This window comes from Rattus rattus, chromosome 14 (genome assembly GCF_011064425.1).
Source record: "Rattus rattus isolate New Zealand chromosome 14, Rrattus_CSIRO_v1, whole genome shotgun sequence".
NCBI lineage: Eukaryota > Metazoa > Chordata > Mammalia > Rodentia > Muridae > Rattus > Rattus rattus.
Window position 1 is genome coordinate 73,747,766 of NC_046167.1, and position 59,072 is coordinate 73,806,837.

The 59,072-nt window shown below is 53.8% G+C and overlaps 3 protein-coding genes across 8 annotated transcripts; 2 read left to right on the plus strand and 1 right to left on the minus strand.

Annotated features, from left to right (window-relative positions):
* The first annotated feature begins 12,862 nt into the window (after positions 1-12,862).
* Positions 12,863-29,407, plus strand: Grk6 (G protein-coupled receptor kinase 6). The gene is made up of 16 exons (XM_032884622.1): positions 12,863-13,086; positions 16,680-16,775; positions 17,649-17,761; positions 17,855-17,932; positions 18,282-18,382; positions 18,641-18,733; positions 18,833-18,896; positions 19,016-19,156; positions 19,444-19,634; positions 20,345-20,382; positions 20,469-20,558; positions 21,550-21,758; positions 21,838-21,975; positions 27,300-27,437; positions 27,520-27,654; positions 28,288-29,407. Exons 1-16 carry the CDS (start codon positions 13,035-13,037, stop codon positions 28,339-28,341), a joined length of 1,731 nt encoding a protein of 576 aa, XP_032740513.1. The 5' UTR covers positions 12,863-13,034; the 3' UTR covers positions 28,342-29,407.
* Positions 29,408-32,744: 3,337 nt separating this feature from the next.
* Positions 32,745-41,364, plus strand: Prr7 (proline rich 7, synaptic). The gene is made up of 3 exons (XM_032884354.1): positions 32,745-32,896; positions 39,997-40,645; positions 40,801-41,364. Exons 2-3 carry the CDS (start codon positions 40,234-40,236, stop codon positions 41,196-41,198), a joined length of 810 nt encoding a protein of 269 aa, XP_032740245.1. The 5' UTR covers positions 32,745-32,896; positions 39,997-40,233; the 3' UTR covers positions 41,199-41,364.
* Positions 41,365-41,645: 281 nt separating this feature from the next.
* Positions 41,646-55,860, minus strand: Dbn1 (drebrin 1). 6 transcript variants are annotated; one of them, XM_032884358.1, is made up of 15 exons: positions 55,652-55,860; positions 51,232-51,287; positions 50,535-50,644; positions 50,256-50,330; positions 49,991-50,137; positions 49,753-49,830; positions 49,374-49,525; positions 49,233-49,296; positions 45,793-45,852; positions 45,573-45,696; positions 44,666-44,803; positions 44,178-44,348; positions 43,075-43,757; positions 42,679-42,784; positions 41,646-42,511 (listed from the first exon to the last, which is right to left on the minus strand). In XM_032884358.1, exons 1-15 carry the CDS (start codon positions 55,735-55,737, stop codon positions 42,441-42,443), a joined length of 2,121 nt encoding a protein of 706 aa, XP_032740249.1. In that variant the 5' UTR covers positions 55,738-55,860; the 3' UTR covers positions 41,646-42,440. The 6 variants fall into 6 exon arrangements, with proteins under 6 accessions (XP_032740249.1, XP_032740248.1, XP_032740246.1 ...); XM_032884357.1 differs by having other exon boundaries at positions 42,679-42,781; positions 50,535-50,647; XM_032884355.1 differs by having other exon boundaries at positions 50,535-50,647.
* Between the last annotated feature and the right edge of the window lie 3,212 nt (positions 55,861-59,072).

Sequence of the window (59,072 nt, forward strand, 5' to 3'; positions counted from 1 at the left end):
TTAGGGTTAAGAAGAGACTTTTATGCAGATAGTGCTTCCAGGTCTACATTTGCAATTTGGGACTCCCTGTCGCAGCGCCCAGCCACCTCAGTCAGGGCTTTATAAAGGCAAAGAATACAAAGTTACAATTTGTTCTGGCGCGAGCAGAGGGTCCTCTGGAGCAAAACAAGCTTGTTTATAGAATCCGAAACAGCAGTTAAAAACAATCTAAGCCTTAACAGCCCTTCACATTTGGAAGCCTAATTTTGCTTCATAGTTTTCTTAAGCACAGACATTTTCTTTTTTTTTTTTTTTTTTTTTTTTTTTTGGGGTTGGGGCCCGACCCCAGGGCCTTGCGCTTCCTGGGCAAGCGCTCTACCACTGAGCCAAATCCCCAACCCCAAGCACAGACATTTTAAACTTTCAGACATAAAGTTAGCTGTCATCATAACATTAGCTGTCACAAAAGCAAGACTGAGCCACGCAGTAGAGTTGACCAAAGTGAAAGAACCCTATCAGTTCCAGGTTATACCAGCACAGATCTTGGCCTCAGGATCTGACCCTATGACCACCTCCTCCTGGGGAGGGCCGATACTCTAGGGAAGAGGAACTGGTTTGCTTGCGCAATAGAGGGTGTGGTTTGTTGAGGGAAGGGCTTCAAGGTTATGCGGGAGCCTAAATTCAGCCAGTCAGAGGAGGACTGTGGTGAGCACAGGGCTCCATGTGGGAAGCGGGCGTTGGATCATGAGCTGCATGTGCAGCTTTTACCCTACACATGCAAGATCACGTCAGGGTTGGATAACTTACCACCAATTCCTGAGCTCAAAATCCCACCAATTCCCTTCCTAGACATCTCTGCCCTGGAAAACTCCATCCCCAAGAAACCCTGCATAAAACTTGCTCCATTCCCTGCTGTTTCTCCACTGAGGAGAGGCAGCTGCCCTCTTGTATCTCTCCCAATAAATCTCTTGTGTGAGTATGACATTACGATGTCCCTTGGTTACTAACAGGATACCTTTCCCCTCAAAGCTATAACATACCATGGACCAATGGTGGATACTCCTGGGCATTTGGGGGGCGGGGGCTACCATCTGTCATTGTCCACTCCCCAGCCCCAGGGAAAGTAGAAACCAGTCATTGGTCAATACAAGAGGCTTAGCATGAGCTGAACCTGGTGGCACATTCCTTTAAATACAGTGTTCCGAAGGCAGAGGTAAGGTAGAATTCCTCTAAGTTCAATGTGGGTCTACTACACATGTGTCCTCTACAAGGAAGTATTCCTAAGACTCAAAAAGTACACTTAGGAAGCCCAGGAAGATCCTGAAAATTACAAGATTTATAAAGTTTTGTTTTCAAGGTTACAAAAGCAGCAAACAATTGCTGCAGAGAGAAGCTACTCTCCAAACAGTCAAACTGCTTTCAAGCCATGCCAGGAGCTCTTGTCATGTGGCTTCCCTGAGTCATCCCCATGCTGGAGCAGCCTTTATGGAAATGTAGCTGCCTTTGAGTCACTCATGCTCCCGTAAGTGACCCCTTACACGTATGCCTATAAGCAACTTCAGCAAACTTATTGGTTCAATAAATTAGACTTGGCTCAATCATTTTTTTAGCCTGTCACCGTTACTCTTGTAGTGAGAATTTTGGATTCTTTAAAAACCTACTTTATGGTATGTGAATATGTTTTTATTTGACATAACATAGAGGCTGCTTTGCAGGAGGTGATTGTGAATTGCCTCGTGCACTAGCAGGGGTGTGAGTTTTGCCAGCTACAGATAGTTTGATTCCGTGGACTCTGGAGAGGGTATAAATGGGAGGGCCCCAAGAGGGCCCAGGGAAGGTTGCTGCTCCTCTTGTTTGCCCCAAGAACCCAATGTCCCTCATTAGCAGGAAATAGTCTATCTTGTTGGCTGAAAGATGTCTGGGCCCCTTTCCCCTCTAACCTCCTTTCTCTCCTACCTAGTGTTGGGAGGTTGGGAGGGATCAAGGTGGAATATGGTTGGGAAGGAGGGAGGGAGGGAGGTAGAAGAACCCAATAGAGCAAAAACAAAATGCCAGCATACCCGGTCTGTGGTGATAGATAATTGTTCACATGTCCTCACGTGGTCACATGACAGCTATGTAGAGAGTTTCAGGCCATAGATAGAAAGAGGGGAGCGGGGGAAATTAGACTAAGAGGATCCAGGGACATTCTTTAAATAGTTTGACTATGTTTTCAAGAATCCAGGTTCCTTCTCCCTTTCTTAGTTGTATACTAAGCTTTTAGGTTAACATACAGTGTAAGAGGCTCATCATGCCATCTTCATATGTACATATGTCACACATATGTTAGCACCCCACCCCCCACTTCCCTCCTCTATACTCCCTCTTTCCTCTTGGCTGGCTCCTTCCTTCTTCCAGGCTATTTCCTCCTTCCCTTCCTTCCCTTCTTCCTCCTCCTCCCCCTCCTCCACCCCTCCTCCTCCTCCTCTTCTGAGACAGGGTCTCACTGTTTAACTCTGACTGTCCTGGAACTCACTATGTAGACCAGGCTGTCTTCAGCCTTACAGAATCTCCTGCCTCTGCCTCCTGAGCGCCTAAAACAAAGGCACAAGCCACCATGCTTGGCTGTTTTCAGTCTTATTACCACCTCTGTTTCACCTCCCTTAAGATCTTTTTCTCTCTCAGGATTCTCTTTCTAGCTTTAACACATGCCAACACACACACACACACACACACACACACACACACACACACACACACACACTTTTTTTTTTTTCCTTCGGAGCTGGGGACCGAACCCAGGGCCTTGCGCTTCCTAGGCAAGCGCTCTACCACTGAGCTAAATCCCCAACCCCTACACACACACTTTTTAACATATAGATTCCATCATATAGGACCAAAACCAAGATGTCTACATGTTTGTCCTTCTGAGTCTGGGTTAGCATAACGATTTTTAGTTGTCTCCATGATCCTGCAAATGTCGTGTAAACACAAACCACATTCTCTTCATCCATTCATCTCTTGATTCCCTTTCTTGGAGGTTGTGGCTACTGCAGTTATAAACATGGATACTAAGTATCTTTGGAATGCTGACAAAGAGTCCTCCAGGATCCCCAAGTGTTGTAGCTGGGTTCTCCGGTAAATCCATTTCCAGTTGTTTGAAAAACCCCCGTACCGGTTTCCATAGTGGCTGAACAAATTTACATTTCTACCAGCAGCAAATAGAGCTTCCTGTTTCTCTGCTTGCACGGCAGCATCTGTTGTGGTTTGTTTTCTTGGTGACAGCCTTTCTGACTGGGGCGACACAGAACCTCAAAGCAGCCATAATTGTATTTCAGGGTGATTAAAGGTTGGTGTGTATTTTCCCTTCCGAAAGTTGTCTGTTCAGTTGATTCACTCACTGACATGATGGTGATTATTTCCATTGCTATGCAGAACATTTTCAAATTTATTTTATTCATTTGGGGTTTTTGTTTTGTTTTGTTTGTTTGTTGTTGTTGTTGTTGTTGTTGTTGTTGTTTGAGACAGGGTTTCTCTGTGTAGCCATGGCTGTCCTAGACCTCTCTGTGTAGACTAGGCTGGCTTCAAATTCATAGAGATCTGCTGCCTCTGCCTCCCGAGTGTTGGGATTACAGGTGTGTACCACAGCCACCTGGCTTTCATAAACCCCTTAATTTCTGTGCTAGTTGTTTTCAGAAAGTCCTAGGCAGGGCACGCATCTTAGTTTAACCTACATTTTCCTCTAACAAAATCAAAGTTTTAGGTCTTCAGTTACAGTCTTTGATCCGTGTTGGATTGGTTCCTGGTTTTCACGGCTCTGTGTGTGAAAATCTTCAGGCCGACTTCCTTTATGGTCACGTGATAGCAACGGCCAGGATTCTAAGAATCACACCCAAGCTCATTCACTGCCGCTCAGGTGAGAGAGCTTTGTCCATCCCACCAGCTGCTTCTGAGAAGTGAGGAAGACTCCGCAAATCTGCCGAGCAGAGGTTCAAGGTCTCTCAGAAAGCTGAATCAAGGGCTGATAAGACAGCTCTCAGGAAAGGGCCTAATGAGGGGTGCTCGAGCTTCTACATGGTGGAGAGAGAACAGAATGGACTCTCACAAGTTGTTCCTAGCATGGCATGTGCATGTACACACACACACACACACACACACACACACACACACACACACACACACACACACACTGGGGGGGGCGGCAAGCTCTCCTCACAACTCATTGGCCACACCTGGTCACATGACACCCTTAATCCATCTCTATCAAGGCCCAGGGGAAGTCCCATAGCTGGTTTAGAGCAATTAACCTTGGTGCTAGATTGGAGAGAGAGCTCTGAGGTTTAGTAGCCACTGCAGACAGGGCCAGAGAGGCCTGGGATGGCAGGACAGCCAATCCCCATGCTTCCTGCTTCCTGTCCTCTGTGGATCCTTTTCCACTTCCATTTCTACGTGTATTCCCTGCGGATGACTCCGTGAACCCTGCAGGGTTTCTAGTGAATTCCCTTGTGTTTATGGAGCCATTACTTGTTTGCAGAGTGGGGCTGCCTCTCTGACCAGCACCAAGTTCTGTTTACACCACTGCCTGGACACAGTCATGTGTCACTTGGCAGAGACACATTCCCCAGAGACGTGCATTGGTAGCCGCTGGTCAATACAAGATGCCACATAATGTACTTAGGCGAGCCAAGACAGCTACTACGTCACTAGCTTGTAGACTCTCAAGGGGTCCTCAACCCAAACACTGCTATACGCTGCGTAACTGTGCCCCTCCGCAACGCCTGCCCGTGCTTAGGCAAAGGAAGGGAAAGGTGGGGCTGGAAGTTTTAGAGAGGGGAGAGAAGGAGGAGGAGGGGGATGGAGGAATGGAGGAGAGAGAGGAGGATGGGAGGGAGAACAGGTAGAAGGAAGATGGAGCAGAGCCACATGGCTTGGAGGAGCCTCAAGGAGCCAGGGATCTCACAGCTGGGGAACAGAGTAGTGTGGGTGGTGGTTCTGCCCAGCCCGGGAGTGCAGCTTATGAACACTGTAACTGAGTTGTGTGTTCTTTGCACAGGACTATTGGGGTTGGAGATTACCACAACACGCCACTACCTCCCGAAGCCACCTTTTCTAAGATGCATTTATTCGTGTATTTTACATATATGTGGGAGCTCTGTCTTCATGCACCCCAGACATTGCAGGGAATGGAACTCTGGACCTCTTAACTGCTGAGCCTCTCCCCAGGCCGCCTTGGGTTTTTTTGTTTGTTTTAACGTATATGTGTTTAAATGCATGTGTGTGCGGGTGTCTGCAGAGGCGGAAGAGGCTGGCACATCCTCTGTAGCAGTCACCGGTGGTTGTAAGCTGCCTGGCAGTGGGCGCTGAGAACTGAACTTGGCAAGAACTGTTCATAACTGAGGAGAGGTCCCCCTAGCCCTTTCCCTTTCGGGGACATGGTCTCCCAGTGAATGTGGAGCTCAGTGAGTCAGCTGGAGTGGCGTCAGTGAGTCCCAGGGACCCTCCTCTCTCTGTCTCCTTAGTGCTAGAATTACAGCTGCTGCCACACCTGGCTTTTTGAACGGCCGTTGGAGATCTGAGCTCAGGTCCTCATGCACCAGCGACAAGTGCCTTACCCAAAGCCGGCTCACCGGCCCACGACTGTACTTTCAAACTTCTCCATCTTCATTTCCACAACCTTCTCTCTGACTTCCAGGAAATTAAAGGTGGGCCAGGTGCCAGTGCCATCAAGCTAGAGATCTATCTGTGGAAGGTGGTCCGTCTGTCCGTCTGTGGAGTATTGTACACATTTGTGAGCCTGGAGTGCTGGCACGAATCTTAAACGTCTCAGACAGAGAATAAACACAGCAGATCAAAAACAAAGACAGGGGCTTGTGGGGTGTAGTTCAGTGGCAGAGTCCTAACTTAGTAGCTTTGAGGCCCTGGAATTTTGCCTGGAATGTCCAAAACCAAACAAAATGTTTAAAAGTGATACAGGATAGCGACTTTTGAGTGGCAGCCCTTGAAACCATGCCCTAGAGACCCCTGAGCTCAGGACCACCTGTGTCTTGCAAGGACCTAACTTTGGAAGGGAGATGCCCTTTTATTTATTTATTTTTTTCTTTTTTTCGGAGCTGGGGACCGAACCCAGGGCCTTGCGCTTGCTAGGCAAGTGCTCTACCACTGAGCTAAATCCCCAACCCAGGAGATGCCCTTTTTGACTACGCCAATCTTATTTCAGATCAGAAGCCTTCGCTCACCTCATGCAAGGGTTCAAGATCCACTGTGTAAGGGAGTAGCTTGAAGAAAAGAAATGATGACTGGGAGAGAGGGAAGGCGAGAACCACAGGAGTTGAGAGAGGAGGTCCGGGACCCTGTTAGGGCCAACGCCCACTGCATGATCCTGGGTCAGCCTCTCTGACCCTTGACTTTCAGGGATCCTTAGGAAAGCATGGGTGCTGCCGCTGGCCGGATGTCGGTTGGGATGGAAACACAGGGGAGGCAGAGCATGGTCACTATCCAGGTCACTGTCCAATCCACCGGAGAATGGAAAAGCTTTGCCGCGGGGCTGCGCTCTCAGTGATTGCTACACTTGTCTTCTGTTCCTTCTGAACATTTGGTTTTCTTCCGTCCCCTGCTATGGACCAGGGCAGAGAGACACCCTCTCTCTGTCTTGGCTTCTCTCCCAGTAAAGCTGGGCTGAGGGCTCACAGGATGGGAAACACCAAAGACTTATTCTTAGATGTCTGATATGCATGAGCATGCAGAGACTGAGAAACTTAGGCTGGCTTTGAACCCTCACCCCTCCTGCCAGACCCTCTAAGCAGGGTTATAGGCCTGAGCCATACTGAACTCTGTTTCTTTTTAGCAGAGACTTGGGGCATAGCTTCTGAGAGGTTGTAGACCTACTCGTTCAAAAGGAATCTGGAGGAGCAGACCGTACCAACTCCCTCCACATCATGGTACCCTTACTTCCCCAGTCACCCTGCTTGACACAGTCAAGCCTGCCAAGAACCTCTCCTTCCAGCTAAACAGCTCAACCTGATGGAACTTTCAAGTGCCCATAGTCATGTGACTACGAGCAGAGCACATAAACTGTGGCTTCGGGGGACTGAGGAGCTAACTGGATTCTGATGTGAGAAGGCTAGACTGACTCCACAACAGGCTCCAAATTGGCAGTTAAAGAGACTAGGCCTAAATCGGTTTCTAAGAATTGGGCAAGTCCAGGCCTCAGAAGCTGCCCCTCCACCTGGCCTCAGGCAAGGACAATGGGTCAGCAGCAGTTTCCAGACCTCCCCAGCAACAGTTTCCAGACCTCCCCAGCAAATTTCCAGCCCTCACACCTCAGTAATGGAATGACTGTAGAGATGGACGCAACAAATTAACATGGAGTTCACATACCCTGGAATTCCCTAATGTGCTTTAAATCAGCCCTGCGAGCTCACTTGGGTGTCTCTCTATTCTGGTAATGGGAGACCCCAGCATGCTGGACTTCTGCAGAATAAAACACTCTTTGTGTTTACATCCTATTTGAGTCTGGGGTGTCATTCTTCAGTGAGTCATGGACCCTTCTGGGTTTTTAATTTAATGTTCACAACCACATGTGGCTGGTAGCTACAGTACTGAGAAATGGGGTTCCAGGGTAAGAGGGGTCATGTGTATGGCTGTTAGAGTGCACCGAGGAAGGGGCTGGTAGACAGTGGAGGGGTAAACGGCCCAGATCAAATAGCACATTTGTAGGCCAACTGGAGGAGCCTGCAGTTTTTCTTTTATTCATTGTGTTTTTATTATTTTGGGCACAGGAAATGAAACTGGAAGCCTCGTCACTTAGCGACTTAGACTTTGCAATGACATTGTCATGTTGGCTGCATTCTTTTCGTCTGAGCTCAGTCAGACAATGCTGCCACATCCAAGGGGGTGGGGATGTTGGGGTAGGAATGCCCTTTAGGTATTAAGACTAGGGACACTTGAGAAGTTGTCCACCATGGGTTGTCAGAGAAGGTTTTCAGAGAGAGTGACTGGGTCAAATTGGTTGGTTGGTTTTTTTTTTTGTTTTTTTTGTTTTTTTTTTGTTGTTTTTTTTTTTTTTTTTTTTGTTTTTTTTTTTTTGACAAGGTCTCCCTAGATCACCCTGGCTGTCCTAGATCTCACTTTGTAGACCAGACTGGCCTTGAACCCACATAGATGTGCCTGCCTGGGCCTCAAAAGTGCTGTGATTAAACGTGTACACCACACACCTGGCACAGTTGGTAGTTTTAAAAACAACCCGGTTGGGTGTCGTGACACAGACTTACAGCCCTTACCAAAGCAGGGTGGCTTACGATCCAAGTTCAAGACCAGCTAGGGTGACAGATATGAAGAGCTTGTTGAAAGAGAGAGGAAGGAAAGAGAGGGAGGAGGGAGAAGCACATCGCTCTATAGGAAATGACCAAATTTTTACTTGCTCAATTAGTGCCCAGTTCTGAACAATGCTGCAATCACGAACCCTCGATGTTTGTTTCTTTGGCCCCGGGTGCAATGACTTCTACAGGCCAGATTCCAGGAAATGCACCTCTGACATTATTGTGTGGTTATTTCATCCAAATTGAAATGTTCCCTCCTGGAGATGGAGGGTGTGGGAGGGGGACCAGGGGAACTAGTAAGACTAATCAGGGGGAAGAAACAACTTCTCAGGGAGAAGGAACTGTCGTCATCATCACCATCATCATCATCACCACCACCACCACCACCACCATCATCATCACCACCATCACCATCACCACCACCACCACCATCATCACCACCACCACCACCACCACCATAATCATCATCATCATCAATCCTATATGAGTACACAGTAGTTGTCTTCAGACACACCAGAGGAGGGCATCAGATCCCATTACATATGGTTGTGGGCAACCATATCATTGCTGGGAATTGAACTCAGGACCTCTGGAAGAGCAGCCATCTCTCCAGTCCAAGAAGGAACTCTTTACTTGAGCTATCTGTGTACTGGGCAGGGAGCTCCAGGTGTGCAGCTTTCTGAGGTCCTCGTCTCGGCTGGGTGGGTTTCTAGGTGATTCAGCCGCCTTCAAGTCAACGAAGATGTAAGCTGACTGATTCAGGAAGCTAGAACTGGGTTGGACTGTGCTAAAGTTTCCCTTTAAAAACATCTCTAGGGCTGGAGAGATGACTCAGCGGTTAAGAGCACTGACTGTTCTTCCAGAGGTCCTGAGTTCAAATCCTAGCAACCACATGGTGGCTCACAACCACCTGTAGTGAGATCGGATGCCCTTTTCTGTCTGAGGACAGCTACAGTGAAATTATGTATAATAAAGAAATCTTTAAAAAAGAAAAGGGAGGGGTTGGGGATTTAGCTCAGTGGTAGAGCGCTTGCCTAGCAAGCGCAAGGTCCTGGGTTCGGTCCCCAGCTCTGGAAAAAAAAAAAAAAAAAAAAAGGGATCATATCTCATATCATATCTCAGAAGATATGATCATATACATATAAATGATTCCCGAAATTCTACCTGAGAACTTTTACAGGTGATAGCTTCAGAAAAGTGACTGGTATCAAATTAACTCAAAAAAATCAGTAGCCCTTTATAAAAAAAAAAAATCTCTAAAACCTGGGGCTTGTGACTGGTATCTTCTCTTCACCTCCTATTAACTCTGGCTCAACAGTGGTCTCTACTCAGTTGTTTGCATAACCTGGCTGTCACCCACTATTCTGCTAATGGCTCATCCCAAAAGGTCTACTTCCCGTCTTAGCCAGATATTTGGTTGTAAGTGCAGCCTAATCAGATTCTGGGTAATTTAAGACCAGGATGAGACTTGGAGGGGGAACTTGTTGTATTCCCCTTGCTGGCTTAACACCGCTATCCCCTAGCCTTCACCCCCCCAACTCCGCCATCACCACCACTTCTCCCACAGTGAATTTCAAGTGACCTCCAGATGTCTTGTGTTGGTCCCTTCCTTGGCTTCGAAGACCTGGTTGGAAACACTGGATCATGTTCTGCTACCTGGCACCCAAGAGAGTAAATTCTCTCTGTCCTTTCTGTTTTTCTTTGAGTCAGGGCATGCTGCTCTTAGGACTCCTCCAGGATGGAACAGTATTCAGATACTGGACACCAAAACAGACAGCCTGCCATTCACAGCTCACGCCTGCAGTGCAACCTAGAGCCCTTTAGGAAAGCAAATCTACTCTCCTCCTTAAAATTTGCCTCTGCAACTCCCCATTATCCCCAAAATAAAAATCCAAAGGAGACATCCTTGACCCAGGCTCCATCAAGACACTACCATTTCATGCTCCCCTAGCCTACCCCAATGCCCACTGTAAGTGAGAGAGCCCTGACTTGGGACTTCCCATCGGGCCTGAGGGAGGGTCCCTGATCCCCCTCACTCCCCAGCCAATTAATGTAATGGTCACCAGGACCACCAGTCATTATGCATCTAGTTGCTGTTGCTATAATCTGCCCTCAAAAATTGTATAAAAGCTTATGAGAGAGAAGGGGTCACCTCTCCTGTGGGTGCAGGACAACCCCAGTGCACTGGAACAATAAACCTCTTGCTTTTGCATCGAACTCCATTCTCGAGTCTCATTTGGGGGTCTCTGGGTACCTAAGGCTCACTACATAAGCTCTACAGACACTCTGCCCTTAGGTGCTGTATACACTTAGCACCCTTCCATCCTCTACTGATTCTTGTTCGTGTTGCACTTGCTTAAATAGATTTGTTTACTTCTATTAACTTCTTGGTTTTTTTTGTTTTTGTTTTTGTTTTTGTTTTTTTTTGTTCTTTTTTTCGGAGCTGGGACCGAACCCAGGGCCTTGCGCTTCCTAGGCAAGCGCTCTACCACGGAGCTAAATCCCCAACCCCGTTCTATTAACTTCTTAATGTGACGACAAATACAGTCGACTATCTTCTTCCACCAGATGAATCCCAGGATCGAATTCAGGTCTTCCTATTTGGTCATGCTTGCCCACAGGTGCCTATACCAGCTGAGTCTTCTCCCCAGCTACAGGATCCTCGAGGATGCCGAAAGCGGGGTTTTTTTTGTTTGTTTGTTTTGTTTTTTAATGAATTAACTTTTTTTTTTTCCCGGAGCTGGGGACCGAACCCAGGGCCTCGCGCTTGCTAGGCAAGCGCTCTACCACTGAGCTAAATCCCCACCCCGAATTAACTTTTTTTTTTTTAAGATTTTTATTTATTTTACGTATGTGAGTACACTGTAGAGTACACTGTAGCTGTCTTCAGACACACCAGAAGAAGGTTTCGGATCCCATTACAGATGGTTGTGAGCCACCATGTGGTTGCTGGGAATTGAACTCAGGACCTCTGGAAGAGTAGTCGGAGCTCTTAACCACTGAGCCATCTCTCCAGCCCCGAAAGTGTTCTTTATCCAAAAGATTCTTTCCACCCTCCATGCCATCAAAGCTTCACAGATGCACACTCTCACTAGACCTCGGGTCTCACTTGGACCCAACAGTCTTTGGTGCTTACGAGTTCACTAGTTCCAGCTATCATTTGTAAATACAGATCAACCTTCCAGGAGCTTCACATTTCACAGAACAAGCCCTTCTCAGTAAACCTCAAGGCCTTCCATGGTCTAGCTGACACCCTTGCTTTTGGTTCACCTCAGACCATTGGATTCTGGAGCCCCGTATGCTTTTGTCCCCGCCAAACTTAACTTTAGGCACAGTGCCTCTTCTGTGTCTACTTAATTGTCACAGCCTGAGACCATTCCGGTCTCCTTAATGAAGTGGGGGTGCTGGGCATGCTAAGCACACTCTACCACAAAGCGACATCCCTAGCTCTGTTTTAGTAGCATTCATTCTAAAACCACCCATTAATGTGCTCGTTACCACCTTTCTTCCCGCCTAGTACGTAAGCACTGAGTTTGGGTTTTTTTCTTTTTTGCTGTTACCACTATATCCGGCACCTGGCTGGGTGCCTGGGAAAAAGCAGTAGTGGTATTTTTTGCACTCATGAATGAATATGGATCAAAAACACCTAGTTGAATCCGGTTGTTCCTTAATTCCTGAGTTTGGGCAAGCCTCCATTTCCTGATGTAAGAAAAGGGGTGGGGAGGAGGAAGTGGGGGGCTTGAACTATAGTGTGTTGAGGAGATGCAAAAATTAGGACCTGTTTTTCACCCCCAGTCTCCGCGTGCAGCCAGCCACTCAACATTCAGCACCTCAGCTCCCCACCTGTATAATGGGTGTGAACTCATTCTCAACGACTTGGGGTGGCAGTGCTGCCTTATAAGGCAGCAGAGGCCGAAGGCGCCGGACGGGTGGGAGGGGAGAAATCACAACATCCGGCTGCGGGGGCGGGGTGCGGGGTGCGGGGTGCAGCTAGGCTGGAGGCAGGCGCTGCTGGGAAGGCGATAGCCTCCTTCGGTCCTCTGCTCGCTTTAGATGTGCGCCCTTCAGAAGCAGCTGACCCAAGGGACAACGGCAGGACACACATCCTAACCAAGCTACCTGCTAGCCCGTAGGATACACAGCGTGTCGGCAACAAAACCCTAGAAATCCCAACTGCGAACCAGAAACTCTGCCACGCCCCCACCTTGTCACCCAATCGGATCGCAAAGATGCACGGTTGACGCTTGCTTAATCCAATCGTTTGTTTGGCCTCCTGGGCGTGGCTCCCGAAAGGGCCCACCTCTGACTTCTCGGCAAAGGCTCGGCCCTAATTGGCAGCTCAGCCTCCTACGAAGGCCTAGAAATTCGAACCTGGGGGCCGAATCCCGCCCGCAGTCCAACCAGAAAGAGGCGACGCAACGGGGTCCACCCCCTCCCCGCAGGGAGCGAGTTCCCGGCTCCGTGGGCGGGGTAGGAGAAAGAGGCTGACCAATAGTAGTCCGGCGCGGGGAGCGTCCGCTCGTCTATTGATTGAGCCAAGTAAACAGAGGGCGGGGCGGGGCGGGCGCCGGTGGCTCGGGAGGGGCGCAGAGTGCGCGGCGGGCGGCGGCGGCCGGGGAGGCCGGTGAGGCCCGGGAGGCCGCGGCGCGGTCAGTCGAGCCGAGCCGAGCCGAGCCGCGCCGATCGCCATCGGCCCCGGCTCTCGTGGGCGGTCCCGGCCGGCGGCGCGGCCTGGCGGGCCGGGCGGCGCTGCAGCCCATGGAGCTCGAGAACATCGTAGCGAACACGGTGCTACTCAAGGCCCGGGAAGGTGAGGCCAGGCAGGCGGGCGGCCAGGCCCGGGTGCGGGGATCGCGGGTGCGCGACCTCCGAGCTCCAATGAGGTGGCCGGGCCCCAGCTGCCCTCGTGCCCTGGAGTCTGCACCCGGACCCTTAAGCGCATACATGAGCCCTTCCGGCCCTCCGCATCTGCCCCCGGAACCCGGGGCCCAGGAGGGGCGGGGGTCGCTCCATGAGCCTCACGCCGGGTGTGGGGGTGATGAAGGAGAAAGGGAAGGAAGAGAAAATGTGGGACATGAGCCCCCAGGAGAATGCGTATGAGGCCTCTTCTAGGTGAGAGGCAGGAAGGTGCCCCACGTGCCCCAGGCCCAGATGCTCTGAACAGCACAAAGTTGTTAATCTATAAAGATTGGAGAATGAATGAACCGAGCCTTTGCATAGACAACCCAACCGACGGTGTGGGGGGACTTCTGGGTACACACACATTACCACAGAACCACCATTCACCTGGAGCTTCTGGATACTAAGAACGGGTGAATGGGTAGCGCATTTTGCATTCAGCAAGGCTGTGACCTGTTAGGACAGATGCACAAAGAAATAAATGGGAGACGAACATACTGGGCTATTAGGACTGAAGGTTAAAAGCCTGCTTACTGTGTGCGCGCACATGGATATGCTGCCGAGTTGCTCTTCATTGGTTTCACTCGACTTGTTATTTGGCACCTGCTCTATGGGTCCTAGGTGACTAGAGCCAGGTCTTAAACTCACTGCTGCTGTCACTTGAGCGACATAAACATCAGACACCTGTACTGCCCTACTCTGTCCAGGGTGCTGGGGGAACCAACACCAACAAGATTTTTCTTTTTGGAACTCCAAGGAGGGAGGGACACGGTGACAACTTTCCACTTTTTGATGGGTTTCCATGCCGACAGAGCCTTCCTTCGGCCTCACTGTTCTATATCAGGTGATAGGTGGGAAACTGAGACTCCGACCAGAGACTGGCCCAGGCTCAGGCAGATACCCAGTAGAGCCTACGGGAAGCTCAGAGAAGCCCCCCAGTGTGGTGCAGTCCCCGATGTCCTCTGCCTACTCAGTGCATGTCACACCCAGAGAGGTGTTGCCTGGAAATGGGATGGGTAGGCTGGGTCCTTAGTGCCCAAGGGAGGCTATCTTATCTCCTGTCCCTTATCAAGTTCAGGGGCTGGGCCTTCCTCTCAGCCTCTGGGGGCATCTGCCGATTCCGTTCTGCCTCGTCATCCAGCCAGCCGGGGAGGAGGGGTAAGGAGAGCCAAGGCCAGGCCTCACTTCCTAGGGCTAGCCAATTCGGGCCTCAGCCCCACTGAGGGCATTGCCTTGCTGGGCCAGACCCGGTAGGCACCTTTGCATAGGTGGACATTGCTAGATCCTGGCTGAAGACTAGTGCCTCCCCTGGAGGACCTGTGTCCTGGACTGCCTGTGACAGCCCTGTGCACACCTGCGTGGCCTTTGAGATGCTTTCTTCCACTCAACATCGTTCTTCATTTTACATAGACATTTTAAGCAAAGCATCCTTGCCGTGGGATCTTCTAATACCCATGGACTGGTTGTGTCAGAATCATTTCACAAAACAGCTGGCAGCGTGGGGCCAGCTGTCCAAGTGGCCAGAGACCCTCAGCAGATAGGAAACCTGGTCTATGTGTATGCAGCTGGCTTTATTTTGTGGATTCTGTTTTTGAGATGGTCTCACCATGTATATATATGTAGATCAGGCTGGCCTCGAACTCAGAGATCTATCTGCCTTTGCTAGGACAAAGCTTGGTTGACGTTTAATGAATGCGAATCATGTAAACGAACTTGAACTTGAGAACTGGGCTTGAGTTCTGAATCCGTTGCCCAGAGCCTAACTAGTGTGTAATCTCGTTAGGTGGGATGACCTTTGGGGTGTGTCCCCTCACTTGGGTTTTCTTCCTTTCCAAGGTGCCAGAGGCATACAGGACGAGGGCAGGGTAGGGTGGAGAGGAGCCCCACAGGTTGGCAGCCAGTTCTAGGATACGATATTTGCATGTGACTTTTTGCTCTTGCTTTGATACAGCTGGGAGGGGGGGGAGGAGGAAGTAACTGTTGGGGGGGGGGGAGGCAAGAAAATGTAGGGTTGGGTGGAGGACCTGAGGTGGAGGGAGAAAGGGAGGAGCCCCCTCTGGGGAGGCTTTGCCATAGGTTAGGGACTTGGAGGTTTCTTGCTCACTTGCAGTGAGGCAAGAAGGGTTGTGGGGCACATGGGGTGCAGGCTGTGGCAGGGCCACCAGAGGGTTTCTCAAGGGGACAGTGTAGTACTTCCTCCTTCCTCGGGGAGCCCAATCAGGGACCAAGCCGTGACCTTTTCCCAGAAGGCAGCTCCTCCTCCCCCTGCATCATTTACAGATCGGATAGAGGCAATGCTGGGGAAACTGAGGCCAGGCGAGGGAAGTTGATTGCCTGAGGTTGTCGGTGAATTGGAGCCAGGTCTTAGCTCTTTCTACAGCCCTACCGAGAGCTGGACGCGGTGTTTCCCGCTCACCCTACAGTGTCATGAAAATTGGGTGGAGCCGGGGGATGCAGTGATGGCCGGAAGTGTACACTGGCGATTCGGGTCCAGGAGGCTGCAAGGCTCAGGCTCCTCCCATCGTTCTGAGTGTGTCATCCCAAAGGCACCAGTGGGCCCCACTCTGACGTGCTCCGTTTGCCTGCCTGCCTGCCTGCCTTTGGTTCTTTGAGACCGTGCATCTGTGGACCAGGCTAGCCTCCCTCTCACAGAGGCCCACCTGTCTCCACCTCCCAAGGGCTGGGACTCCTGGCTTTTTTTTTTTTTAATAGTTTTCATTTTCGGTTTCTCGTCTAGTTTGCTTATCTCACTACTTGTGCTGGTAGGGGTGGAGTTCCTGAAGCACACATTTAACCTGCCTGTTAGGCTCTGGAGACATCCCAGCCAGCTCAGCTAAATGAAACAAGGCAGGCATCAGTAAGGAGTGATAGGGCATCCTGAGTGCTGGCCCTCTGCCACCTGCTTGCTGAGGGCAGGGAGATAGTTCTGGTGCAGTGATTGGTGTTAGGAGTATGAGGTTGCTCAGATTGCCTCTGGTGTCTCACACATGTCCTGTATGACACAGGATCTCTAGCTGGCATGCCTTGGCGTCTTACATGACACCCTCGACTGTGGTAGCTTTGTCTACTTCCTTGTTTGTTTGTTTAAAGACCATGGTCTCACTATGTAGCCTGATTTTTCTGGAACTGACTTGTAGACCAGGCTGGCCTCAAACTCAGAGATCCACCTGCCTCTGCCTCCATAGTGCTGGGATTAAAGGTGTGCACCACACTGCCCGGCTTCTAGTCTACTTCCCTAACCTGTAGTCTTTCCTCTTGAGTTAGGGGAGGGAATGAGGCTGAACTTTTTGCCAAGATGTCATTGCTCATCCAAGGAGCCCTTAACACGGGTGTCCAGAAGGACCATGTGTGTTTGTAGAATGTGAGGAAGAAGCCCGAGGTTCCTCCCACAGCAGGCTTGGCCTTAACAGGGCCCTGAAGGCCTCTGTGCTCCATGATGGGGGAAGGGTTTGGAGGCTGGTGGCCCAGGCCTCCCATGAGACCCAGCTCCTGATTGCTCTGCAGGTGGTGGCGGGAATCGGAAAGGCAAGAGCAAGAAATGGCGCCAGATGCTGCAGTTCCCCCACATCAGCCAATGTGAAGAGCTCCGGCTCAGCCTTGGTGAGGCTGCCAGAGCGCACTGGGGGACCACCCATGAGGAGCCATCCCCAGGCGTTGCCTTGGCCACAGGGGTGCCGTGGGGGAGGGGTGTCGAGGAAAATTGAGACTTCGTAGTCCAGTTTCAGTTCCTGGGCCTGAAATGGGTAGAGGGTAGAGAACCGAGACTGACTGGCATCAGCAGAGTGGGCATGGGTAAGGGAGGAGTGCTGGAGGAGAAGAGAGACACTTGGGAAGGGAAGTTAGGTCTGGAGCACCAGTACTGTGCTTAGGAGCCTCACCTGGGCCAGACCCGAGGGTACCCATCAAAGCCAGAGCAGTGTGACAGCTACTTGTAGAAGGGCTCGCCCCAGTTCCTGCATCTTGGATGTGGATCTGAACAGTACCTAAGGTGGCCCAGTCCTCTGCTGATGGCTTGCATGTGCTTGGGATGGAGGCCCAGCTGAGCGCAGCGGAAGCCACAGCTTCCTCTCGCACTTTCACCAGGCCAGGCAGGCAACAGGTGTAAGCTTGGGCTGGCTGGGCTGGCTGGGCTGGGCCGGAACCTCACAGACCACACCCAACTCCAGAAGTGTGACAAGCAAGTCCAGGAGAGCACAGGGAAAGGAAAGGAGACCTGGTGTCTGGAGCCCAGACTCCTGGCTGCGTGGCACTGAGTTGAATTAATCAACTTCTCTGGGTCCCATAGCCCCCAAGTCACACTGGAATTACAGTGGCGCCCATCTGAAGATTGCAGGGAGGGTTCTGAAAGATGAGATAATGATTACCACTCTTTGGGGCTACAAGTTATTGGATTCCAGATGTGGGGGTATAGACCAGAGTACCCTACCAATGAGTCCTAAGTCTGTGACCAGCAGCTCCCTCCTCGGCCTGCAGAGCGTGACTACCACAGCCTGTGTGAGCGTCAGCCCATTGGGCGCCTGTTATTTCGTGAGTTCTGCGCTACGAGGCCTGAGCTGACCCGCTGTACTGCCTTCCTGGATGGGGTGGTGAGTGTCCCAGCCCAGCACTGAGGGCACGCAGAGGTCCTGCCCCACCCCCCAACCCCCACATCCGTCAAAGTTCTTTGCCTCTCCCTGCAGGCTGAGTATGAGGTGACCCCTGATGAGAAACGGAAGGCATGTGGGCGTCGGCTAATGCAGAATTTTCTGAGCCACACGGTGAGTGAGCAGTGACGGAGAGATGACAGCAGCAGGCAGGACCCAGTGACAACAGGCACCGAGTGACCACAGCCTGGGCACTGAGTGCCCTGGAGCTGTTCCAGGCAGCCCCAAGGGCATGTAGCCCAAGGGTTGGTTGGGCTGAGCTTGGGTCAGGCAGCTTGCCAGGGGCTGCCTTACCCTGCCTTAAGGGTCGGCAGAAAGGGAGGGAGTTCAGCAAAGAGGCAACTTGTACACTACCCACCCACAGCCACCCTTGGCATCCCCAGCCATCTGGCAGTGCTACCCCGGGAGTAGGCAGTTGTCCAAGGGAGTCCTCTGCATTGAGCTGTCTGTGGCATGTCCCTAGGGTCCTGACCTCATCCCTGAAGTTCCCCGGCAGCTGGTGAGTAACTGTGCCCAGCGGCTAGAGCAGGGACCCTGCAAAGACCTCTTCCAGGAGCTGACCCGGTAAGGCTCCGTGCACACAGGTCTGGAATTGTGCCAGGGAAGGGGCTTCTGCGGGCTCTGAAGTCTGTGACAAGCCCACGTGGTTTGAGTTTAGCAGTTGTCTCCGCCCCTGCTTCAGTGTGGATGCATGTCTCCTGCCTGCTCGGTGCCCAAGAAGGATGGTGCTTTGTGGCTGGCCATCATGTCAGGGAGGCCTGGGCCTTCAGCCTGAGAGTTGGGCTTGTTAGAGGCTCACCTGGAGACATCCTCTCTCAATAGGCTGACCCATGAGTACCTAAGCATGGCCCCTTTTGCCGACTACCTCGACAGCATCTACTTCAACCGTTTCCTGCAGTGGAAGTGGCTGGAAAGGTGAGCTCCTCCCAAGCTGGCCGGCGATTGGCCAGGTTGTAGGGCCTCGTGGCAAGCCCTGCTTGCGTAAATTCTTGTTTTTTTTACTCTTGCCTATAGGCAGCCAGTGACCAAAAACACCTTTAGGCAGTACCGAGTCCTGGGCAAAGGTGGCTTTGGGGAGGTAAGTGGCCACCTGGTGTCCTTGCAGAGTATGTTAGATTGGGTAGGGTAGGCCTGGCCCCTCCCACCTTCAGTAAGGGCACGGCTGGCCCCCATTTGTTCCTGTCCACCTGGCTGCAGGTGTGTGCCTGCCAGGTGCGGGCAACAGGCAAGATGTATGCGTGCAAAAAACTGGAAAAGAAACGAATAAAGAAGCGGAAGGGAGAGGCCATGGCTCTCAACGAGAAGCAGATCCTGGAGAAAGTGAACAGTAGGTTTGTAGTAAGTACACAGGAGCCCTCTCCCTTCCCTCTAGGTCACACTAGGCTACATTCCCCACCCACCAGGCTAAAGTCCCTCCCTGTTGCCTAAGGGACTGCCCTCTGCCCCGTCCCTTCCTGCCCTGGACAGTACCCAAGAAGGGTGGGGTCGGAGCGCTATTCCAGGCGCAGGAAGCCTGCTGAGCCCTAAGGAGTGGCACGCAGAAGATTGTTTGGGTGGCTGCCATTTGTACACAGGAGAGAGTGCCCTTGCGCACGCTCCTGAGAGTGTGGGTCTCCTGAGCACAGGTGAGCTTAGCCTACGCATATGAGACCAAGGATGCACTGTGCCTGGTGCTGACATTGATGAATGGAGGCGACCTCAAGTTCCACATCTACCACATGGGCCAGGCTGGCTTTCCCGAAGCACGTGCTGTCTTCTATGCTGCCGAGATCTGCTGTGGTCTGGAGGACTTGCACCGGGAACGCATCGTGTACAGGTAGGGTGGCACTTGGACAGCTGGCTGTTCCAGGCCTTGGTCCTTCCTGGATGGGGCAGCAGTTAGGCATGATGGTGGCGGCTCAGGCTGCTGGAGGTTTCTCTAACCACAAGCCAACACTGGCTCCACACAGACTCCCTCATGCTTGATAGAATTGTTAGGTTTCAGGATCCAGCCTGCTGGCCAGTGTGTGAATTCTGATTTTTGTCAGCCTTCTCTATGTGACTTTAAGCTAGTCCCTAGTCCCTGCTTCCAACATGAATTCTGTTTCTGGGAGGCCCTACTTCCTGCCTTGAAGGTGGGCTCAGCAGTAGAGAGAGCTCTGCTTGTGGTTAGGGGCGGAGCTTTCATTTGAGCCTCCAATGGCCCTCTGAGGGGTGGAAGAGTAGCCTCATGTGACAGAGAAGGTAGAATTGGCCACCAGGGGAAGGGAGCTTCAACATCACAGGTGAACAAGTCCAAGGATGACTTCCAGGGATCCCCTCTCCCCAGGCCTGTCCCCCCACTGGGTGGGAGTCCTCACTTCTTTGGGTTGAAGTCACTTTTCACTACCCTAGAAAGTTCCTGAGGTACTGGCTGCTGCCTGGGGAAAGCAGGGCTCTTCAGTCTCTCTCTATGCCTGAACCCAACAGGCACTTAAACTCCAAGATGTTGGCTCTGTCTGCCCTCCTGGAAAATGGGCGTCTGACCCTGTGTTTCTCTCCCCATAGGGACCTAAAGCCAGAGAATATCCTTCTGGATGACCATGGTGGGTGAGAAGGCCCAAGTGGGAGGTGGGGTGAGATGGGAAGGCTTGGCCCATCAGTGGACCCACCTGCTTCAATACCCGACTAGGCCACATTCGAATCTCCGACCTGGGCCTGGCTGTGCATGTTCCTGAGGGCCAGACCATCAAAGGCCGTGTGGGCACAGTGGGCTACATGGGTAAGTCCCTTGGGGGAGGGAGGGTGTCTACCTCAGAGTAGATAGATCGCCCATACCAACATTGTTACTTCTGTGTGTGTGTGTGTGTGTGTGTGTGTGTGTGTGTGTGTGTGTCGGGAGAGTAAGACTTAGACGCCACCATTGTGAGCCCTGCTATTCATTTGCTGGATGCTTATCACGCACCTAGGATTGAGTGAGCCTATGAGAGTAAAGGGGAACAGAATGCATAACCAGGGCCCAGTGTTCCCTGCATGGCCCGTGCTGGACAGCACGTCACTCATGGGGGACACAGGCATGGATACCTAGCCTGTGGACAGTGACCCAGTACAGTCTAGGCTCTCCAGACTCCATTTTGGGCGAGTCACAGCACTTTTCTGCCTTCTCTTTCCTACTGTAAAACCTCATCAGAGCTGCCTCCTGGAGGGCTTTGAGGTGAAAGGAGATGCTGAAGGGAGAGCCGTGCAGGAGCCCGGCTGCCGGGGCAGGTGGGAGGTAGCAGCCAGTGGGCGTTTTCAATCTCTTGTGAAAGCCAGGAGTTACAAATCAGTAGCTACATACACGGTCCTGATTTGGCATACGTTAATTTCGAAATTGAATTGTTTTTAGAATAATTTGAATTGATTGCCAGCATTTAACAAACTAAACAACTTAATGTAAAAAAAAAAAAAAAGCGGGGGGGTTCTTGGTTGGGTGTGTATGATGTAACAGAGTACATGCCTGACATTTGTGTGGCCCTGGGGCCAACAAACTCCAGCACTAGGAGCCCTCCCCCAAACACAGGCAGTGGGACGTGGAGTTCCTTGACGTGACCCTCCCCCTCGGGGTCACATCAGCTGTCTTGAGGAGATTTCTCATGCTGGCTGAGTCCCCCAGGCCAGCGGCACGCCTGCCTATCCAGAGGATGTTTGATTCTCTGGGTTTGGTTCCTGGGGCCCGAGGGCTCTCTGCTCCTCAGTGCCTGCCCAGCCCTCACTCCTGGTCCCCTGCCCAGCTCCAGAGGTGGTGAAGAATGAGCGCTACACATTCAGTCCTGACTGGTGGGCGCTAGGCTGCCTCCTGTACGAGATGATTGCGGGACAGTCGCCCTTCCAGCAGAGGAAGAAGAAGATCAAGCGGGAGGAGGTGGAGCGGCTGGTCAAGGAGGTGGCTGAGGAGTACACCGAGCGCTTCTCCGCACAGGCACGCTCACTCTGTTCGCAGGTACTGCAGGCCCGAGTCTTAGCTGGGGGAGCTGGGGTACCTCACCCATTCAGGTACCCTAACCTCTGCCCCTCTATAGCTTCTCAGCAAGGACCCTGCTGAGCGCCTGGGGTGTCGTGGAGGTGGTGCCCGTGAGGTAAAGGAGCACCCCCTTTTCAAGAAACTGAATTTCAAGCGGCTGGGAGCTGGAATGCTAGAACCACCTTTTAAACCTGACGTAAGTCCTGTCCTCCCTAATGGTCAGGCCGAACGGGGGCAGGATGGGATGGGGCGATGGGAGCAATGGCCAGGTTCCTGTCAGTGCAGATGTTGGAAAAATCCATCTAATGACTTGGGCAATCCCCACCCCCAATTGTACGTGTGTGAGCATTTGTGTGTGTGTGTGTGTGAGCATTTGTGTGCACGTGTGCGTGCGTGTGTGTATGTGTGTGTGCATGTGTGTGCGTGTGTGTGTGTGTGTGTAGATTGTGAAAATGAAAAAGCCCAACGTAATGTGGGTCTTAGTGTACCAGGTTAGGATGAGGGGTGGTCATGAGGCTGCTCCGGGAGCATTGAAGGAACTGGCTTCCTCTTTACTGTGATTGGTTAGCCTCTATGCTTCCACAGCAGGCGTCTTTCCCCAGGGAGTGGCATTGGTGACTTAGTGGCTCAGGCGCATGTCTTCTTAGCTAGCCCCTCAGTGGACACAGGGCAAGTCTTGTCAAGAATTTAAAGTGAAATTCTGAAAACTGCTCACTAAGGGTCTCACTGGACACCCACATCATAGTGCCTTGCTGGCCAGTGGGAATAGTCCACTTCCAGAAGCCAAGATGGTGGTGTCAGCAGGGGTACGGGGCTAACTGCCCCTCTGCAGGCAGAAATTACCCCTTCACGTTTTTATTTTAAAATATTTATCTTATTCTTAATTATGTGTTTATGTGTCTGTTTCTGTGTGGGTCTGAGTATGTCTATGTATGTGTCTATGTATGTGTGTGTCTGTGGGGTATGTGTATGTCTGTATGTCTGTCTGTGTCTGGGTACATGGATGGGAGTGCCGTTGCCACAGAGGCCCGAAGCTTCAGCCTCTCCTGGGAATGGAGTCACAGGTAATCGTGCACCTCCAGAGAGGAGTCACCTCGGATCCTCCACAGTGGCACTGCAAACTTCTAACCGCTGAGCCCAAGATGTCCCTTTTGGGAGTTTTACCCCTGAGCTCTGCATCTGGTGGGGTGGGCGCTCTGGAGGCCTTGTCCTCTAGACATCAGTGCCTAGTAGCAGAGACCCTGCTCAAGTGCACGTAAGTCTCTTGGGTCATTGGCCACACGTCTCTCCGGGCCATCCCTGGGGCTTTGTGCTGGGTTGCTAGGCCTCCACCTTGACTCTTCCACTTGTCTGTACAGAACTGAATTCCGGTTCCTCTGTAATGTCAAAGGAAAAGTTGTGATTGGCCAGGGTGGAGTTATATGCTTCCTCCCATGTGTTTGTGGACACAGGGTGTGATTGACAGATTGTCACTTGGGAAAGTCTTGAGCTGATAAGATCACCAGGTTGATGGCTGTCAGCCACGTGTGTATATGCATTTGACAAATCCCTGAGTGTCTGTCTGTCAGATCTTGGAGATGGTGAGATTCTTAGAGCCAGGCCTCTCCTCACGCTCTGATGGAGAGAGACACCAAAATAAACTAACACGCAAAGAGGGCTTTCAGGTAGTCCCGAGTCTGACAGGAAAAAGAGCAGGCTAAGAAGCCAGTGATTTGGGTGTTGGTCATCTCAGGCGATAATCTCTGAGAAGGTGATGCGTAAGCAGAACTGAAGGAGAGAGCCTTGCAAGACGAGAGGGCACGGGTATTGCAGGTAGAAGGGACAGACAGGCACCAACAGATGAGCCTAGAGCATGGAGACACCACCACGAGGCCAGTGTGTCTGGAGCAAGTCGGTGCAGAACAGTCCCAGTGAATGTCACAGTGTTCTAAGGAGGGCAGGAGACCTTTGGGTTTTAGCCTAATGTGAGGTGTGGAAATGGGTCATAAAGGATGAGTGTGAACTGGGGAGAGGCCAGTGAGGGGGCCTCTGAGTGACGGCTCACACGGTGGGCGGGCCTCTGAGTGACGGCTCACACGGTGCGGTGAGCATTGTCAGTGAGCTGGCACTTGAACTGAACAGGTGTGACTTCATCCCGCTGCCTCAGGCCGAAGCTGCTGCACAGGTTACTCTCACTGTCTGTCCATCGTCTAAATAGTCACTGCCTGTAGGTCATCTGCTCAAAGTTAGAAACTTAATGTTGGAACAGCAGATGAAAAAGCAAACAATGCTTTTATATTTTTAATTAAAAGCCATTACATGTGTATTCGTGTGTGCTTGTGTGCATGTGAACCTCTAGACCAGCACTTAACACTGTTGTGGGAGGATGGGGTGGGAGGGTCTCTCTGTAGCTCTGGCTGCTCTGGAACCCACTCTGTAGACCAGGCTGTCCTTGACTCGCAGACCCACCTGCTCTGCCTCCTGAGTGCTGGGCCCAGAGGTCTGCACCACTGTGCTCAGCTGACAATACTTTCTTTTTTTAAAGATTTATATATTTTATGTATGTGAGTACACTGTCGCTGTCTTCAGACACACCAGAAGAGGGCATCGGATCCCATTACAGATGGTTGTGAGCCATCATGTGGTTGCTGAGAATTGAACTCAGGACCTCTGGAAGAGCACTCAGTGCTCTTAACCGCTGAGCCATCGCTCTAGCCCACAGCAATAATACATTTTTAACAACTCTATTGAGATGAAACTCACAGTTAACCCATATAAAGTATGCAGTTCAATTAAAGTCACTACAGTTCAATTAAAGTCAGTGGCTGTCACTACAAAAGTTCAGAATGTTTTTACCAGCCCTTTCAGAACATAAGCAAACCTTGTGTCCATTAGGGTTCCGAATCCTTCCCTCCCGCCCCAGAAAGTCACAGCTATCTGTCTTCACCTAGTTTAGACGCTTCAGTTATGTGGGTGGATGTGGGCATGTTCAACACGGTCCTCTGTGACTGTCTTGCTAAGCATACTTTTAAGGTTCACCCATGTTGGAACATTCTTTTTTTTTTTTTTTTAGTATTTTATTTATTTAATGTATATGAGTACATTGTAGTTGTCTTGAGATACACCAGGATCTGTTATAGATGGTTGTGAGCCACAATGTGGTTGCTGGGAATTGATCTCAGGACCTCTGGAAGAGCAGTCAGTGCTTTTTTTTTTTTTTTCCAGAGCTGGGGACCGAACCCAGGGCCTTGCGCTTGCTAGGCAAGTGCTCTACCACTGAGCTAAATCCCCAACCCCGCAGTCAGTGCTCTTAACCCCTGAGCCATCTCTCCTGCCCATGTTGGAGCATTCTTAAAAGCCGATTAATGCTTAAAGCTATTATATGGATATACAATAAACCTTATTCCTAGTTGACCTAAGGGTATTTTTCTTTTCAGGGGCTGGGGCTATCAGAAATAATCCTGTCTACTTCTTTTGAGATGAGGCGCCATTGTATTGTCTTGTTCAGTTTTGAACTCACAGATTCAAGCATTCTTTCTGCCGCAGTATAGACATTGGCGTAACATTATGGAGGCATAAATGCTGTAATTGGTAGGGAGCTTTAGGTCTTTGCAGGTTCGATTTCACATGATGGTGGTGGTGATAATGTTACCGGTAGGTAGGTTGGTAGTTATGTATGTGTGCTGGGGATTGAACCCAGGGCCTGAAGCCTATTGAGTGAATGTTCTATCATTGAACTGCTCCTCTGGCCCCATGATGACAGTGTCTTAATTGACTTCCTTTGTGGTAAGGTTTTTGAAAAAAGAAAGTGGTCTTCAAATGCAGAGCCCCCTCCCAGCAGGAACTGGGAGGATGGTTGGTAAGACCGACTAGACATCCTAGAGTTGAGACTCCTCCAGTCCCCTTCCCACCCCAACCCCACACATAGCCAAGCAGGCCTGTGCAAGCAGAAGGCCAGGATAGCCCAGCACCATGTCTGGACACAGCCTGTCCAGTTGCTGCACAGTAAAGGGTCAGATCCTAGTCCACAGAGGTGAAAGGGTCATGGTCCTAGTCCACAGAGGTGAAAGGGTCAGATCCTAGTCCACAGAGGTGAAAGGGTCAGATCCTAGTCCACAGAGGTGAAAGGGTCAGATCCTAGTCCACAGAGGTGAAAGGGTCAGATCCTAGTCCACAGAGGTGAAAGGGTCAGATCCTAGTCCACAGAGGTGAAAGGGTCATGGTCCTAGTCCACAGAGGTGAAAGGGTCAGGTCCTAGTCCACAGAGGTGAAAGGGTCAGATCCTAGTCCACAGAGGTGAAAGGGTCAGATCCTAGTCCACAGAGGTGAAAAGGGTCAGATCCTAGTCCACAGAGGTGAAAGGGTCAGATCCTAGTCCACAGAGGTGAAAGGGTCATGGTCCTAGTCCACAGAGGTGAAAGGGTCAGATCCTAGTCCACAGAGGTGAAAGGGTCAGATCCAAGTCCACAGAGGTGAAAGGGTCAGATCCTAGTCCACAGAGGTGAAAGGGTCATGGTCCTAGTCCACAGAGGTGAAAGGGTCAGATCCTAGTCCACAGAGGTGAAAGGGTCAGATCCTAGTCCACAGAGGTGAAAGGGTCAGATCCTAGTCCACAGAGGTGAAAGGGTCATGGTCCTAGTCCACAGAGGTGAAAGGGTCAGATCCTAGTCCACAGAGGTGAAAGGGTCAGATCCTAGTCCACGGAGGTGAAAGGGTCATGATCCTAGTCCACAGAGGTGAAAGGGTCAGATCCTAGTCCACAGAGGTGAAAGGGTCATGATCCTAGTCCACAGAGGTGAAAAGGGTCAGATCCTAGTCCACGGAGGTGAAAGGGTCAGATCCTAGTCCACGGAGGTGAAAGGGTCAGATCCTAGTCCACAGAGGTGAAAGGGTCAGATCCTAGTCCACAGAGGTGAAAGGGTCAGATCCTAGTCCACAGAGGTGAAAGGGTCATGATCCTAGTCCACGGAGGTGAAAGGGTCAGATCCTAGTCCACGGAGGTGAAAGGGTCAGATCCTAGTCCACGGAGGTGAAAGGGTCAGATCCTAGTCCACGGGGGTGAAAGGGTCAGATCCTAGTCCACGGAGGTGAAAGGGTCAGATCCTAGTCCACGGAGGTGAAAGGGTCAGATCCTAGTCCACAGAGGTGAAAGGGTCATGATCCTAGTCCACAGAGGTGAAAGGGTCAGATCCTAGTCCACAGAGGTGAAAGGGTCAGATCCTAGTCCACAGGGGTGAAAGGGTCAGATCCTAGTCCACAGAGGTGAAAGGGTCAGATCCTAGTCCACGGAGGTGAAAGGGTCAGATCCTAGTCCACAGGGGTGAAAGGGTCAGATCCTAGTCCACAGAGGTGAAAGGGTCAGATCCTAGTCCACAGAGGTGAAAGGGTCAGATCCTAGTCCACAGAGGTGAAAGGCCTCCGAGACAGCAGAGTGCCGGGCTTAGGAATGTGTGGGCTCCACGCTGCTCTCCAGACCAGGGAGCTGCCAAGAGTGGCTGAGACTCCAGCCCTCCTGACTCCTGCCCGCCTCTCCACCCTTAGCCCCAGGCCATTTACTGCAAGGACGTGCTGGACATTGAACAGTTCTCCACAGTTAAAGGTGTGGATCTGGAGCCCACAGACCAAGACTTCTACCAGAAGTTTGCCACGGGTAGTGTGTCCATCCCCTGGCAGAACGAGGTAGGGCTTATCCTGGGAATGGGGTGAGGTCCAGGTAGGGCACCCCTGGGGCGAACTCTCACGGCTTCTTGTTCCTGGCTAGATGGTGGAGACTGAGTGCTTCCAGGAACTAAATGTCTTTGGGCTAGATGGGTCCGTTCCCCCAGACCTGGACTGGAAGGGCCAGCCCACTGCACCCCCCAAGAAGGGATTGCTACAGAGACTCTTCAGTAGACAAGTAAGTCCTAGCAGTGCCTGACGGGTCCCAGCCTGCTCCACTGGGATAGCGGGTGGGAGGCAGAGCCGGTGCACGCCTGCCCCGGGAGTGGGCATCTTCCAGTGGTGCCTAAGGTGCCTCATTCCTGCCTGCCCCTCCGACCCCCCCCATGCCTGGCTGGTCTCATGGCCTCTTTTCTCTTTCCAGAGGTGAGCAGTGTGGGCTCCTCATGGGTTGGCCTTGCTGCCTGACTGTGGGGAGCCCCAGGCAGCCCTTCCATGGCAGAGGCGAGATGTAGGCGAAAGAAGTCTGGTGTCCACCTTACCCGTTCCCTCCCTGCTGCTTGCCTCCCTGCACCCTGACCCCTTCACGCTGCTAACCTTGCTTAGCAACTGTCCCCTTGTGCCCGAGTCTGTCCAGGGGGATGGACAGAGGCCTTACTCTGACAGATCCCGGGAGCTCCCTAGTCTTACTTCAATCTGTCGCCAGAAAGCTGTACCCTGACGCCACCCGTGTTTGGCCGAGCTGCTGCTCTAAGCCTCTTGTGGGAAGCCCACGACCCTGTCTGGGCAGGACACTGGCCTTGGTCAGCCCTGATGGTGACTAATGGCCGTGCTGTGCCTCTCTCCCTTCATGTCTTCCCTGTCCCTCCAGGATTGCTGTGGGAACTGCAGCGACAGTGAGGAAGAGCTCCCCACCCGCCTCTAGCCCCCAGGCCGAGGCCCCCATCGGCGGCTGGCGGTAGCAGCTACTCTCAGTGACGTTGACAGTTTTGCACAGTGCTGTTCCCAGTTGTCCACGCCAGTCGTGGTCTGTGGAACACAGCCGGAACTGTCCCCAGTGTCCTCCGTTCCTCAGCCACTGGCCCAGCTGAGTTTGACGAGGCCTGGGCCATCTTGGGACAAAGGTGCGTCCCTTCAGCTCCTCTCTGTGGAGCTCGGGGCTTTATGTGTTTATGTATTTGTACGAATGTATATAGCTACCAGAGCGTTCTTAACTCCACCCTGGGTCTGGCACCCCAGGGCAACTAGCCCTGGCCAGGAGAGCCAGGAGCTGGCAAGAGGAACCAGTGCCAACCTCCAGGCTAATGGGGCCCAGTCCAGATGAGCAAGCAGAGCATGGGCCAGGTCAGACCTCTGACCACAGCATTGCTCCGGCCACCATCAGACTCCAAGTGAGACTCGTGCCTGTCTGTTGTGGACTGAGGCCACCACGCTCCAGCTGCCCAATGCTTTCATTCTGTCTCAGCGTTTGTCAGAGCTGGAGACGGGGGCTTTGTGTCCTCCGGGCCTGGGTCACAGTGTGACCGCAGACTGAGCTGACGGGGACCTATCACACCACTGCCCCAGATGGGTCGCTTTCTGCCTTCCAGCTCCCAGAGCACATTGGTCCTTATTCTGGGTCATATCCAGGCCATAAGAGGGGTTAGAATTAGCCCTCCAACATTCCAGAATCCCTCATAAAAGTAGACATGTGCCCAGCAATAATCCACTCTTCCTGTGTGTGCCTGCGGGAGGCGGGTGTGAGTGTATATCATTGTGTGAAGAGAGTAGGGTAAGGCTGTGCCTAAGCCCCAGACCCTAGCCCTAGCCTTTCCCAGACTGTGATGGCTGTCCTGATGCTAGTAAGGACAGCACGGGACCATATGGCCCTGGCGTTTCCATGTTTAAAGCCAATGTAAGCTGCCATGTGTCTATGACCAATGTGAGCTGCCATGTGTCTGTGTGAATACAGTCTGAGCACAAGGCTGGCCAGCCACCCCTGCTGCCTCTTTTTATTTCCGGTGTTTCAATGATTCTTCCTATTTCTTGCACCTGCTGAAGCATTGGAGGCAGACCTGTAATGGGACTGGGGCAACCCTTCCAAAGCCCAGGAGTGGGACTAGGGGCAGCCCTTCTAAAGCCCAGGAGTGGGACTAGGGGCAGCCCTTCCAAAGCCCAGGAGTGGGACTAGGGGCAGCCCTTCCAAAGCCCAGGAGTGGGACTAGGGGCAGCTCTTCCAAAGCCCAGGAGTGGGACTAGGGGCAGCCCTTCCAAAGCCCAGGAGTGCTCAGGACTTTGCAGGCAACCAAACCTTGTGTAGTGATTGAGTCACTGCTTTTCCACTGCTAGGTGGGACACGGCCTTAGATACCAGTTTGGGTATGTGTGTGACTGCTAGAGAGGTGGTCTTTAGGCTTTCTGAGGTCAGAGAGGCCTTGTAAACTAGGGAGTGGCCTGGAGGGGCAGGTGGGAGCTGTTGTTAGAAATCCCTGCCCTGAGTTAGTGATACACGGACCTGCTGTATGTCCATTCTGACCTGGCTCACATGCATGAGATCCAGGCCTCTCTTCTCTTAAAAGTGTGGTGGGCAAAGAGAAGAGGTGATTGAGAGGTGGCGGTGATGTAGGCCAGCCACCTAAGTCAGAGAGTTCCTGAAGTTAGAGATGGCCAGGTCCTGAAGCAGTCACCTGGAAGTCAGGAATTGGCAAGAGCGTTTGGGGGGCGGGTGTTGGGGAAGGCTATCTGTGCAAATTTTAGGGACCAAGAGCTGTTTAGCCACAACTTTCTACCAGCCTCTACAAACTCCTAGGATCCTTATCTTCCTGAGTCCCTGATACTACCTTGCCTGTGAGCTGGGCGTCAAGTACTAAGAACACAACAGTCCTAGGTACATGTCCTAACCTGGCAGCTTCTAGCTGACTCTGCAGAGGCCCTTTCTTGTCTGAGGACACAGTTCCCTTGCATCTCAGCTGTGAGAATGGAAATGAGCAGAGAGCAGTCAGTCTGTGCTTCCCAGGCTGGTCTGGAACCTACTCTGTAGGCTGGCCAGACTGGCTTCAGACCTGGTTCTCCTGCCCTCTGTGCGGCCTTAGGAGCGTGTGCGTGTACCTCATGCCAGGTTTAAGCAACACCTGTCTTAAGAACTGCCAACAGTGTCTTCAGCATGGCCTTCTAGCACATCGAATGTTCGCTAAAGCTTCTGTCCATGAGAATGAAATAACGGGCTCCAGGTTTTTTCATTGGTAGAAAAGGAGCCGGATGAAGACAAGGTAGGCAAGGATGAGTGGGCACCAAGTGGTGCCGTGAAGGGCTCTGCCTGCTGCTGGGTCCAGACTCCAGAACCTGCTTTGGGCTAGGAGGCGTCCAGGGGCCCATTGTCTAAGGTTAGGCTTACCTTAAAGCCTTCCTGATGTTTCCCAACAAGACTGTCAAAGTCCACTCCCTACCCAGCTCTGTGGTGAGAGTCAGGGACCCGGATGGAGATGAGCTCCCTGCCAGCTTGGAGCTCATCTGGTCCGCAGGAGGTATGGGAACAGCAGCACTCGGTGTGTTCAGCACCATGGCGGACAGGGCTGAACGGAAGGCATGACACTAAACTGCTGAGGTTGGTACTTCGCAGGACTGGCCGTCTGTGCCCAGGCAGAGCCGGACAGACAGCTGAACTTAGGATGGGAAAAGACTGGTTGCAAGATACAGTCAACTTTGGAGGTGCAGCCCGTTTTGAGAGCTATAATGCGTGGGCTCTGCTGGAGGCTGGGAGGGTCCCTGAAGGGTGTTGAGGACCTGCCCTACCTTACACTAAAAGCACCCTAATATAACTTGGGCAGACCATGCTCTACTATTCCCATCAGTGTGCGCTAGGTGGTGATGGGCTTACACACCACACACACACACACAGCATGTGGGCATAGCCCAGTGGGACAGGTGCTTTTCTAGCGTGTGAGAGGCCTGGGATTGATCTCCTGTACTATAGGAAAAACAAGTCAACTCAAAAAAGGAGGAGGCAGGGCTCCTGTCAGATGCTAATGCTCACAGGAGAATGTGACCACCAGAAAAGCAACAAAACGCAGCTGTGTCTTACACTATTCAGTCTTAACTTTTTCTTCTTTTCAGAGCTGAGGACCTAACCCAGGACCTTGGCTTGCCTAGCAAGCGCTCTACCACTGAGCTAAATCCCCAACCCGAGTCCATGGGATCCTGGTCAAATTAGAAACCAGTCCAGTGTATTGTGGACCAGCATTTTTGTTAGAGGCCTACCTTTGATGGCACCCATGGGTTAGAGAGCAACAATTATCCCCTTGAGACCTGGTAGTTCACACGCAGAGGAAGGGAACACCGGGAGGCTGTTTGGAGTCTACCCTTCCCCACCCCACGGCGTGAGTTAGTTCATTGGCGGTCAGGGGTCCTAAATGTCACCTGTGCGTTTGTGTTTACTTGCTTGCTCACTTCAACTAGAGATACTGGGAATGACTGTTTTCTTTTCGCTGGGATGCATGGTCGAGCAACATCTGAGCTATAGAGACCATCCACACCACCATTTGGGGGCAGTGTGCCTAATGCCAGCTTCTGAAACACCTGGAACCACCTGTGACCGTAGTTAGTTTAGTTCTGGGTTCACTGGTTTTATGTACTCTTTCCCCTTGGCCTCCAGTTTACTCAAGATCCTGGCTCTCAGAGCCATAACCGTCCCAGTTGACACGGTGGGAGGTGCTCTGGGGAGTTCACTCTTAATGCCATAGAGAAGTTGAAGTAGAAACGGTAAAAAGGCAAGCACAACCGTGTCAAACTTAAATGAAGATGGAGCCGGCTCTAGACAGTATCCCTTGGGAAGAAAGAGCATGCTCATGAAGCCGTAGCAATTTAGCGCTCAGGTGGGTCTTTCTGTGTTGTTTCTCAGTAGTATGTAGGAATGTATACCTTCTGGAACGTAATGGGTGGGGTCCTGAGTTGGAAGGAAGCCACACTAGGGTGCTGACTTCATCTAACCCCTGCCCCCATTACCTGTGCCTTAATATGCCCAGGTTGAGCTGTGTGAATCTCTGGGTTCGTTACCTCAGCTGCTCCGCTAAGCATCTGGCGTCTGTAACCGCAAAGCTGCCGGTGTGTCCTTCACCCCCAACCCCTTTTGGTAGCCTGTTGCCTAGAGCTGGGCGGAGTGTACTTTTTCTGTGCTGGGATGCCCTTGGTATTGCGAGCACACATCCTCTGTGCTGCGCCTGGGTGCGGCAGGTGGGTCCGGAGTCCCACCCACCCCTTCCCTCGCAGCAGCTTCGGCGGCGTGTGGCAGGGGGTGGGGGGTGCCTCTGTTGGCTGCGCGCGCGCGCACGCCAGGCTCAGCACGCGCCCGTGCGCGCGCCCCGCGCCTCCAGCCCAGCGCTCGGAGCGGCTTTCGTTGCCACTGTCTGCTCCCCGGGGCCGCTGCCTTCTCCAAGCTTGGGGTTCTGTCCGCTGGGCCGCTTGCCCCGAGGCAGGAAGACGAGTTCGAGGAGGATGCCTGGGCCCGTGAGTACCGCGACGGCTGCGGGCCGGGCGGGAACAGAGCGCGGGCGGAAGATGGTCTTCGGGCCGATGACCCTCCCTGCGGGTGGCTTGGAACCCTAGCCTGGTATCGCCACCCGGACCCCGATCGGGACAGCGGGCAGCCCCTCCCCCAGCCCACACCGGAGGGAAGGAAGGAGGGGAAAGTGAGCGAGGGAGCCCGAGCCGGGCGCGAGCCGCCACCAGTTCGCTTGGAAACCGTTGCCACAGCAACGGGGTTGCGCTCCCCGGCAACGCGACTGCGGGGTGGCGACGCCCCCTCCCCCACCACGGCCGGGGGCGCGGGAGGGGGGGAAGGGGATGCACTGTGGAGAGAGCATCGCTCTTCTGGCCGGTCTGGGTGTGCCTGCCTCAGCACGTCGAGGGTGGGGGTGAAGGAGAGCGGCTCCGTGGGCACGAGCCGGCTCCCACGTGGCTGCAGTCGTCGCAACAGGGCTCCCAGGGTGGCTGCAAACGTGGAGGCGGCCCAGACCCTGGGCCTGCCACGGGCGAAGGAGGCCTGGAGGTTGGGTCTGGGGTCTCTGTCTGGAAACTACCATTGCTAGTATCACCACTAGGGTGGTCTCCCGTTCCCTTGAAGCATGGCCTAACCCAAAAATCGTTCTCCGGAGGTGTTTATTATTTTTTTTTAAACTAGAGAAGAGGAAAGAAGCTAGCAGTGTCCCTTCTCATGGCCAGGGCATGTGCCAAATCGTGGGCCCGCGGTGGGCCTCCGCTTGCTGTCCTAGCCACCGTTGTCCAGGGAGGGATAGAAGCAGAGCAAAGGACACTGCTGACCCAGGAGAGCTGAGTCCCAGGCCAGATGGGAGCGACCCAGCTCATTGTCTGGACCACAGTGCCCCTTTCTTGTCTGTGCACAATGCCTTAACTGTGTGGGGTGGCATGGAGGTTGGCCTGCAAAGAGGCCAGGGCCACATGGAGGTGCCCTGCCCAAGGGAGCTCCTCGAATGGCTGCTGAGTCAGAGGAAATGACCTCTGGCTCCCCTCCCAACCTCCCCTCCCCTCATCAGTGTTCTGGAGAGAGAAGTGGCCCCCCTGCCAGCAGGACCTGACTCAGCAGATACCAGCCCTGACCACAGACTTCAGATACAGCATCCCTGAAACCACAACCAACCATTCCTAGGTTTCTCTTTCTATCCAGTGAAGTATCTGTGCCCAGGATCTGGGGCATTTGAGGCCTTGGCATAAGATTCCCTTAAATGGATGCTACCTGGGAAGTCAGGCAGGGAGACCTGGGGCATTAGTCACAGGTTCCTTTCATTCTTTGCCTGCTCTGTGTGTAATCTGAGTTCTACAGCCACAGTCGCCTAATCCTTAGAGCAGTTGTGCAAGGTAAGTTTCTTACCCCTGTTCTAGAGACGAAGACTCTTGGGGTTCAGGAAGTAAGGGGACTTGCCCAAGGTCAAACACCAGGAAGCAGTATCCTGGGTTTCCAGTGCAGGTCCCTCAGCTGACATAGCCCCTCTGAGCCATGTGATCCAGTCAGGAAAGGATGGAGATAGAGCTTGCCAGAGGAGCGTTCTGAGCCTGCCTTCATGTTCCTCCAGTAAGGAAGTTCCCCATTTCCAGCCTTGTTACACCTTTCCCTCTTCCTGCTGAATCAGCTGGCTTCTTTCTCCCTCACAGGCAGCACAGGGTGTGCTAGTGACAGGCTGCCTTCTTGTCTCCTTCCTCCATTTTCTCTCCTGCTGACTCCAAGCCTCAGGCTGGCTGCCTCAGCCCCCTGGGAAACCCCCAGCCCCTCGTCTCTGGTGTCTAGCAGCTCACTGGCCTTTTATGGCTTGTAGCTCTAGCCAGTCTGGCAAATCCAGATCCAGACAGTGCTCCAGCCCTGTGGTTAGACAGACCAGTTCAGAGACTGGGACCCTCCGAGGGTCCTAGGGGCAATGGGATGAGGTGCCTGCTCCTTAGTTAATGTCACCATGCTATATGTGGACTTCATGTGTCTAGATCATCCAGTTTCCCAGATCATGCTTAAAACTGACCTTTGTGCAAATGCTGGGAAAAATGAATGTTGAAAACAATGGTTACTCATTGGCCAACAAGACACATCCATGGATTGTGTTTAAAAAGTTGCAGGTCTTAACTCTTTTTTTTTTTTTTTTTCCGGAGCTGGGGACCGAACCCAGGGCCTTGCACTTCCTAGGCAAGCGCTCTACCACTGAGCTAAATCCCCAACCCCAGGTCTTAACTCTTGACCCTGCATGCAGTCCATAGTAAAGTGGGGGATTTCTGCTGGACCACCCCCAGGTGCTGGCCTTCAGCTGGCCACACGTTGGTGTGTACATTAAAGTGTTTTCACATCGATTGTGTCCCTGGCCCCCAAGACTGACTCTGGCATTGTCCGACTGGTTTGGGTTGTTTATTTGTTTTAGGCCTGCTTATTCCCTTTATGACTGAGTGTTTTGCCGACAACTGTATCTGTGTACCGTGTGTGTGCTTGGTCCCTGTGGAGGTCTGAAGAGGGCATCTGATCCCTGGAACTGGAGTTACAGATGGTTGTGAGCCACACCGTGTGAGTGCTGGGAACTGAACCCCGGTCCTCCATAAGAAGAGCAAGTGCCCTTAACCATTGGGCCGTCTCTCCTGCCCCTCAGCCAGGTCTTAGCATCCCAGTTCTCCAGGTAAAGAAGCCACCTCAGGTGTGGGACTAGGGTGGGATCCCAGGCTTAACTAGGGCAGAAGCAGGTTCCTCTCAGCGCTCGATGTGTTAAAACGTGCTGCTCCTTCTGAGGCACGAACATTATCTTTCCCTACCATGTGTCCTCCTCCTTTGCAAGAGCCAATCACATCCACGGGGAGTGAGGGGCGGAGACACTCGGAACCTCAGAAATGAGGTTTTAATTTGGGCTTGAGCTTTCATGGCCCCCTTTCCTCCACTGCCCCAGAGAGGGCCAGAGCTGAGGCATGAGGGCCTGAGGAAATCTGTCACCACTAGTCTCTGGTGTCCTGTGGCAATTCCCTTCGGCTAGGGTCAGGTCACAGATCCTGCTGGGATTACTGAGAGTGAGGCTATGGCAGGCTGACTCTGGGGGGACAAGTTCAGCTCTCTGTGGCCTCAGTACATCTGTGTCGGCGTGAGGAAGAGGTGTAGAAATGTCACCTGTGCCCCCAGCATGCCTTTCCTGCCATGACTGGACTCTGCAGTCCGCAGATCTTTCCAAGCAAGTGAATCCATGACTGGGCCTCTTGAATGTTGCAGAGACCACAGCTATAGAGCCTGGTGACACCTTCGTGACACTTGCAAGGACAGGTGACAGCCACTACCTCCCTCCACCCTGGGCCTGTACACCATACTACATCCAAACCACTCTGTCTCCTTAATATCACTTTTCCTTGAATTCATAGATGACTGGGTGTTTGGTTGTAATGCAGCCCGACTACCTGTCGTGGTGCACCTTTGATCCCAGTACTTGGGAGGCAGAAGCAAGTAGATAGATCTCTTTGAGTTCCAGGCCAGCCTGGTCTACATAGTGCCAGGCCAGCCAGAGCTACATAACAAAACCTTGTCTTCAAAACGAAACAACCCCACCCCTAGAGGCTAAGAGCTGGGTCATGGCTTTTTTTCAGTGATATTTTCCAAGATGAACTATACACTAGTCCAGCTTCTGAAGTGTTACTGGACACCTCCGGTCACCCCCACAAGTGGCCTTTAGCTACTGTGTGCCAGTTGATCAGGCCTTTGTCAGTTCTCTAGTGCAGTCCAAGATCACTAGGCTTTATCCTAATCCAGGCTAGGCCCATGAGGTAGCTCAGGGTAACCATGTCCAGGGAACAGTGGAGGAGGCCAAGAGGCCCTGGCAGGAACTCATTCTGGAGACCATGATGTAGGTCACGGGGTTTCTCTGGCATCTGCTGGAAAATTGTTAGAAATTTGAACTCTGAAGCCAGTCATGGTAGCTTTTGCTTGTGAACTCAGCTTTGAGGAAGAGGGAGCAAGAGGATTGTGAAGGAGTTCAAGGCCAGTGCGGGTGACCTAGTGCAGACTAGAGATGTGAACACCCACACCTCTTAAATCAGGTCGTGATGCTAGCTCTCGGGACAGGCTCCCCCCCTCCACGTAGTTCAGACACTTGTACGAGTTTCAGAGGTACCATTCCCAAATCCACCAGCTGCCCCCAGCCCAGAAGCAGACAACTGGGTGATCTTTGCAGAAATGAGCATAATCCTTATCTTGGGGATTCCTGAGGAAAACACGCGGCAAAGTGGTTAGGGAACACCTGGGGCCTTGCTTTCTTCCCTGGTGTAATCCCAGGATGGTCTAAGAAAACCCAGTGCCCCAGATGCTACACAAATCAGGATGGAATCCTAAGAAATGTTTAATAATCTGCAAGAAGATAAGGCGAGGGGGGGGGAGGGAAAGAGGAAACCCAGTGAATGAGGAACTTGACCGGTTGGGAGGAGGGTCCATCTGAGGGCGTGGCTCCCAGCACGGGAGGTGGACAAGGGGCAGGTGTTTGCCCTCAACATTGTGGAGTCTGCAGATCCCCCAGCTAGGGCCAAAGCGAGCACAGAGGCAGGAAGAGCCTTGGGCCGGGGGACTTTGAAAAGTTTGGCCTGTTCAGTAGAGCATCTCCAAAGATCTGCATGACCCTCTTGACGTTTATGGACTGAGCAATTATTGTGGTTATACAGGAGAGGCTGCAGGCCAGACTGTGGCCCTCTGTAGCCCCCTACAGGAGAGGGGTTAGCATTAGTTGGACACTGGAGCCTGGCTGTTGTCAGGCCAGCCCTGTGTTCCCAAGGAAGAGATTCCTCTGACCCTCAGTTTGCACCGTGCAGTGGACGATGGCTCTTACTCCTTGCCTCAGTGACAGAAGCACACAGATTTGGGGTTCATTCTTTGGAGTCTGGCCTAACACCCACTCTGCTGAGCTAGGTCCCCTTAGGGTATAACTTCTGTACTTTGCTCTGTGTTGAGCCTGAAGCTGCCATTCTCTCTCCTTGTAGTACTTCTTACCCATTCCCTGAGCTATACCGCGGGCGGGCCAGCGCCTCAGCAGGAAGTTTGGCGACTAGTTAACCTAACTACCAGGTGTCCTATGGTCTCAGGTCCCAGTGCTGGCAAACGCTGGCCTTTCATTCACATCTTGCCACATGGAAAGTGGACAGCAGCTGATTCAGATACAGACTAAACCCTAGCACCTCCTTTTAGCCGTGTGGCACGAGACAAGGATCTTGTCACTTCATCTATCAAAGGATGGTGCAACCAGAAGTGACAGGTTGATGTCAATGTTCTTAAGACTCTGCATGAAGCCAGATGTGGTAGTGGCCCATGCCTTTCATCCAGCCGTGGGGAGGCAGAGGCAGGTGGATTGCTCGAGTTTGAGGCCAGCTGGGAGTACACAGTGACACCCTGTCCCCAAAACAACAGAAATCTACATGGAAAGAAGGAACGATTTCTGATGACCCTGACAGATTCCTTTAAAGCTTCCATTTACCGTAACACCATGTTGTCCATGATAGCTAGTCCCCTGGGCTCAAATCATCATCATTGCAGACCCACACGGTCACCCCTGACTCCTGGCAGATACTTCTAACTTAGCAAGCATCATTACCTCCAACCACGGAAATACTTTCTTTAACCCTGGACCGTTTCTGCCCTTTTGCTTGAAACCTCTAGCTTGTGCCTGTTTCCTCTGAACAATCCCGTTCCCGAGGGCTCAAGGAAAGAGAACAACAGATTTAATTAACTCCCAGTGACTGGCAGCATCGTGTTTTTATCTGGGCTTCATCACCATGGCAGCCTCATGGTGGGGTTGTCAAGGGGGCGGGCAGAGCTATTGTTCCTACCCTTGTCTGCTCTGGAACGCAGGCCCAGGAGGATAGGACTGGCACGGGCACCAAGTGACACATGGCTGAAGGCAGCCAGAGAGTCAGACAGGAGCCATCTGGGGAGATGGGGTGGCCAAGGCCTGGCACCCTTTCAGCCTGAGCCTTAAGCCAATTGTGGCCACCGAAGCTAAGTGAGTGTGGGCGCGCCAAGGGCAGGCAGTTCCTTGAAGCTCCTGGAAAGCCATCCTCCCCACAAGCTCAGTGGGCCGGGGCTTGGTGGCTAGGCCTAGGTTCAAATTAGCGCTGTGGTCTGTGCAGTTAACTGTTCTTCCAGTTCCCAGCCGTGAGTTAGCAATAATCTCTTACCCAGAGGGTCGTGTAAGCTGCTGGTAGAAGGTATTCGAGAAAAACCCATTTCTATTCCATAGGAATGGTGACCTGTCTGTTGCTTGCCCCTTAACTAAGCAGTCAGGTCTCCCAACTTCTCCCTCCCAAACCCCCACCCATGCAGAAATGTCCTCAGCCCCCTGCTGTAATAGGAGGTGAATCTGGAGGCCTGGGTTTGTTGTGAGTGCAGGACTACGTGGGTCCGAAAGACATCTTATTTTCCACCCCACTACAAAGAGGAAAGGAATTAGTAGAAGGAAGGGGGGAGGGTTAGAAGTAAGAGAGGTGCAGCCAAGTGGGGTTTGCGCATGAGTAGGTGGTGCGGGAAGTCGAGTTGGGACTAGAATCCGGCTGGCAGAGGCGCCTAGAGGAAGGAAAGCGGACCTGGCCCACGCCCAGAGCACGGTGTTGGGAGCAGACAAACGCCGGCCGGTGGCATGCAGTGACAGCCACTGGCCAGACTCTTACAGGCGTGGCTAATAGTTGGAAGCAGTGCAGGGCAGAAACTGGGCTCCAAGCGGGCTGCCGGTGGGCCTCCAGGAGGTGCTCTGCCCTTTTCCTCGCCCCCAAAACACGGTGCCGAGACTACTCCAGTGCCCTGGTAGTCACAGCCTCTAAAACCACCTCGAAGCTGGACCCTGGGGTCGCGGGTGGACTCCGCGCGCCCCCTGCTGGCCCGTCTTGGGTCGCGTCGGCACGCGGTCGCCGGGTCCCGATTCGGGGAAACCCTATCGGGGAAACCTCGGGGCGTGACGTCATCTCTCGGTGACGTCACCCAGCCCCCGGGGAGTGCGGGGGTTCCCACCGAGGAGGCATCCCCGGCCCTGCGCGGGACGCGGATGCAGGCTGGGAGTCACCTAGGATCCCGGCGAGCCTCGCTGAGCCCTGTGTCTGCCCCGCAGGTCGCTCGCGGCCCCGGGTGAAGCAGGCCCGCGCCGGCCGGCGCCATGGAAAGGAGAGGGAACTACAGTTGCCCCCCGCCGGCATGCGCACCTATTGAGCCCCGCCGCAGGCAGCCCCCGGCCGCAGGTCCTCGAGTGACACTGGCGGCACCTGGGAGCGTGGCGCGGCCCCGGGGCCACGCCGAGGAGCCCAGCGTTCAGTAAAGCTGACGAGGACCTGCCGCTTGCGCCGCAGCCATGGTGATGTCCCAGGGCACCTACACGTTCCTCACGTGCTTCGCCGGCTTCTGGCTCATCTGGGGTCTCATCGTCCTGCTCTGCTGCTTCTGCAGCTTCCTGCGCCGCCGCCTCAAACGGCGCCAGGAGGAGCGACTGAGGGAGCAGAACCTGCGCGCCCTGGAGCTGGAGCCCCTCGAGCTTGAGGGCAGCCTGGCTGGAAGTCCTCCGGGCCTGGCGCCGCCACCGCCACCGCACCGCAGCCGTCTGGAGGCGCCTGTGCACGCGCACTCGCACGTGCACGTGCACCCTCTGCTGCACCACGGGCCGGCGCAGCCGCACGCGCACCCGCACCCACACCATCACGCACTGCCGCACCCACCGCCGTCGCACCTCTCCGTGCCGCCCCGGCCCTGGAGCTATCCGCGCCAAGGTAAGGCTGCGCTCCGGCAGGCGAGCGCTACCTGCCCGTGCTGGAGGCTCCCACCCTTAGCACCGGGAGAAGCGGGCTGGGGTGGTGGTGGCTGGGCGAGGCTTCTGCCTGGGGCCGGCGGCTCCATCCTCACCAGCCCGCTTCCCGTTCCGCAGCGGAATCGGACATGTCTAAGCCGCCGTGCTACGAGGAGGCGGTGCTGATGGCCGAGCCGCCGCCGCCCTACAGCGAGGTGCTCACGGACACTCGCGGCCTCTACCGCAAGATCGTCACGCCCTTTCTGAGCCGCCGCGACAGCGCGGAGAAGCAGGAGCAGCCGCCTCCGAGTTACAAGCCTCTCTTCCTGGACCGGGGCTATACCTCGGCGCTGCATCTTCCCAGCGCCCCGCGGCCCGCCGCCCCCTGCCCTGCCCTCTGTCTGCAGGCGGACCGCAGCCGCCGTGTCTTCCCCAGCTGGACCGACTCAGAGCTCAGCAGCCGAGAGCCCCTGGAGCACGGAGCTTGGCGCCTGCCCGTCTCCATCCCCTTGTTCGGGAGGACTACAGCCGTATAGAGGGGCGCCCGGCGTCCCGAGCCCCACGGGCGAACTCCTAGCCTGACTGCGAGGCTTTTTAAATGCTTCCCTTGGACTGCAGGGAGGGGTGGGGGGAGGGAGGGATTTCTTACCCTGTTTGTTACATTTTGAGGATAATAAAGGTGTGTGATCTGCTTTGGTACAAGCGGAGGGGGATACCAGCTGCTTTAAGCACAAGGTGCTAGTGACCGGGCATGTTGGACCTTAGGGAAGTGCCCGAGTCCTGGCCTGGGGGCGGAGGGCGGGCATACGGAGTAGCCCTGGGAAACCAGAGGTTGCTTCTTAAGGGCGGGATGTTCCGGCTCCTTTTAACCAGCTTTTGTGCGCCCCCTGTAGCCTCGGAGGTGATAGGAGTTGGGACGCGGGTCGTGAGGGCCGGCGCCCACGCCAGATCAACCCCTGGAGGCCCAGAGCAGCAGGCCCGAAGGGATCTGGATTTCTTTATTAACAGACATGAGCACGACCCATTACATAAGTTTGTGCTTTAAAAAAAAAAGTTAATGTGAAAAAGAACCCAAGCAGAGAGGAAGGAACTGGGGAGGGGCCACCCAAACCACTGGGTCCCATCAATAAACCCTGACTTGAATCACGCCTAGGACCTCCAGCCTGGGACCTGCCCGGCAGGAGAGGGCGGGAAGCCAAGGGGCCCCAGGTGGGTCTGATAATTCCTTTCGACCAAGCAGCGAGGGTAAAGAGAAGGGGAGGGGTCCCAGGGAGCCAGAGCCCACGAGCCATTTATTGCCATGTTTTAAATTTCGTGCAAAATATCTGAAGCCCTGGATAGAGAATACAAAGTGATATTTTTTTTTCCAAGAAACATAAAACTAGGAAAAGTGATGGGGGGGAACATTTTCCCACCAGAACCCCCGACCCCCACCAGGTCCCAAGCAGGGTGAGGCCTCCACCCTGGTCAGCTGAGCAGGAAGGACTAAGCTACAATCTGGTCTGGGCAGGAAGGGGGTGGAATCTGCAACATTGTTTCAACTACCAACGGGAGGAAAACCAGTCAATTGTACAAGTCTATCAACTTTTAAAAAAAAGAGAAAAGCTGTAAAAGTCAGGCCCTGTGGGTAGAGAAGCAGACAGGTCCCCGGCCAGTGCCGGAATCCAGAGTGGGAGCCAGGCGGGGCTGCTGCTAATGCTGGCACTGCAAGCCGGCTGGCCAGAGGCCACTGCAGGTGGGCAGCCTTGGCGAGGGCAGCCAGGGGGCAGTCGCCACTACTAATCACCACCCTCGAAGCCCTCTTCCTCTTCAGGAACTGGGTCTGCATCCCAGCAGGTGATGTCGATTTCTAAGATACATTGGGAGAGGAGAGAAGGCTGGGTGGATCCATCAATGGTGCTGCCACCACCACCACCCCCAACCTCTAAGAGCTGTGCCAACCGTGTTTAGTGACACCACTAGCCCTCCAATCCCATCCGGAAGCCAGAATTCCCACCATTCATCCGGGGATACTACCTGGAGGCTTGTTGTAGAATACAGGAGGTGGAGCCTTTGCACATGGCTCTTCTGATTGGGCGAATTCTTCCTCCTGTGACTGACTGAAGTATCCTTCGCTGGCCTGCTGGGGTTTGTTATTTGTTTTTGGTTTGTTTGTTTGTTTATTTTAATAAAAGCACCGGTCACCAGGCCCCAACTGTCAGGACTACAGCTGATCTATCAGGCCTGAGCCTGTTTCCCCAGCAACCACTCTTGGAATCCTGGGTTGCTAGGGAAACACAGATGCCTGCCAGGGAACAAATGCAGGGATGGAGAAGGGGGAATAGAGCTGCTTCTCAACGCGGATCTACAAGCAGTCAGCCCTCCCCCTCCGCACTGACCACTGTCCCTCCCACCAGGCTCCCCCTGTCCCACCTGGGTCCCCTCCTTCTGAGTGGTCTCTCCATTGGTCAGCAGATGAGGTTCTGGCTCCAACTCCTGCTCCAACACCTGATCTACCTCCTCTAGGGCTGAGGGCATAGTTAGGACCTGGGAGGCAGCCAGCGGCTCTCCTTCGGCTTCCTCCTCCGGGTCACAGAAGGTGGCTGGAGGTTCTGGCAGCTCATCGAAATTAAGAAGGTTGGCACAGCCTTCGCCCACTGGTGGCAGCGGCTCCTGAGCTGCCTCATTCAGCAGAGGCACCTCTGCCAGGGAGGCCTCAGCACCTGAGGGTGGGGTGGGCACCCTGGGTTCAGCCTGAGGCGTTGAGGCCTCTTCCCCGTTGCCGGGCCACAGATCAATGAGGCTGGCAGCGGCAGGGGTGACGTTGTCGGCAATAGTGGTGGCAGTAGTGGCAGTGGTGGTCTCGATGGTGTCAGCTGCATGAGCATCAGCTACTGAGGTGACAGAGGCATCAGGCTCTGGAGAGGCCGCCAGGACAGCCTGCTCTGGAGATTCTGTGCACATCAAGTCCTCCGTGGGGCTGCTTTGCAACAGGGGAGGTTCCTGTGCCCGAGGAGGCTCCTCTGCACAGCCAGCCCAGACCTGAGGAGCTGCTGCTACTTTGGCCTCCTTGCAGACCTCTTCACCGTCCAGTCTGGGAGTAGACTCCTGGGCCTCTGTCGCACACGAAGGACACAATGCAGTCAGTCCCCTTGAGGAAGGACAGATGCCCTGGGCCAGTGTACCATGCCCCGCCCACCCACTGAAAAGAGAGGAGTTTGGGACTTCTGGGCAGGACCTACCACAGAGGCATCTTTCAGCATCAGTCATACCTCCCGGTCCTTTCACCCACCCTTTTTAAACCCCTGGGAGGAAGGCCACATTCCTCAGTGATGAGCCAAATGAGGTTTAAAGAAGTCATGTCTGATAGCGACACCGGGGCTGTCCTCCACTACAGCCACATCCTTACCAGTGTAGTGTTGGTGATGGAGTGGTCCAGGTCCTTTGAACTACGTTACCGTGGCAACCCAGGGTTCCCCCCTCCCCCCGCCCAGAGACTGATAGAAGAATGGGAACCGGTGGAGCCCTTCTCTTACCTTGAGCTGGTGGGGGTGGTGGAGGTGGGGGTGGAGGCTGCGAGGATGTGACCTCATCCAGGGCCCTCTCGATCTGCTCCGTGATGGGGGTGGAGGCTGTGCTGGAATCAGATGGGCTCCGGGTGGGAATGGGAGTGGGCGCCATCCTCCGGTGGCTGTCCAGGTGACTGCCTGTGGAGCAAACGTCCAGGCTAGTGAGCGAGGGCTTGGAGCTAGGTGGACTCGGGACTATCCACCTTGTGTCTTGAGTGCGGGTGGGGGCTGTGAGCTCCCCAGGCCCCCCAGGGGCCAGATTACTGCTCCAGACCCTGTAAACCAGGCCGCTGGGGGCCAATGCCCTAAGGGCCAGGGACAAGAGGCAGGTAGTACCTGCTCTGGGGACAAACACCAGCAGTCGGCAGTCAGGCTGGGGGAGAAAGGGCGAGGGGGCTGCTGGGAAGCGGGGCCCTCCTTACCCCACCCTGCCGAGGCCTGGGGCTGCTACCTACATGGGAGGGAGGAAGAGAGGTTTGGGGTGCGGTGGCAGGTGATATAGGGAAAGGGAGTCCGTGGAGGGGAAGAGGAGGAAGAGGAGGAGGAGGAAGGCCCACTGTCCGATGCCTTTATGAAAGGGCAGTACGGACGACCTGCCAAGAGAGACAGACAGAGAAAGAGACAGAGGACAAGAGAGGGTCAGTCTCCCCCACCCCTGCCCCAAGGCCTCACCCACCCCCAGGGCCAGCCCTAGATGTCCAAGCCACCTTCAGCCAAGGTGCACATTCAGCCAAGCTGGGCCACAGCCGCCAGCCATCTGATGCCCCCCACCAGATACACGCATGGGGACACACACGGCCAGCCTCTGTGTAGCAGCGTGAATGGGTATAGTCTGCCATGCCCCTGGAACCCCAGCAACATGACCAAGCACACAGTAGATGCAAATACTCAGAGCAGCGGACAAGAAATGGAAGGGCGCTTCAAGGGGAGGAGGAAGCCACACAAGGAGAAGCGAACAAGCGAGCCCAGAGAACAGCTGCTCCAGGGAGCTCACACTGAAAGGTCAAAGCAAGATCCCACCCGACATGCATCCAAAGCCTTCAGGCCGGACCTAGTCCAGCCCTGCAGGGAAGCTTCCGACACCAGCAGTGTGTGTGAACCTTCACCAAACTGATCAACAGGCCTAGAGTACCAGCCATTACTCAGCCAAAGCCCAGCATTTGACAGTGCCCCACCCCCCAACCCAGCCCCTCTGGGGGGTGCTACCACCTGGAGAGCTGGGTGTGGAAGCACACGGAAGGGGGGTCTTGCCTTCTCCAAGGAGTCCTTGGGAAAGGCTTCTTTTCCAAGAAGAAGTCCCAAAGGGATTTAGGGCCACAGTCTGAGGAGTACGGATCGGGCAAGGAGGGGACCAAGGACTACCTGGTCGGTGGTTGAAGGGCGAGGGTGCGTCACAGCTGCCACCAGAGGCCGAAGCCACTCGTTCCTGCTGTCTGAAGAACTCCCGTGGGTTATCAGGCCGCTGGGCAATGATGGCAGCTGCCTCCTGAGGGCACAAGGGAAGAGTTAGAGAGCTGGGCAGGGCTAGCCGTCTGAGCCAGCCCTTGCCCATCTGTCTCACTTGCCACTCCCCCGCTCTCACCTCCACCTCAGATTCCGACTTCTTCATCTGGGACTCTTCCTCTTCATCTCGCTGGTCACCCTGGAAACCAGAGGGACAATGTCCTGAGCGTCTCTTCCCAACCCAGCAGGATCTCAAAGCTGGCACTTTGCTCCTCTCAGTACCCAGTTTCCACAGCCTTCTCTTTCGACGTCTGCAGCCACCTCAACCCCGGAGCCACCAGTCAGGCCTTGAATACCCAACCTCACCAGGTGTCCAGGACCTTCTAGAATACTCCAGGTCCTTGAGCTACCTTAAAGCCACACAGAGCACAAGCTGAACATGGCCGGTGGGCTGGGTGGTGTTGTGATGCCCTATCTTAAAAGCATGGATGTCTGTTCACCACGTGTGTGCAGTGCCCTCAGAGGCCAAAAGGGGGCGCTGTAGCCCTAGAATTGGAGCCACAGATGGCTCCCAACATGTGGGTTGCCGGGACTTGAGCCGAGATCTTCAGGAAGAGAAACTGCTCTTCTCAGCTGAGCCACTTCTTCAGGCCCCAAGAGCAAGGTGTTAACCCCACATGAATCAAGCCGCTATCACTAAGCTGCTATCGGTTTCATACTGAACTGAAAAGAGAATCTGGTTTCTCATTTTGTCATACATGGGATTGTACCCAGGTCCTCTCAGAAGCCAAGCAAATGCCTTAGCAGTGGCTACACCCTTCCTGTTTTTATTTTGAGCCAGGGTCTCATTAAACTGTTAAGCTGGCCTTGAACTTACAGCTTTACCACCTGCCTTGGCTTTTGTTTTTTAAGATGGAATCTCTCACAGTCCTCTGGGTATCTAGTTTGTATTCCCCCTCTCTGGCTCTGTGTGTCCCACCCTGGGAGTGGGGGGGCGAAGGCTTGCTGGACAGCGTTCTACCTCTGAGCTGCGTACCCGGGCCCCCAGTTTCCCAACACCATGGTGGACAGTCATCCGGAAGCTGCCCTTACACTGGAGCCCTGATGCCCAGTTCACTGCAGTCCCCCCCGCCCCCACTCCCTAATTTCCATTTGGCCATTTCCTGGCTTATGTTTTAAGACTGAAACCCAGGACTATAGGTGGGCGGGCCCCTTACTTGGCTACATTCCCTCTTCCTCAGACTAATCTAGACTCCTTCATATCTCCAACCACACCATCTATCCCGGCTCCAACTCGCCCACACACTCTGCTAGATGTGGACATGATGTCTTCTGCATGCTCCAGTTACAGGCTAGAGTACTCATCCCGTTTCCCAACCCCGTGTTTTGGCATCGGAGGTCAGCTCACGTCTCCCGAGTGCCTGACCTACCGTCAGGCCTCTCCAGTTTAAGGCCTCTCTCTGCTCGGCCGCTAACTCCTGAGCAAGAAGCCCCTGGTTCATTCAGGTCATTACCTTTTCTGGGTCCCCTCAGGGAGTTCCCAGTAGATACCACAGACTACAGAGCATTGTTTTTCCTGTTTCTGGGGTCACTTCCCTCACCCTCTGTGAGCAACACAGGATGAAGCCCCACGTCTGTGAATGACCAGCACGGCTGGTATTGTTCAACGGAACTCACTACATGAAAAGTCTCTTATTTGGCATCTCCTGCTGTTCGTGGGGCAAACTGGGCAGAAGGGGCTGCTAGAGAAAGGGAAGAAACTAGGTGAAGAGCAGAACTTTCTTCTTATATTTTAAGACGGGGTCTTACTTTATAGAACTGGCTGGTCTGGAACTCATAATGTAGACCAGGCTGGCCTTGAAGTCGCAGTGATCTGTCTGCTTCGGCTTTCCTGGTGGTGGGATTACGGGTTTGTGCCACCACTCTTGGCTCTGAGCTCTGCCTTTGAGCATAGAACCTAGAACTTACTTTGCTGCCACCAGAGAAAGGGGCAGACGCAGGCTGGAGAAAGCATGACTTCTGAAGTTTGGATCCTCAGCAGGACACACACTGAACCAGCAGAGGCAGACCCAGGGGCTCCCTAGCCAAGCAGTCAAGCCATACAGTAAGCAGGTTCAAAGAGAGAACCTGCCTCAAAAAATGAAGTCGGTAGCTACAGAGGGAAACCCCAGAAGGTAACCTCTGGCCTTTACAAGTGCATGATGGGTAAATACGCTGTCCATACCACAAATGCACAAGCACCCATGAGCACCCACGCGCACACACACACAGTAAAAGGAGCATGCGTGTCATAGAGGCTTTAACTGTGAACAATGTCAACACCACAGAAATAAGTTAGAGCTGTGGGTAGGAGAGAGAGGGGAAGACTCAAAGCACCGTTGTGCCTAAGCATTCTGATACATGAGAACCCAAGGCCAAGAGGGAACCATCTATCTGGAGAGATAGCTCGGTGGTTTGGAGTCCTTGCTGCCCTTGTAGATGACCCACGTTTGGTTCCCAGCACCTTTGTGCTGACTCACAACCATCTGTAACTCCAGTTTTAGGAGCGCCAACATCTAAACTCTGCAGGCACTGCATACACACGATGCAGGGGCACACGTGCAGGAAAAACACTCACATCCATGACAAAAGTAGATCTAAAACTCATTAGCAGGGGAGGAAGCAGTACAGTGCCTAAGAATTCCTAAGTTCAGCCATTTTAGCTGGACACTGGTGGCACACCTTTAATCCCAGCCCTTGGGATGCAGAGTCAGGCTGATTTTTGGGAGTTTGAGGACAGCCTAGTCTACAAAGCAAGTTCCAGGACAGCCAGGGCTACAAAGAAACCCAGTCTTGAGGGTGGTTTGGGGGGGGGCATTTTAGAGTGCTAAAATTCAATTCAGTGGGGCCTTTCTCGGAGGACCTGAAATCAAAGGGGCACAGCTGGCTACAATGTTGTTACTTTCCCATGGGATACCTTGAAGCAGTGGATGAACTCTGAAGAAGAGCAAACCTTCCTCGGCCATTGCTTAAGATGCTGATAAGTGACAAAGATGAAGGGCGAATTCAGAAGTCACTACACTAGTCTACTTCTGTGTGTGCGCGCACCTTTGCGATCCCTACAAAACCTGGCTTTTTCAAAAGCCCTTGCTGTGAACGGCTGTGCAGTATAGATTAGGAACAGTGGAAGAAGAGGCTGCTCCAGAGCTTGCCTAGGTCCCTAGTAAGACCAGCCTACGTTCACACAGGAGCCCGGAGTCCTTTCATCACAAAGCCTAATTCTCAAGTCCCCCCAACCACAAGTGCAGAGCCCATGACTAATACACCCCAAGACCCCCGGATCTCAAGGGGGAAGCGATGGAGGAGCCAGGTTAGTGAGGGGCTGAGTCAGGGTGGGTCTTCTTTTCCAATTTGGAGAAAAGCACCTAAAAGGAGTTTTGTTGTTGTTGTTGTTTAGTTGTTTGTTTTCCACACAAACACCAGGTCCCCACAAGACAAGTGCTGGACCTGACACTCTGCTGAAACGATTGCCCGTGCACGCTCTCAGAGGGCAAAGCCCACGACCCTGGGCAGGCACAAGAGCCCTGGGAAATAACTCACAAAGATAGACTGATCCTTTAACCTCCTCTTGGCCTCTTCAGCTTCCAGACTCTGCTGTTTCCTCCTGGAACGAGAAGTGCAGGAAGCCCCTTCAGTGTGGGCTCGGTGCGGGGCGCTCCTCCGCCTTGGGCCTGACTTTACCTGTGCTCCTCGATCTGCTGCTCCCGCTCTCGGTAGCGCCGTTCCCGTTCTTCCTGCTCCTGCCGCTCCTGCTCCATCCGTTCCTGCTCAAACCTGAGCCTGGCGTCCAAAGCCTTCTTCCGCTCCTCCTCCTTCCGCAGCTCTTCCTCCTTCTGCACCCCACACCCAGGAAGGACAAGCCCTGAGCCCAGGCTAGCCTTGGCCCTTCCAATTCTACTCCCACCCAGGCTGGGGAGGTGGCCTTCTGGGAATTAAGGGGATGAGCCCTGTGTGCGGGAGACCAAAAGGGTTTGCTCTTTCAGCCCGGAGAGGTCAGAGCTACCCTGCAGGCTCAGGTAGGGACACCTGGGCGTGAAGGCTCAGGGACGGCATTGCCCACCTTGGCCTGCTCCCAAAACTGCTCACGGTTAATCCGCTTCATCTCCACGGCCGCATCCGTCTTCTGGTAGGTGGTGCCCTGCAGAGCCAAGAGCCTGGGTGTGAGCACTAGAGCAGACCAAGCGAGCGGTCCAGTACTCACATGTGCAGAATGAGGGCTAAGAGGGCCTGGGGTGGCCCGATTGGGGACCAGGTCACACAGGTGACACAAGACCAGCCTGTCCCGGGAATACACTGACCACCGGCTCAGCATTCTCATCCTCCCGAAGGCGCAGGCGGTGCAGCACTGGGCTAGAGAGCCGAGCCAGTCCATTGGAGAGCCGCTGCCCAATGGCGCCAGCATCGATATCTTCCACGCTGCTGGCATTCACAATTACGTCAACGCCCTTCATAAAAAAAGCTGTGTTCAGGTGGCATCCAAACACCCATTACCAGCCGCCCCCAGCGTACAAACCTGGCCCTAGGTGGCTCACCATGCCCGCCTCAGACCCAGTCCCCACGTACCTGGAAGAATTCAGCCACCTTGGCCACATGGCTGGCACAAGCACATTTTCGGGCATCAGGCACATCCTCACCAACCTGCAAGGTACCCAGTGAAGGGGGGGGGGAGGACGGGGGTCAGGACAGGATGAGCGGAAGAAACAGCCTGAAGGCGTGACAGCCTACGGGCCCAGAGAACCAGTTCCCAAGAACTAGTGTAGGATTTCTCCCCAGCAGTGGCTATGGGTGGAATGTGACCGCTCTGGGGCCTTCGGCTCGCAGCCCCATCCCACAGCCGCATACCCAGTTGATGAGCACATATTTTGGCAAGGCAGCCTGGGAGTCCTTGACGCTGCAGAAACCGTACATCACTTTCTGGTTCTCGAAGTGGCCTGAAAGCTCCTGCAAGCCTCCTTCTGGGGAAACCAAGAAGGTGTTGGGACAAGCCATCTTCTCCTATACCCTTCCCCCTACAAGGGCCTAGAACTCCCAGGGGATTTCTGTTCTGCACAGCTGGAGGTTCAGGCCTCTGTGTAACGAGACAAAGGGGCAGACAGGATTCAAGCTTTGCCTCTGAATCCTCCTGGGCCTGATCTGAGGCGGGACCGAAGGAGTCTGTTCACACATCTTCATTTCTCGGGGATCACACCTCTCATGTCTTACCAGGTGCTGGTGCCCAGCGAGGCACGTGAAGCTTTCCTTAAGGAAATCTTCCAGCTCTAAGAATAGCACTGAGCCGGACCCACCCTACCAGGCCCCTTCCCTTAGCTGTATGATGTTTGGGCAAATTGCTTTTTCCTCAACTTTGTCTTCCCAGAAGTTCAACAGGAAGCAGGAACTCTATCTCTCTACACTCTGAGGAATGCGGGGATGACCAAGAGGAAGGAGGACAACCGTCAGACAAGCGTGGGTCTGCTGGACGGAGGCAGGAAAGTGGGTGGGGACTGAATCAAGCAGAGTGGGTGGTGGGACGGAGAGAGGGAACGGCTAGAATTCTTACCTCCTGATGCTGCAAGCTTGAGGTCATCTGAGCCATCTTCGTAAGTGTACAGAGCCCTGAGGAGAGGGAGGAGTGGCTCAGAACTGTCAGGGTCTAGGCAGCCAATTTTGGGTGGAGAAGGCACTAGAGAGGGAGAGTGACACCAGAGGGGGCAGGCAGGGCAGAACAGGATGAGGAGGGGTAAGCTTTGATCGTTGGTGGGTCATGAGGAGGCCAGGCATCATTTCCGCTGAGTCGGAGACCTGGGTCAGATGGCAGCCAGGGAGTGGTGGGGGAGAAATCATTGCCTAGTCAGCTCATCGTCCGGCCCTAGCCCTGGCAGCCCACAACTCAGTGGAGCGGGTGTGCGATGGAGGCTCCAAGGCAACGGTTCCTTGGTTACCGTTCCCTGGCGACCATGATTCTCATCCCTCATTGGCCAGAGCCAGGAATCTACCTGGTGCGTGCCTTGGTACCCGCTGCCCCTCCCCCTTTTGGGAGGGAGAAGAATCTGGTGCTCGATGCTGGGCATCCCCTGGTAACCATGGCAACCCAGCAATTGGCACAGAAACCAGCCCACCAGAGCTGCATTCTCCTCGAACACAAAGGACCCCGGGGACATCCTCAGAATCAATCTCTCCCTCTCTGAGATGGGGGTGAGGTCGCTGTGATCACTCCCTGTCTCTGACCCTAAGATCTCCTGGTTTTCCAGCCCCGAGGCTGTCCCTGTCCTCTTTGACGCCTTCTAGGACTACCATATAGACTGAAGCTGACCGAAAAGCTTCCTTCCTTCCTTCCTTCCTTCCTTCCTTCCTAGCCTTCTTTGCTCTATTTATTCTTGGCAGGCACACAAAAGCATCCATCTCATGGAAAGGTAATATAGAGACTTCCCCTGAGCTCCCCTCAACCCATCCCGATGCAGGCATCAAGCTGGAGACACATGGAGAAGGGAATCTTGGTCCCTGAGAATTCAGAAGGGCTCAGAACCTTCCTGGTCTCCCATTTCCTATCTAAGTCAGGAGGCTGGGGTATGTGAGAAAAGGAGAAAAGCAGAGATGGAGGAAAGGGGGAGCAGGGAGGAGGAAGAAAAAAAGAGGGGGAAGAGGACAAGAGACAGGAGGGAAGTGGAGAAAATAAAAAAAATGGAGGAGGGAGGAGAAGAAAGAAGCAAAGAGGGAGGAGGAGGGGGGAGAGGAAGGAAGGAGGGAGGGCCTAACCCCATGCCCCAGGGGTTGCTGCCCCTGTTAAGATGGCCAAATAGCCCCCGAAGCCCCTCCCCTCCCTATACCCCTCCCTGCTTTTCCCCACAAAGAGACACAGGTGGGCTGCATGTCTTGGAGCCCTTGGTGCAACTGCTGCCCCAGCCGCTCCAACAGCTGTCCCACCACCTGTCAAGCTGCCCTAACCCATGGCCAGGAACAAAGAGCCCTCAAAGAAACAGGGTGTCTCCCTCTCTAGTCACAGACGAAACACTGAGCCAGCACCAGGAATCCTGGCTCCTTCCAAGACACAGCTCCGGCCATCACATCTCTCTGGGGTAGGCTGCTCTGTCTCAAGACTCTCTGAAGCCCCTTTATGCCCACCCACCTCCAAACCGCCGCTCTTCCCCGCTAGGGCCACAGTCCTTCCTCCACAGAAGCCGGGCCTCATTCAAACCCTCTCAGCTCTGCTAGCCCACCTCTCCAAGACGACTGTGCATTGACACCCACACTTGGGTCACACTGGCTCGCGGATTCAGTTCTGAGAAACGCGTTCTGCCCTATAGTTGCACTTGGGTTTTCTGTACATGGAGACCACTCAGGACACCACTGCCAGCCAGCTTCACGCCCCAGAGCGCTATGGTGCTCAGCGAGAATGGGGAAAGCCATCTGCACTAGGCCCAGACCCTGCCGGGCAGTTTCTCTAACATAACACAGGTGCTCTGGGACTGGCAAGTAGGAGCTAGGAAACATCAGGACAAAGTAGAAGAGGAGAGGACTGTAGATGGGACACACCTCACCAGACCCTGGAGACAGTCACTGGCAGTGACAGAGACTGTCCTGTCAGTTTGTGAAGGCAGGGACTCTGACTGTGCTAACAAATACTGCTGCCTCCGTCCTGGGTCCAGCACAAAACAGCACCACAAGGGATCTGTAATGTTGACACAAACGCTCTTCCACCATTTGAGCCAGAGACACTGGACTAGGGCAAGGTAAGAGTCCGACTTCAGCATGGACACTAGCAGTGAAAGGTTGAAGACCAGCGTGCTCTCAGTGAGCTAGAACTGGAAAGGCCCCGGAGACCCCTAGATGGACTCTGCCCATCCCCCTCTTTTCTCAGAGTACTTGAGAAGAGCAGGAACTTCTCACACAATGAATCACACCACAGCCAGGGTTGGTGCTGGCTTTTCCCACTACACAATCTGACTTCCCCAGTGACCTGCTTACAGCACAAGGACAGTGGTCAGCAACCCCAAGCTCCGACACACACACACACACACACACACACACACACACACACAGTCAAGGTAGCCGCAAGATGCCAAATATCCGTGCCCCAACGTTTTAACCCAGACACCCCTCCTGCTGGACTGATAAATTCAGGGTCTGTCCTGAGCCTTGAGATCTCAGCCAGCTCCGGGTTGCATGATAAGAGCTGAGAGGAATCACGCCATCTTCGGTAAGATGGAATCCTTGCCACTTTTACAACATGCTGTTTAGGCCCGTGGAAGTAAGCAAGCACATATGCAAGGGTACATTTGCACATATCCCTCATGCAACCCAGACAGGGCTGGCAGAGGCCAGGGCTGAGTAACTACCTCCCTTTGGCTACACGGATGTTGCTGGTGGTGGAGGCCCAGGCCTATTCTGAGCAGGATGTGGGGCAGAAGTAGTTGGTGGCCCCTGCTTTGGGTTGCCAGTGTTCGGCTCTCGAGGGGTTAAAAGATACAAGGTGGTGTCTACACTCCATGGACCACAACTGAGAAGGAAGGGTTCTGGCCAGTGTTTCTCCTCAGGCAGGGCCACTTCCTCAAACAGGCTCCTCAAACAGGCCACTTGCCCAGATTGCCTCCCATGATCTCAGCCCCCCAGGGGCAGGGCTGGGACAACAATGTGGAAATGGCTTGTGCTTGTGCTGGCCTCTCCTATAACTGACCTGCAAGACACAAGAACTTGTCTCCCGAGTCCATCCCTCTGGGCCTGGCTGCCGGCCAGTGCTGCAGTACCCATGGCTTGAACGCATGGCTATTTTGTTCTGTCCTCCAGCCCCCCTACCCGGCTGCCCTCCTAGGGTGAGAGTGAGGCCAGCCCAACTGGGGGGGGGGTCCCCTCATTGTTAAGCCCTAACTATTCAGCCTCCGTTTTAACGACAGCCTACTTCCAGCCTGCCCAAATGAAAGGATCCAAATACAAAATGGGGTTTTTTGGTTGTTTTTTTTTTTTCTTAGAACAACACTTGGGGGCTGTGCTCAGAACGGGGCATTGGAGCCCCCTGGTTTTCCTGACAACCCTGAGACTTCAGGCCAAGGCAGGTGGTTCACACCCTCCTCCACCTCGGGGAGGAGAACAGCTGGGGAGGGGGAGAGAAGCCATCCACTCACACCGCCCCAATCTGAAGCTGACAGCCCCCTGCTGCTGAGCGAAGAGGGTAGGGTCCCAGAAATCTACTCATCTGGTGTCTCTCTACGGGGCCTCCCTCCACGCTTCCTCCCAGATGGCCACCTAGCCAAGCTGCTCCGGTCCATCTCCTGAGTCGTTTCCTGCCTAGCTGCCTAGTCCCAGCGATCTCCTCCTTCAAAAAGGGAGAGGGCTCAGCCCTGCCTCTTCCTCTGCGATCCGTGAGGGATAAAGAAATCACTTCGTGATTGCCATGTGGCAGTGAACCTCCTTGTATCACACCCTAACCTAGATGTGCGGGGGGGAGACAACCCTGAGAAGCCCCCGGTGGGCGGGGCACGCTGGCCCCCAGCCCTCGGCGCTCCTCCCCCGCCCTAGCTTTCCTTTGTGCTGTGGCCCGGCCGGCTCCGCTAGCTGGGTCCCCGCCCCATCCCCACCTGGTCCTCGCCCGCTCGAAGGTGGCGAAGGTGCCCTTGGCTGGCCCGTGCACACCTGTCCCCCGGGCCCGTGAAGGGAGGCAGGGTGGGAAGGGGGATGGGCTCCGGCAGGGCCGTAGGACCCCAGGCCCCAGGTCTGGGCTCCACATCCGCGTGGCTGGCGTCCGGCTCCCGCGTCCTCAGTGAGCCTAGGGCGGCCTCAGGGCGCCCCGGCCCGCACGCCCAGCCTGGCCCGACCGGCCCCTCCCCCGGCTCGCACAAAGGCAGCCCCTCCCCGGCTCTCCCGGGCCGTTGCACCATTTCGGGGTCTCCCCCTCCCTTCCCGGTGGCAGAGCCTCGGGGAAACAAAGGCGCGCGGCGGCCTGGGGACAAAGGGGCCGGGGGCGGGGGCGGGGGCGGGGGGCTCACCAGTCGGCTGCGCTCTCCTCCCGGATCACCTCCTCGTACGCCGCCAGCAGCTCCAGGCGGTGGCCGCTGAAGCTGACGCCGGCCATGCTGCGGGCCGGACGGAGGCCGAACGGACAGACGCACGCACGGGCGGACCGATCGACACCGGAGGGAGGGAATGAGGGAGTCGCCGCCGCCGCCTCAGAGCCTCTGCAGCGCTGAGAGCGAGCGAGCCAGCGGCCGGGGGAGGGGAACCGGCCGGCGGGGGGCGGGGGGCGCTGGCTCCGCCCGGATCACTCCCTCCGCTCGCTCGGTCCTAGCGCCGCCTCGGCCCGACCCAGGGGGAGGCCCGCCCCCCCTTCCCAGTTTGCCCCGGGGCGTCCCACACACGCCCCTCGCCCTGCTGGCCAACACCCGACACTGAGCTTCCACTCTGCTCCCAGGGCCAGTCCCATGCACCTGTCTTGTCCTCGTCCCCAACCTGGCAGCACACCCTCATCTCCAGGCATAAACCCACCAAGATTCCAGGCCCAGATCCATCCCTCTCCATCTCCCCAGAATAATTGACCCAGCCCAACACCCTTGATTCATTTAACTCCAGCCTAGACTCACCCCATTCCTGGGTCTGTTCCACCCTACATTAAACCCCTTATGGTCCTTACCCTGTCCCTGCCCCATTCAGTTCTTCATCTGGCCAGGCCTGGGTTGTCTGCAGCCTTTTTCTTCTGAAAGGACCCTTCCTAGTCTACCACCATCATTGCTTACATTCCAGCTACAGACCCGTGCTTACCTCTGCACACTTCTCCACCTATTCACCATACCCTCTAGCTATGCCAGCCTGTCTGAATCCCACTCAGATCCCTCTCTCTAACCATACTCCCCACCCCTGCCCCACGACCTTGTCTCAAGTCGTTCCCACCCCACCCCAGCTCATCACCTTTATTCCAATCATTTTCTTCCTCCTGGATGGGATATCCAGAAAATGATGTCTTCTTTCCCAAGCACGACGATACCGCCTAAGGAACCCCAAGCAGGGCACCCCCAAAGCAACTCCAGGGAGAACTTTCTAGCACCTTTCATTTCCCAAAGCTCTGAGCACAGACGGGACTGGGCCTCAGAGAAGTCCCTGCGGGGAAGTGGCCGCACAGACAGAACCTTCAGGCACTCTTTCCAGTGGAGTGGAGGACCCTGAAGCCCTCCCCAGCTCCGGAAAACCTTTCCATCACCACCACGCCTCCCAACCCATTTCCCAGGCAGGCAGGCAGGCCACAGAGCAAGCTACCCCGGAGCGCATCTGTAAAGAAGAGGTGGGTTTTTTCAGCAGGCTCCTGTTCTGATTTGGTCAATCATCTCTACCAAGAAGTCAGTACTTAGATTCACAGCAATGCTTTGGAATGGGACCAGGGTTTAGGATGGCTTTAAAAACTCTACACTTGGGCTGAGATGGCTCAGCGTTAAGAGCACCCGACTGCTCTTCCAGAGGTCATGAGTTCAATTCCCAGCAACCACATGGTGGCTCACAACCATCTGTAAAGAGATTCGATGCCCTCTTCTGGTGTGTCTGAAGACAGCTACAGTGTACTTATATATAATAAATAAATAAATCTTAAAAAAAAAAAAAAAAAAAAAAAAAACTCTACACTTTAGAGTGCTTGCCTAGGAAGCGCAAGGCCCTGGGTTCGGTCCCCAAAAAAAAAAAAAAATTAAAAAAAAAAAAAAAAAAAAACCCGATTTTAAAAAAAAAAATTTAAAACCCGGGGGGCAAAAAGCAAAAAAAAAAAAAAAAAAAAAAAAAAAAAAAAAAAAAACAAAACTCCAAAAAAAAAAAAAAAAAAAAAAAAAAAAAAAAACAAAAAAAAAAAACTCTACACTTCACAAGACCCCTGCTTCAAGAGCTCTGGGTACTCACTGTACCCATGTACCCCATCTTCGGTAGTTTCTCCTCCACCCATCTCTAATGTGCCCCGAGAGTGGTCAGTCCCGGCCCGGAGCCCAAGATGTAGCCCAAGATGTAGCTGGAACGCAATGGTTAGGGCAGAGGGGAATAGAGATAACATAAGATGGGGAAGGAAAGGGGCAGGGAGCCAGAGTCAGAACAGAGCTGCAGTTCTCCTTACCATGAGAGTGCCAGCCCGGGGCAGGCGGGAGAGGGCTTGGAGGTTGGGGCTCAGGACTTGGCTTCAGCATCTCTGCATCCTGCTACTTCCCCACCCTTTCTGTCTCCCAACCTTCTAGTCGATTTCCTAAGTAAAAAGCAGACCTAAGTGCACCTTGGAAGTTCCTCCGCCGATTCCTGCCTGCCCACCAATAGCCTACCACCCGTCTCAAGCCACGCCCAGTTCACCTCTGACCTGCTCTAGCCACGCCCAGTTCACCTCCGACCTGTCTCAAGCCACGCCCAGTTCACCTCCGACCTGTCTCTAGCAACACCCAGCTCACGCCTATCTGCATTTTGTTGTTGTTGTTGTTGTTGTTGTTGTTGTTGTTGTTGTTGTTGTTCTGTTTCGTTTTTTTTAAAATATTTTATTTGGGGGCTGGAGAGAAGGCTGGTTAAGAGCACTGACTGCTCTCCCAGAGGTCCTGAGTTCAATTCCCATGGTGGCTCACAACCATCTGTAATGGGATCCGATGCCCTCTTCTGGTGTGTCTGAAGACAGCGACAGTGTACTCATATATACTAAATAAATAAATCTTTAAAAAAAAAATTTGTCTGGATATAATGTTTTTAATCCCAGCCCAGGGGAGAAAGAGGCAGGCAGCTCTCTGTGAGCTCCAGCCCAGCCAGACCCACATTATGAAACCCTGCCTCAAAGGAAATAAATAAGATTCCGAGTTCCTTCTCCTTTTTATTTATTTATTTTTTCTTTTCTTTCGGAGCTGGGGACCGAACCCAGGGCCTTGCGCTTGCTAGGCAAGCGCTCTACCGCTGAGCTAAATCCCCAACCCCTCTTTCTCATTTTTAATTTTTAGGTTAGCATACAGGGTATGGGGCCTCAACACATCATGGGTCATTGGCTTTCTGTCATTTGTCTGATACACACACACACACACAGACACACAGACACACACACACACAGACATACACACACACACACACATTCCCACTTCTGGTGGGCTTCCCTTCCTTTCTTTCTTTTTTTTTTTAATGATCATTGTGCATGTGCCTGGGTACAAGCATGCAGGCCTGTCCCAGCCTTCCTGTGCAGGTCAGAAGGCATCTTTCAGGAGTCAGTTCTGTCCTCCCACCAGGGCTCCAGGGATGGAGCGCAGGTCAGCTGGCTGGACCTGCTAAGCCATCCCACCTGCCCTTGTTTAGTTTTTGTTGTCGAGACAGAGCTCACACTGTAGCCCAAGCTGGCCTCAAACTCCACTCTGGAATGTGGGGATTACAGGCATAAGCCACTCTACATGGTGGCTGGTTAGGAACATTTTTTTGGGCCTA

What these genes read in the sequence shown, in the direction of transcription:
- Grk6 (XM_032884622.1), top strand. Translation starts at nt 13,035, where the DNA reads ATGGAGCTCGAGAACATCGTAGCGAACACGGTGCTACTCAAGGCCCGG. An exon ending in CTGCCTTCCTGGATGGGGTG is followed by an intron (nt 17,762 to 17,854) that starts GTGAGTGTCCCA and finishes CTCTCCCTGCAG; the next exon opens with GCTGAGTATGAGGTGACCCC. An exon ending in AAGTGAACAGTAGGTTTGTA is followed by an intron (nt 19,157 to 19,443) that starts GTAAGTACACAG and finishes TCCTGAGCACAG; the next exon opens with GTGAGCTTAGCCTACGCATA.
- Prr7 (XM_032884354.1), top strand. Translation starts at nt 40,234, where the DNA reads ATGGTGATGTCCCAGGGCACCTACACGTTCCTCACGTGCTTCGCCGGC. An exon ending in CTGGAGCTATCCGCGCCAAG is followed by an intron (nt 40,646 to 40,800) that starts GTAAGGCTGCGC and finishes CCCGTTCCGCAG; the next exon opens with CGGAATCGGACATGTCTAAG.
- Dbn1 (XM_032884355.1), bottom strand. Translation starts at nt 55,737, where the DNA reads ATGGCCGGCGTCAGCTTCAGCGGCCACCGCCTGGAGCTGCTGGCGGCG. An exon ending in AGTTTTGGGAGCAGGCCAAG is followed by an intron (nt 49,526 to 49,752) that starts GTGGGCAATGCC and finishes TGTGGGGTGCAG; the next exon opens with AAGGAGGAAGAGCTGCGGAA. An exon ending in CAGCAGATCGAGGAGCACAG is followed by an intron (nt 49,297 to 49,373) that starts GTAAAGTCAGGC and finishes TTCTCGTTCCAG; the next exon opens with GAGGAAACAGCAGAGTCTGG.